At 37.5% G+C, this 57,091-nt stretch overlaps 3 protein-coding genes, 1 long non-coding RNA gene and 1 pseudogene across 15 annotated transcripts in view; 1 reads left to right on the top strand and 4 right to left on the bottom strand.

Annotated features, from left to right (window-relative positions):
• The window catches only part of LOC112066187 (uncharacterized), a 46,263-nt gene extending 36,409 nt beyond the window's left edge, over positions 1-9,854 (bottom strand). For both annotated transcript variants that reach the window (XR_002892472.3, XR_003681073.2), the window contains exon 1: positions 9,692-9,854. This is a non-coding gene — a long non-coding RNA (uncharacterized lncRNA). The remainder of the gene's footprint in view (positions 1-9,691) is intronic.
• A 6,673-nt stretch (positions 9,855-16,527) lies between these two features.
• LOC102981764 (zinc finger protein 300) lies at positions 16,528-29,488 on the bottom strand. 2 transcript variants are annotated; one of them, XM_055086855.1, is made up of 5 exons: positions 26,025-26,148; positions 25,292-25,335; positions 19,838-19,964; positions 19,467-19,593; positions 16,528-18,348 (listed from the first exon to the last, which is right to left on the bottom strand). In XM_055086855.1, exons 2-5 carry the CDS (start codon positions 25,304-25,306, stop codon positions 16,800-16,802), a joined length of 1,818 nt encoding a protein of 605 aa, XP_054942830.1. In that variant the 5' UTR covers positions 25,307-25,335; positions 26,025-26,148; the 3' UTR covers positions 16,528-16,799. The 2 variants fall into 2 exon arrangements, 1 of the variants encoding a protein (XP_054942830.1); XR_008618145.1 differs by lacking the exons at positions 16,528-18,348; positions 19,467-19,593; positions 19,838-19,964 and adding exons at positions 21,074-21,448; positions 26,864-29,488 and having other exon boundaries at positions 25,292-25,453; positions 26,025-26,151.
• An 8,188-nt stretch (positions 29,489-37,676) lies between these two features.
• On the top strand, positions 37,677-41,904 carry LOC102983257 (protein phosphatase 1 regulatory subunit 12A-like; annotated as a pseudogene).
• On the bottom strand, positions 39,262-40,714 carry LOC114486731 (testis-specific Y-encoded protein 1-like). Its single transcript, XM_028492996.2, is given in 3 exon segments — positions 39,262-40,226; positions 40,229-40,420; positions 40,423-40,714. Coding segments are annotated over 3 exon segments (1,023 nt in total). The 3' UTR covers positions 39,262-39,687.
• Positions 41,905-52,891: 10,987 nt separating the features above from the next.
• Positions 52,892-57,091, bottom strand: part of LOC112061835 (zinc finger protein 300) — a 44,645-nt gene continuing 40,445 nt past the window's right edge. For all 10 annotated transcript variants that reach the window (XM_055086846.1, XM_055086847.1, XM_055086845.1 and 7 more), the window contains one exon: positions 52,892-54,950. In XM_055086846.1, coding sequence (XP_054942821.1) covers positions 53,410-54,950 — 1,541 coding nt within the window. In that variant the 3' untranslated portion in view covers positions 52,892-53,409. The remainder of the gene's footprint in view (positions 54,951-57,091) is intronic.

The following is a 57,091-nucleotide window of genomic DNA, read 5'->3' as shown; positions in this document are numbered from 1 at the left end:
GCGGAGCACAGGCTCCGGACGCGCAGGCTCAGCGGCCATGGCTCACGGGCCCAGCCGCTCCGCGGCATGTGGGATCTTCCCGGACCGGGGCACGAACCCACGTCCCCTGCATCGGCAGGCGGACTCTCAACCACTGCACCACCAGGGAAGCCCCAAGCATCACTATTATCTCCAAACTCATCCAGTTGTATATATTACATATGTACAGCTTTTTTTCAGTCATGAAGTGGTCTTAGGAAAAAACCCACCATTTTTCATTTCATTTCTCTTTTGCAAAGAAGTAATATCTCACTGATACCCTAGATCAGTATCAAGGGAAGAGTTCAACAAAGACAGGATGTAGGGAAGAGAAATAAAATGTATTGACAGCAACTTTTATGCCACTTATAAGGTAAATAATAGACGACCTTACTTAATGAAACTGTCATTTTGGTGAGCCGTCATACTATCAACACTATTTTACACACAAAAAAAGCAGGACCCTGAGGGATGGAATGATCTATTCAGGGTGCACATTCAGTGACTTGCAGAGCTAGGATTTGAACCCAGTTGTGCTGATGGAAACCCTTAAGCCTATAGCACTAAGTGGATGCTGTTCACTCTTCCCCAAAAGTTACTGTGAGCTGTAAGGACAGGTAATGTGTCCACTAGTCACTCCTACCAGATCCCCTAATTCACAGAGAGCCTCTGTCCTGCTCACCCTCTGCCTCATTCATCTCCCTAATTCTCTTATCTTCCTATAGCATCTGCCTGGACTGTAAGAAAACCTCCTATCACCTGCATGAGTGCTGTCAAGAACCCAGACTCCCCGAAGGAGTCTGAAGAGTCAAGTTTCACCTAAATAGTCAATACAGAGACAAGGACTAACTAGGACTTTATACAAGTTTAGCAACAATCACATGTAGAGTGCCAAGCTGGACCAGCTGGAGACAGGACAGTGTTACTCATTTAACCTCTCCTGGCCTCAGTTTCCTCCTGTCTTCTGAGAAATGCAGAAGAAAATAATGTACCCTAATCTGTCATGGGCTCAAATCTGTCTCTGCTCTTTAACATTTGTGACCCTAGGCAATTCCCTCCTCTCAGAGTCTCACGCCTTCGAACAGTGTTCTGAGTCACAGGTGAAAGGATATCAATTAAGAGTATGTTTGAAATCCTGTGCAAAGTGCTAAATGGAGGTTAAGTCTGACTGCATTGATTTGGACTGTTGATCCAGACTGCCATGATATTTTACACAACACAGTTTGGTGGTAAAGAATGTGACTGGAGCTGGAGTTCCCAGCTTGGATGCTGGCTCTGCTATTTGCTATCAGTGTAACCTTAGCAAATAACATAAATTCTATGTTCCCTAGTTTCCTTATAGTTAACATGGGGACAGTAATAGTATTTAAACAATAGGAATATAATGAGGATTAAATGAGTAAATACACATGAAAGGCATAAAAGTTTGCCTGGCAAAAGTAATCAGTTCATATATATATATATATAATATGCTGAAAAGTTGTTGGTAGAAAATAGAAAAACCAGGAGAGATATAGAGGCCATGATGGGATCTGCTAGGTTAGATAGTACGGGATGGGGATTGGGTTCACCTTCCTCATTTTCCCCTCCCCCACATTCTAGAACCCTTTGTGACTGTTCCATAGCTCTGTGATGCAGGTCTGGAACTCCAGACTGGAGTGGGTAGTCTCTGTGCTCAGCTTCCTGAGGTAGTAGTGCATTTTAGATGATGGAGAACTTTGGCTGGTTGTTTCTGCATTTTAGTGAGTCCTGGGACCTTGGTTACATCTTTTACGTTTGTACAAAGTTGGGGTCACCTTTTTGTCTTGTTACTGCACCCAGTGGTGTGCATAATTACCAATGTTTGAAAAAAAACCAGAGACATTAGTCAGGTAAGGGAACTCTAGGCTCAGCCCACAAAAGAGACTGACTTGACTCTTATTTTTCCTTTTCCTACTCCCACTATTCTAAATCAATTATTGGAATGGAGAGATAACAGGAATGGGAATTCTCAAGAGAGATTAGCACATCATTTGACTAGGAAAACTGGTTGGGTGGACAAGGGGTATAGTGGAGACTAGGGTTTCTATCCAAAGTTCACAGACCATCTCCTAGATGTGGTAAAGAGTTCCAGGTTAAAATCCAAACACTGTGATTCACAGGTCATGGATTGGTTCCTAAAGAGAGTTCAGGGCACCTGAAGAGAAGAGGCCTTCAATGCTTTTGTTCAGCAGCTGCTTTCCCATTATAGTGTTACCTGGCCAAGCCTCTCTCTTGTGTTTGGGCTGACCCAGAGAGCAATGTTGAGCCTCTGAAAGCCTCTGATACAGATTCTACTCATGGAGCAGAATCCTATAGAATGGAGCAAACATGTTCCAGAAATGTGAGTTTCTGTGCCCCTCTACAGTAGAGGACTACTATCTGAAATACCAATTGAGGACCAAAGGCAGTAAGCCATTCTTTGAGAAAGATTCTTCTCAAACAATGCTTTGTCATTCTTTGACAAAGGAAAATCAGTAGAAAACATATCTACTTTATAAATAAATAACATGGAAACAATACAGGACTCAACTTTATCAATATAGAATGTCACTTTACTAGTTGATGAATGTCTGCTGCTTGCTTAGAATAAGGAGTATAAGAAATGGGTCCCATTTCTCATTTTTTTTTCTTGTCTTGTGTTTCAGCATCAACTCAGTGGCAGGAAGAGAAAGTGGGAACTTTAAGATCTAAGGTTTTGCTGTTCAACCCAGGCCTCTCCCATTGATACCCTTTTTGCTCCTTTCATTGTGGAACAAATGGTCTCAGGTCCACAATTGTTGGGATGTCACTTCCTAAAGCCAATCCTCAAAAAACATAGCCCTCTGAGGAGAGCTCACTGGAAGTAAATCAGAATTGGGGACACTTCTAATCCCTTCTCTCTCCTCCACAAGAATTTAAACTGGTGGAGCTGGGTAGTGGGTCGTGTCCATGGGGTGGGGTGGTGATGTGAGATAGTAGAAGCAATATAGGTTGTTTTGGAGGCAACATTTTGGGGCCTGACCTTGTACAAGTTGTTATCTTCCCTAATATTCAGACTCATCCTTTGAGAGAGCATCTGGCTTGCCAAGAGCACAGCAATGTTGTGATAATCAGTTGGGAACAATGTGCATGGAAGCACTTTGTAAATGACAGCATCAGACCTATATCATCCTTATGATTTTCACATTGACCTTTTGACCTTAAGTCTTAATTCCTGGGGCTCTTAGGGTAAATTTTGAAATAGTCTTTTCTCAATTGAACATTCTACAAAGCCTCCTGTAAGATCCTTTGCTCCTTCTTTCAACCAATAGGCTATTTTCCTAACTTGAGAGCTTCCCTTAAAGGCACCAGTTTTCTCTTTGGAAATGATTAATCTCTTATTTTTCCACATATCCCTCTTCCTGGCTTGCTTCTTGGAATTCCAGGACCCCATAGCAGTCTGGGGATGGCACAAAAAGGGGACATATAGAGAATGGAAAGTGAAAGGAAGCCTTGGGTTAAGAGATATAGAAATGAGAGAATAGGAATGTGGAGAAACGTGACCTTTGCCAGCCTGCTAGGCCAGCTTGTCCCCATTCTGCTCGTGGATGCTATTTTTACCTCTGGTCTCTTACAGGCACCTGCACAAGCTCTCTTTTGATGTGGCTTTCTAGAGCAGTCAGAGCAAGATCCTGCTCTGAGGAGTGTAACAGAGCAACCACAGAAGCAAATATTCTGTTATGGGAGAAGCTGGGGGAAATGTTGTTTTGACTCTATCACCTTTGGGATTCACTGAGTCGTCACACACTCTGGCCTCCAACTTCCCACTGGACTGAACCACCTTCTCAGTTTCCTTGTTTTCACCATCAACACTGGGTGGCCTACTTCCATCAGAGCTCCATTTAACGCCGAATCCAACAATATCCATGGACCTTCTTTCACACCACCTCTTCCCTTTTCCTTTCTACCCCTAGAGAACACTCAGATCCTGGACCCTATTTCACAACTAGGCCCCCTTTGCCTCTATACCATATCTCCTTACCTGACCCCACACTTCTGAAGATACCTTCCCTCTTCAGTCATCTATATTTAAAAGGCTGACTATAGCTGAAGCTGCAAAGCCCCTTGGAGGAAACATTCAAGCAGATCAAGGAGAAGAAAAAATCAGTTTTCTGCATGCTTACCTGTGGGTGAAGAGGGCCAGATGGCCATGAGGTCATCCCCCTAAAATTTTGCTCATAGGCTCAGGCTGGGGAGGGGAGCAAACAGGACAAGAATCTATTGCCAACTTAATAGAGAAAAGATCCTAAGTATCCTAGGAAACCCTTAGCTGGAGAAGAGCAAAAAGGGAATGCAGACTGGAGACCCCAAGGAGGAGAGTCTCTGCTCAGGACAGCCTATTTCAGAGACTCCTGGGAACAAGTCATCCTACTACCTATCATAGGGTCCACCAAACAGTACTTGGAAAACAGGAATAAGTATGTGCTCCAGTGGTTTCATCCATTGGATAAAACAGACATAGATTCATGGCACAAAACCAAGACACTGTCAACTTCTGTGTAGAGCTCAGATCCACTAGAAGTCAGAACTGCCTCTATGGGCAAAGGGGATATTGAAACTCAGAAGAACAAGTCAGTCACTGGCTAGATCCTAAAGAAAAAATGGGATTATGTACAGAATTAATCAAGGAAAGGAAGTCTGCCTGAGGAACTCAAGGCCCAGGCTGAGTTAAAAGATATATTTTCCTGTGATTACAAAGATCCCTACATCCCTGTGGAAATGAAAGGGCTGAGGAACACATCTTGATACCTACAAGTAGACTCTTAAGTTGCTAAATGCTCTAAACAATAGGCAGGTCACAGTCCGAATCATAAAACTCATGAAAATTGTGAGCTTCCAGAATGAGCTACTGTGTTTGAAGCTAATCAGGGAGCCTGGACCAAGGATGACAGGTCCAACAGACCATCCTCATACCTGCCCCAGGATCTGTCTCTGGGGGTGGGTGTTTCTTCCGGTCAATCATAAACTCCTCCTCTATTCCCTCCCTGTTGCCAGCAAAACTTCTCTCAAATGTTTCCATACAATTAGAGAAAGTTAACTGGTTTTCTCATTACTGAAGAGGATGTGCTCAGTTTCTCATGATCTCAAATATATTTGTTTCTTCTAAAAGGAGAATAATGTCCTTTGTCTCTGCTGCACTTGTGAGAAGTTTAGAGTATCTGAAGAACTAGAGCTTGGAGAAAAAAAGAGGCCAGTTTTATCTCTTATTGAGAGCTGGCTTTGACTTCTTGAAGCTGATGAGGGTTAGGAAGGGCCAGTCATGGTGGCATGGCACCTACTGCCATCTCAAGTTGCTCCATTTATCTCTCTGAAGATACCCTGCTTAATACTTATTATAATACGCCCTTATAAAATCAAAAAAATATATTCAGAAGCTTTGAAAAATGAGAAAACCCATAAATACCATGCCCAGGAGCTGGACTTAGCCCTCCCCCTGTTCCATCATTATTTTGAACCTGCCATGGTTGGAATGGTTGGGGTTACACAGGCATCAAAGGGCCAGAATTTCCCACTGAACCTCCAGGAATAGTAAGCAACAAACTTCTCATGCCCCGCAGATGGAAATGGAGTTTGAGAGTCCTAAGTTTAGAACGGTAAGGAAGAATTCTCCGTGACCCTGAATATTTTGGTGGAGAATAGCTTCCACCTGCCCTCCAGACCCCCTTACATTCCTGATGTAGGCTGGGAGAATAAGAATTGCTCTCCACTTCTTATATAGTCCTTAAAATGTACAGTGGACCACTAACTCTCCTTTCCTCTCTCCATGCAAAAGGCTCTGGAGCAGCAGGAAACACAGAATGCCTGGCTGTTTTATAGTAAGTGGGAGACAGGAGGAAAGTAGAGGAGGGTTAAGGTCTTAGCAAACCTGAGGATTGAAGGAGAACATAGTTTTATCAGGCTTGGGAAAGAAATCTCCTCACATCTCCAGGTAGCACTCAGTTCACTCTCCAGCTGGCAGAAGTGAGTTGAATTCAAACTGAGAGACATAAAAATTGATGCATGTCCTGAATCACGATCACCCATCCCGCAGAGATAGCCCCACTCTGAAAGTGTTTGGAAATGAGATTGTTTTCCAGAAAACAGTGTTTTTTGAATGCTAGAGAAACTAGGCCCATCTAGTGTACACAGAACTGGATGAGCCTGAAGGTGTCAGCTGTTTGAGAATTATGCTGAGATGGATCATCAGACGGATATGGCAAGACCAAAGGAACAAATTAAGGATTGCCTGAGTCTATGGGATTCACTGGTCTCAAAAAAACCTTTGAACTCAATAATTCTCCCTGCTGAGTGGATATCTTATGGAAGGAAGCCCCATTCTACAATGCTTGGCTTGATGACGTCATTGCAGGGCAAAGGGATCATACAGCCTTCAGTGAATGGAAGATTCATGGGGCAGTCATACAGCATCTACAGAAAAATAAGGACAAGAGTGGGGAAAGGTTGGGGAATGAGTGGGAAGGGAGGAAAAATAACCCAGCTAGTGGGAAAGAATGGGAACATTTTCATCATCACTAATCATGACACACCCTACCCCACCAAACAACACATGCGTGTGCACACAGACACACACACACAGACACACACACACACCCTGACCTGTTTATGAGTGTCTCAGACACCACAGAGTGTGTCTCAGAGCATGGAGTTAATGTACCACAGAAGGTTAGGATGGAATTTAGATTTTTCACAAGGAAATAAGCATTTTTCTCTCTCTAGGTTAAGTGTAGAACATCAAATTTCGAAATGCTTCATTTTATTAGGTTCTAAATTTACATTTTAATATAATCCTTAATGTGATCATCACATTAAAATTATAAATGTAAAAATTACACAACAGAGTTTCACTTGGAAAAGTAGTGTCTAGCAGCATGCACAAATACTACGTATTGCCACATCAACAGGCACACAAATAAGACTGGTAATAGTTGTGCATAATGCCCACTTCAAAATAGTGAAACAAAAAGGTGACAGTGGCTTCCGTGGTGGCGCAGTGGTTAAGAATCCTCCTGCCAATGCAGGGGACATGGGTTTGAGCCCTGGTCCGGGAAGATCCCACACGCTGCGGAGCAACTAAGCCCATGCGCCACAACTACTGAGCCTGCGCTCTAGAGTCCACAAGCCACAACTACTGAGCCCGCGTGCCACAACTACTGAAGCCCGCACTCCACAACAAAAGAAGCCACCACAATGAGAAGCCCCCCACACCGCAATGAAGAGTAGTCCCCGCTCCCTGCAACTAGAGAAAGCCCAAGGGCAGCAATGCAGACCCAGCGCAGAAAATACCTAGGGATAAAAGACATACCGAAGGAGGCAGAAGACCTGTACTCCAAAAACTATAAGACACTGATGAAATAAATTGAAGATGACACAAACAGATGGAAAGATATACCATGTTCTTGAACTGGAAGAATCAATATTGTTAAAATGACTATACTACCCAAGGCAATCTACAGATTCAATGCAATCCCTATCAAACTACCAATGGCATTTTTCACTGTAGAACAAAAAAATTTTTAATTTGTATGAAGACACAAAAGACCCCAAATAGCCAAAGCAATCTTGAGAAAGAAAAATGGAGCTGGAAGAATCAGGCTCCCTGACTTCAGACTCTACTACAAAGCCATAGTTAATAAAAAAGTATGGTACTGGCACAAAAATAGAAATATAGACCAATGGAACAGGATAGAAACCCCAGAAATAAACCCACACACCTACTGCCAATTAATCTATGACAAAGGAGGCAGAATAGACAATGGAGAAATGACAGTCTCTTCAATAAATGGTGCTGGGAAAACTGGACAGCTACTTGTAAAAGAATGAAATTAGAACATTCTCTAATACTGTACACAGAAATGAACTCAAAATGGATTACAGACCTAAATTTAAGATGGGATACTATAAAACTCTTAGAGGAAAACATAGGCAGAACACTCTCTGACATAAATCAGAGGAATATCTTTTTCAATCCATCTCCTAGAGTAATTGAAATAAAAACAAAAATAAACAAATGGGACCTAATTAAACTCAAAAGCTTTTGCACAGCAAAGGAAACCATAAACAAAACAAAGAGACAACCCACATAATGGGAGAAAATACTTGCAAATGATGGGACCAACAAGGGATTAATCTCCAAAATTTACAAAGTGCTCATTCAGCTCAATATCAAAAAAAACCAAACAACCCAATCAAAAAATGGGCAGAAGACCTAAATAGACATTTCTCCAAAGAAGAAATACAGATGGTCAAGAAGCACATGAAACAATGCTCAACGTTGCTAATTTTAGAGAAATGCAAATCAAAACTACGATGAGATACCACCTCACACTGTTCAGAATGGCCATCAACAAAAAGTCTACAAATAATAAATGCTGGAGAAGGTGTGGAGAAAAGGGAACCCTCTTGCACTGTTGGTGGGAATGTAAATTGATACAACCACTATGGAGAACAGTATGGAGCTTCCTTAAAAAACGAAAAATAGAGCTACCATATGATCCAGCAATCCCACTCCTGGGCATATATCCAGAGAAAACCATGGTTCGAAAGGATACATGCACCCCAATGTTCATTGCAGCACTGTTTACAATAGCCAAGACATGGAAGTAACCTAATGTCCATCGACAGACGAACGGATAAAGAAGATTTGGTACATATATACAATGGAATATTACTCAGTCATTAAAAAGAATGAAATAATGCCATTTGCAGCAACATGGAGATTATCTATGGATGGATGCACCTGGAGATTATCACACTAGGTGAAGTATGTCAGACAGAGAAAGGCAAATAACATAAGACATCACTTATATGTGGAATCTAAAAAAAGATACAAATGAACTTATTTACAAAACAAAAAGAGACTCACAGGCTTAGAAAAGAAACCTATGGTTACCAAAGGGGAAAGATGGGGGGGAGGAATAAATTGGGAGTTTGGGATTAACATATATACACTACTATATTTAAAATAGATAACCAACAAGAACCTACTGTATAGCACAGGGAACTCTGCTCAATATTCTGTAATAACCTAAAGGGGAAAAGAATTTGAAAAAGGATAGATATATGTATATGTATAAAAGAATCACTTTGCTGTACACCTGAAACTAACACAACATTGTAAATCAACTATAGTCCAATATAAAATAAAAATTTTAAAACAAACATTTGTACAGGAAAAAAAATAGCCTATTTGTGTCTTTATATTTAAAGCGTGCTTTTTGTAGGCAGTATATAGTTGGGCTGTGCTGTTTTAGCCAATACGACAACCTCTTCCTTTAATTGGTGTGTTTGGACTTATATGTAATGTGATAATTTACATTGTTAGATTAAGTCTATCATCTCCATTTTATTTTCTATTTGTCCTATCTGTTCTTTTCTTTTTCTTTTTTCTGCCTTCTGTTGGATCAACTGAATGTTTGTTTTGATTCCTTTTAAACCTGTTTTGGATTATTAGCTATAACTGTGTTGTTGTTTTAGTGGTTTATTTAGCACTTGTACTATATACCTTTAGCTTATCCCAATCTACCTGCAAGTAATATATAACTTCATATATAGTATAAGAGCCTTACAATATGTTCATGGTCATGTTTTGCCATTATATGACCACGTGGCTCCTCCAAAGATTGGCTTGACCTACCTCTGGCAGGTATAATTGTGGATGATGTGACACTCTTCAGACAGCTATACCTGGGAGCTCTCCAAGGATCTCCTTAGATAAGGAATCCCAAAGCAATATGAGGCATTAGATTAGATTTCCTCTTGATCATCTCAACAAAATCTGGAGCCAGTGTCTGTGGTACCACCTGCAACAAATAGAGAGTATCATCAATCAGGACACACCTCCTAAGGGACTATATTTCTAGATGCTTCAATCTTAGAGGGCCAGAGCTTAGGGAGTTCACTAAATGTGTAGTATCAATGGCTTCCCCAATGTTCTTCAGCTACTGATTCTCTGAGCTCTTTTAAAAATCCAACTTGATTTCTATGTTTATCAATAAGCTATCTCATTTCCAGGACCTAGGAGAGGTCCTCTCTGAACACCAAAACTTAAGAATTAAGATTAAATCTTTAAATTAATTAAAATAGTGATTTTGAAAGGAGTTTTTTTTTTCAATAATAAATCTTGGCTAAATAGAAGGAGCATTTTAAGAAGAATTTTTCTGTTGATGCAACTGTTACTGGAGCTATTAATAGTATTTTATGGACTGACAACATTGGAATAAATCATCTAGAGCTGATGATTCTTAATAGAACAATTTTTTAGAAAAGATTTAACTTTTTGTACACATCATGTAAGTTTGAATTTAATTTTCAATGTAAATATACACAATGGCATTTTATTGTTTTCTCAAACATTTCCTGTAACTTGCAGAGGTCATATTAAAAAACCAAAAATGGCTTCAAGATTTATATACAATTCAGAACACTTGTTTATATAATATATTCAATTACAAGGGAAAAATGATTTTAAAATTGTCTGCCTTGTTAGTAGCTAGTTATCAAAGCTTCATGTGAGAATAATGTTCTTTTTTGTTGACTGTAACAATCTTTAATTCCTGTATCTAAGTTTGTGGAGATTTGCTTTGCAATGCTGTAGAAGTTTTCAAAACCAGAGATTCTAAATCCTTTAAAGAATTTTAATAATAAATGAGTATGGTTTATTGCAAAAAAAAAAAAAAGATTAAACACGTAAACAAGAACCACTTAAAAATAAATAAATAAATAGAAGGAGCACCTTTGCGCAGGCATCACAAATCATGAACTAGTTCAAAAAACAGTCTACAATGGAGAATGAGGCAAGAGGGGCAGCATAACACAGTGGTCAAGAGTGTAGACTCTGGCATCAGAATATCTGGGTTTGAATTATGATTTCTGATGAATGGAAACTAAGTTACTCTTTGTTTTTGTTTTGCTTTATTTTTGGTATCTTGATTTTCTTTTAGGTATGAAGGAAAGGAATTAAAGACAGCTTTTTTTTGTTTGTTTTCTTTTGACGATGGAAAGTGTGTGCTGACTTTCAAAGCAGCTTTCTGGCTTTAAAATATTGATATCAGCCTTTCTATAAAGATGCTCTCTTATTCCGTCTGGTGAAAAGATTCTGAGAGGAGGGTGTGATGACAATAGCATGCATTGGTAAAGAGATAGGCCATGATGGGTGTGCTGCCTATTACCAACAAGATGATGAAGCTCCTGGTGGTGAGAAAGAAGTTCAGTCCATTAGGAGGCTGGAGATGACCCCAGATAACCATCTCAAGGATTACCTGAGATCCCCCACAGCTCCAGATTTGCAAAACTAGCTCGTGGACAGTAACAATGATTTCCTAGAGAATTTTGTAAATTTTCAGTCTCCTCACCAAGTCAGAAATACAGTATTTCCCTATTGCAGAAATGTATCAAAACCTCTGTAGTCCAGTTAGACCACAAGCCATTAAAATGTAGACTCCTTAACTTCCCCTTCTTTCTACCCATAAAATTCTCTTTCTAAGTCACCTTTGCAGATGAATCCTTGACATACTTCCTCAGGTTGATCATTTTTTTTAAGATTTTTTTTTTGATGTGGGCCAATTTTAAAGTCTTTTATTGAATTTGTTACAATATTGCTTCTGTTTTGTTTTTTGGTTTTTTGGCCTTGAGGCATGTGGGATCTTAAGCTTTTGCACAGCAAAGGAAACCATAAACAAGACAAAAAGACAACCCTCAGAATGGGAGAAAATATTTGCAAATGAAGCAACTGACAAGGGATTAATCTCCAAAATATACAAATAGCTCATGCAGCTCAATATCAAAAAAACAAACAACCCAATCCAAAAATGGGTGGAAGACCTAAACAGACACTTCTCCAAAGTAGACATACAGATTGCCAACAAACACATGAAAAGATGCTCAACATCACTAATCATTAGAGAAATGAAAATCAAAACCACAATGAGGTATCAGCTCACACCGGTCAGAATGGCCAACATCAAGAAATCTAGAAACAATAAATGTTGGAGAGGATGTGGAGAAAAGGGAACCCTCCTGCACTGTTGGTGGGAATGTAAATTGATACAGCCACTATGGAGAACAGTATGGAGGTTCCTTAAAAAACTAAAAATAGAACTACCATATGATCCCACTACTGGGCACATACCCAGAGAAAACCATAATTCAAAAAGAGACATGTACCACAATGTTCATTGCAGCACTATTTACAATAGCCAGGACATGGAAGCAACTTAAATGTACATCAAAAAATGAATGGATGAAGAAGATGTGGTACATATATACAATGGAATATTACTCAGCCATAAAACAGAACGAAACTGAGTTATTTGTAATGAGGTGGATGGACTTACAGTCTGTCATACTGAGTGAAGTAAGTCAGAAAGAGAAAAACAAATACCGTATGCTAACACACATATATGGAATCTAAAAAAAACCAAAAAACCGGTACCGATTAACCTAGTGGCAGGGCAGGAAAAAAAACGCAGATGTAGAGAATGGACTTGAGGACACAGGGGAGGAAGGGGAAGCTGGGACGAAGTGAGAGAGTAGCACTGACATATATACACTACCAAATGTAAAATGGATGACTAGTGGGAAGCTGCTGCATAGCACAGGGAGATCAGCTTGATGCTTTGTGACAACCTAGAGGGGTGGGATAGGGAGGGTGGGAGGGAAGCTCAAGAGGGAGGGGATATGGGGATACATGTATACATACAGCTGATTCACTTTGTTGTACAGCAGAAACTAACACAACACTGTAAAACAATTATACTCCAATAAAGATATATATATAAAAGAAGGGGAAGTTGAGCTTTCACAGATCTTCTGACTGTATCTCCTTGAATACTTATCCTGTTGGCATTTTTAGCTTATTAATGTAACTATTTTTAACTTGGTTGAATTTTTATAGCCATTGAAATGCAAAAATATTAAAGCTGAGTAATCAACATAAGAATAGACTTTGTTCATCTGTTGTTTTTACTGTTTTAGTAATATTGGTGTTGAAAATTTGAAGTTTGTTTAAGCATACTATAAGCAAAATAATTTAGTAATTCTGCTAATGTGGTTGGGAAACATTATTTTCAGTGTAAGATGAAATACTAGTAAAATATTAAGGATTTTATGAAAAGTATGAATGGAACAGTACAGACTCGCAATTTAAAACAGTATGTTCTGATCCCTTTCCAAGTCCACTGAAGGTGGTCTAAACTTAATGACTGGGGTATTATAACTCGGCATTTTCTTAACACTGTATTTAGAAGAATAGATGTTATTATAATGAACTCTATCAGCTTTTAATGTCATGTTTTGTGGGGGTTTTGTCTTTGAAAAATCTTTGCATAATGAAAGTCACAATTACTGTTTTCTTCTAGAACTTTATAGTTTCCACGTTTACATTTATGCTCATGACCTTTTTCACGTTGATTTTTATATATAGTATGAGTATGAGCTAGGAATCAAGAGTTTTTTGTATTGTTTTGTTTTTGCATATGGATTTCCAAATGTTCCAGCATTGTCTGTTGAAGACTACCTTCTGTCCATTGAGTTACCTTGACAACTGTTAAAAGTCTGTCATTCATGTGTGGTTTGACTTCTAGACTATACTGTTCCATTGACCTGTCTATTCTTATGCCAATACTATATACTCGATTACTCTAGCTTTATAATAAGCCTTGAAATCAGGTAATATGAGTCTTCTTCTTTCTTTCCAAAGATGTCTTGTTTATTCTAGGTCTTTTGCATTTCCACGTACATTTTTGAATCAAATTGTCGAATTCTACACAAATGTCTGCTGAGATTTTTTTGTGGGTGATTGAAATAAATATATAGATCAATTTGAGGAAAACTGATATCTTAACAGTCAATATTGAATCTTTCCATCTGTAAATACAGTATACCTCCTCACTTTTTTAGATATTTTGTGAAACCCATTTATCAGGTCTAGCAGATTTTTTTGTAGTCTTTGAAATCTTCTGTGTAGAAGACCATGTTATCTGCAAATAAAGACAATTTTATTTTCCTTTCCTGACTGTATGCTCCAACCCCACCCCCACTCCACCCCACCCTCCACCTTATTTTGTTTTCCCTACTGCACTGGCTAAGATCACCAGTACAATATTCACTAGGAAGAGCAGAACAGACATCTTTAACATTTCCCAATCTTGGGGCACACATTCAGTCTTTCACCATTAAATATGCTAACTTTAGATGTTCTATAGATGTCCTTCAACAATTTGAGAAAGCTGCGCTTTCTTCCTAGTTGTTGAGTTTTTATTGTAAATCGATGTGGAATTTTTGTCAAATAATTTTCCCCCATCTATAGAAATGACCATATAGTTATTCTTTTTAGGCTATTGGCATGTTGAATTATACCAATTTTTTTTTTGTACATTGGACCAAACTTGCATTCTTGAATTAAACTCTATTTAGCCATGATGTACTTTTTTTTTCAAAATATTTCTAGACTTGATTTGCAAATAGTCTGTTAAGGATGGTTGTGGCTATGTTCAGGAGAAATACTGGGCACTAATTTTATTTTTCTTGTAATGTCTGTCTGGCTTTAGCATCAGGAATAATGGTAGCCTCATAAAATATGTCAGGGATCCTTCCTCTTCTCTTTTCTGGAATAGATATTGCAGAATTGGCTTTTTCCTTTTTAACTTAGTTGTATTCAAATCTTTTCAATAACTTTTAAGTATCTTTAGAATCTGAATATGCCTATTGCTTCTTTTTCTTGCCTCATTGCACTGGCTAGCTCCTCTAGTAAAAAGCTGGAAAAAAAAAGCTGGTGAAATGTTAAACCAGGAGGTGCTAAATCTGAAATGAGATTTTAATAGAAACTCATTATCAGATCAATGAGGCTGCGCAGGAGCTGTAACAGTGGAAGGATCAAATGGGAAGTCTATGAGGTGGGAACTGTAAATCTTTGTGAAACCTATATAAGGTCCATACCTGTCACTATATAAAACCCCCTCTTCACTAAATTTTTCTATATTCCCAATATGATCCCTTGTCCTTCTCATGTCTCCATAAGAGCCAGTTAGGACATCTTCCATGAGGAACCCTCAGAGTAGCTCAACCCATGAGGTGTACTCTTAAGCCTTCTATCCCAGATCTGAATGGCCAGTTATATCTGATGACAGTGCTCTCAACTCAGTGTTAATAATGAGACCAGAAATTTGCCCACACAGGTTCCCACATCCCTCTCCATCAGGTATGCCCTCTCCCCTGCAGAGATTCTCACCCAGTTTCATAATAGATAGTTCAGCCATGAAGGAAGGGGATAAGGTGGGCATGAAATGTGAAGGAATCAAGTAGGAACTAAGGGAAGAACAATGTGAACATGGGTAAACCATGTTTGACCATATAGACACCCTCATCCTTGCCAGGTATGCTCTCCTGCAGAGCAGCTCCAGCAGGAGTCCTCATTTTAAGTTGCTCACGCAGGAATATGTGGGACCACAGGAGGAGGGCAGGAGATATTTTAGAGGTATTAAGTTCTCAAATCTATGGCAGACATGAATTCTTACCCCAAGAGTTTTCCTTTGTAAGTGTCCTCAGTTCCAGGGAGAACAGTTGCAGCGGCAGGACAGGGGTCATAAAGGAACTAAAGTGACATTAGACAGGGTCTTTATGTGCAAACACAATGGCTTATATAAATGTATGTAAAAAATAATAAAATCTCACTTTAACATGCCAAGAATCAAGACTACCATGGTCAAAGACAGTTAAATCAATCAGTCATAGAAATGGGGTACAAAAGCAGAGTATCCGGACTGCAAAGCAAGTTCAGATGTGTCATATTAGTCTTAGCATCCTGTTATAGGACAATAGAAAGATGAAAAGAACTAATATTAACTGAAAATGTGCTCTACACTGTACATTTATTTACCAATAAGAAAAAATATTCAGATGGGTAAAGTAGGCTTGCCTAAAGTCACACAATCTTTTGAGTAGTTGAGCCAGGATTAAAACCCAAACCATCTGGTTCAGTACCAAAGTCTTTCCACTATACCAAATTCCCAGTAAGGGACAGTAAAGAGGAGACTTGGTCAAGAAGCATCAATTTCAAGGTCCAGGGTCCTTCCAGAGATACAGATCAACTTATATGCTTGAGATGCGAAAATGTATAATTATCACCTTTACTGAATCTGATCAACCTATCTTTCCATCTTTGTATAAGAATTTTACATGTATATTTAGGGATCATGTTGAGCCCCCCCCCCCTTTTTCTTTTTTTGGCTGCTCTGCACAGCTTGCAGGATCTTAGTTCCCCGACCAGGGATTGAACCTGGGCCACAGCAGTGAAAGCGCCAAGTCCTACCACCAGGGAACTCCCAAGCCCCTCCTTATTAATAAAGTTTCTAGGAATTGATTTTTTTAACTCAAGTTTTCTTCATGTCCTTTATAGGGAATTACTGTACATGGCCAAAATAATGGCAAGCTAATATTAGCAATTTCACAATGTGTTTATTGTTATGGTATAATAAGGAATATGTAATTTGACAATATTCTATATACATAATTTGTTCTACTGACCATTCAGTTCATGACTTTAAAAGCTTTACATGCCATGGTGAAATGTCCTTCATTTATGTAATTATTTCCCATCATCTTTGCTGAGCTAGGTATCACCACACTACAGACACGAATTCTCGTTAACTTTTCTCTATAAAGATGTTGTCCACAAATTTATCAAATTAATCAGGTTTCTGTTGTTTATTAAGGCTTGAGCTAATACTGAAAGCTTGTCGGTGTTTTTAGTTCATTATGATTTTACCACTGCTGTGAATTCTCTGATGTACAGTGAGTTGTGATTTCTGGATGAAGGCTTTCCCACATACAGCACACCGATAAGGTCTTTCGCCAGTATGAATTCTCTGATGTAAAACAAGGTCTGACTTCTGAGAAAATGCCTTTCCACATTCAGCACATATATAAGGTTTCTCTCCTGTATGAATCCGCTGATGTCCTGGGAGGTGAGACTTTTGAGAGAAGGCTTTCCCACATTCAGTACAAACGTAAGGTTTTTCTCCTGTGTGAATCCTCTGATGTCCAATGAGATGTGATTTCTGACAGAAGGCTTTTCCACATTCACTGCATTTATAGGGCTTTTCTCCAGTATGCGTTCTCTGATGTATAATGAGCTGTGACTTCCGGGAGAAGGTCTTCCCACATGCAGTACATTCATAAGGTTTCTCCCCAGTATGAATTAACTGGTGTGTAATGAGTTCTGTCTTCCTGCTGAAGGCTTCCTCACATTGAGCACATTTGTACGGTTTCTCCCCAGTGTGAATCCTTTTATGTATGATGAGGTGGGACTTCTCACAGAAGGCTTTCCCACATTCAGTACACTCATAGGGCTTCTCTCCAGTATGAGCTCTATGATGTATAATCAGCTGTGACTTCTGGGAGAAGGCCTTACCACACTCTCTACATTCATAAGGTTTCTCTCCAGTGTGAATTCTCTGATGTATAATAAGGGGTGATTTCTGGGAGAAGGCTTTCCCACAGTCACTACATTCATATGGTTTTTCCCCAGTATGAACTCTTTGATGGATAATGAGGGATGATTTTTGAGAGAAGGCTTTTCCACATTCAGAACATTCATAAGGTTTCTCCCCAGTATGAATTCTTTGATGTACAATGAGGTGAAACTTCTCACTGAAGGCTTTCCCACATGCACCACAATTGTATGGTTTCTTCCCAGTATGAATTCGTTGATGTACAATGAGCTGCGACTTCTTAGCAAAGGCTTTTCCACATGTAATACATACACAGGTTTTCTCCTTAGTTTCAACATTCTGATACTGAATAAGGGATTGTTTCTTGCTGAAAATGTTTCCACACTCATTGTCATCACAGGGAATTGCTCGATTGTGAATTTTCTCAAGATCAGGATTGGACACACCATGGATGGATGATTTTTCACATCCAAAACTCTCATCAGGGTTTTTTCCTGAATTGCTCTTATTACAACTAGGTAGGTCAACACTAGATTTCAAGTTATTTTTAAATGCATCACAGTTATGGGACCTTTGTCTTGAAGTATCTGACACTATGCATTCTTGAAATATTTTCCCCAATGCATTATATTTGTGGTCTGACTCCACAGTCATTGTTTGGTTGTTGATGACTGTTACTTGCCTGAAAAGTCTGTTTTTCTGACATCTCTGCAGGTGGCCATCACCTTGACAGACTTTTAAAATGGAGTAAAATGAACCATCCTTTGTGACTCCTTTCAGTATCTTATTATGGAAGGAAACAGACCCCAAAATACATGATTGGGTGTTGTCAAGGTTACTTTTCCTGTCTAAAGGAAAGAAAGATAAAATAAAACAGTCATAAAGAATAATTAACAGAATGCAGAGAAGTATAAAAAATGACTGATCCAATGAAGGTGATGAACTCAAAACAGGGATGGAGACAGGCCATTTCATAAGACAGACAGCAAATAGTATGATGAGGGAAATGGTTAGACAAGGATGTTAAAGTGAAATATTTATGGAAAAACTATACCTGAAAGAGATAGAAAACTATCTGAGTTATTATCACTCTAATCTTGGATTACTCTTCTAGAGTCTTCCCATTTCTCCTGCTTTCTGAAGGGAAATGCTTTTCACCTTTCAAATGCATTTATTTTATAATTTGATATATATACTTGACTAGTATTATCCTGCCACCACTAGTCAAAGAAACAAGGTCTCTTCTGTACTCAAAATACTTTAACTCTCCTCAGTCTACTTTCCTAATTAACGACTAATACAAACAACAGAAAAACCCCAAATCTTGCTGTGGGTTCAGTATCAGATTCACACCAAGAATCCAAGCTTGAATTCCACAGTTCCCCATAAATTCCTTCTAAACATTATCAAATAAAACTAGCAAAGTTCTCCCAGAAAAGCCATATTTCCCTAACTTCAAGGTTTCGTTCATATACTCTTCATGCCCACCACCCATCAACAGTTTGTCTTCACCTCCCTCTCTCAGCATCATCAATACTCAATATATCTTTCAAAGCAGCTACAGCTGCATGCTATGAAAAATGCCTTTTCAAATTCTGTTTCATTTCTTTAGAGTCTAATTTTCTCTGAACTTTTAAAAACAGTAGCAGTATCTGACATTTAATTCTGTAATGCAACCTGTGTTCTTAGAAGGAATTTGCCTTCTATTGCCTATTAAGCCTTTTCATAAAATGCATTAAATATATATTAAATATATTAAACAAATATATATTTAATACATAATATATACATATACAATCAATAAGAAATAGCTATCCCCTATAAAGGTTCACAGTTATTTAATTGATTATTTGTTGAATGCCTACTAAATTCTCAGCACAGGAACAAAGAATAAGAGAATTCACTAAGGAGAGAAACATAAGCCTCAGGCATCAATCAACTAAAAAAAACCTGATATTTCACTTCCCTTGTCGCCCATCTGCCTGATCTTCATATGGATAGATCCAATTTGGTATGTCTCTCTTTATGATCCATGGATCTTCTCCTTGTTCCAACTTGGAGATGACATCTGGTTTGGAAACTGGATGCCCTATTAAATGGAAATCACAGAGGAACTGGGATAGACTGCACAGAAGGCAAAAGAGAAGGTGCAGTTTAAGGAGGTCTAAAATGAAGTAGTACATTTGGCCCTCAGCAAAGTAATGACCTCCATCAGGGAAGGTACGAAGATCATAAAAGTCATTATATATGTCAGGAACCACCTAACCACAGAGACTGATAAGGAAAGGCACTTGATTGGACAAGTCTGAGTTATACAGGGAAGTCATCCTTACCCACTGAGACCAGGTGGCTGTAGTTCTCCAGCATCACATCCCTGTACAGGGTCTTCTGAGCAGGGTCCAGTTGCTGCCACTCCTCCTGGGTGAAATCCACAGCCACATCCTTGAATGATACTAACCCCTGTAACAGTATATTCCTGTTCAATCTAAAGTGATCATTCTTATCATCTCTAATATAGTATGCAAAACTATACCTACATCTAGTTTTGTATCAGAGTATTTGGGAGAACCAATGTAAAATCCTGCCTTTAGCAAGAAGACCCAGACAGTACAGGAAAACAGAAGAGGTAAATCATAAAATACCTACCTAATACAAATGGTAATTTAGTAAGTGATAAGGGCAGCATTAAAGCAGCTCAGAGGAATTTTGGAAAACAATTCAAGTAACAATAAGGAAACAATTACTTAAATTTGATGGAATAATATACAGCTCTTTCAACATGTGGAAATACATGAAAGAATAAATGAAAAAAACAGCATAAGTTAATATGTACACACTGAATATAACTATGAAAATGTATCTCTGTGCACTAATAAATTAGAAAAGAACTAGCATTACATAAAGATTTTAGTTTAGTATTAAAAAAACACACAGCTGAGAGGAAGATGTATTATTCAATGAATAGTACTGAAACAACTGGACAGTTAACAGGAAAAGAATAATGTTGAAGCCATATGTTAGAGGCTGAATTGTATACCCTGAAAATTCATAAGTTGAAGTCCTAACCCCTAGTACCTCAGAATGTGACCTTATTTGGAAATAGGGTTACTGCAGATGTAATTAGTTATATGAGGTTATTAGGGTGGACCCTAATCCAATATGACCGAGGTCCACATCAAAAGGAGAAATCTGAACAGAGAGACACACACACACAGAGGGAAGACAGTATGAAGAGACATGAGGAGAAGATAGTTATCTACAAGCCAAAGAGAGAGACTTGGAACAGATCCTTCCCTCACAGCCCTCAGAAGGAACCAACCTTGATGATACCTTAAGTTTTGACTTCTAGTCTCCAGAACTGTGACACAAAAAATTTCTGTTGTTTAACCCACACAGTGTGTGGTATTCTGTTAGGGCAGCCCTAGATGCCATAATAAAATACATCAATTATAACTAATACAATGATATCTTATGTCTTGGAAAAGAGAAAAAAATATATTCTGGATGGAGTAAAAATTTAAACTCTAAAAATACCCAAAATTATATAACAACAAAACAAAACCTGGCTGGGAAGATTTTTATTAATAATATTTTTAAATTAATTTATTAATTTATTTATTTTTGTCTGCGTTGTGTCTTTGTTGCTGCACGTAGGCTTTCTCTAGTTACTGGGAGCGGGGGCTACTCTTCCTTGCGGTGCGTGGGCTCCTCATCGCGGTGGCTTCTCTTGTTGTGGAGCATGGGCTCTAGGGGTCACAGACTTCAGTAGTTATGGCACGTGGGCTCAGCAGTTGTGGCTCGCAGGCTCTAGGGTGCAGGCTCAGTAGTTGTGGCACATGGGCTTTGGTGCTCCGCGGCATGTGGGATCTTCCCGGACCAGGGCTCAAACCCGTGTCCCCTGCATTGGCAGACAGGTTCTTAACCATTGCGCCACCAGGGAAGCCCTTTATTAATAATTATAGAGAAGGATTTTTAAAGTTTAACATATAAAAAGAAAAAAGCCACATTTAGATAATGAGAGAATGTCAGAGTTCTTGGATTCTAATCCAATCCCCTCATTTCACAGGAAAGGAATCTTAGCTTCTTCTAAATCTAACAGTTCTCCTATATATATGCAATAGCTAGGAATATAATGAAATACATCAATTATAACAGAAATATTGAAAAACACACTTAAGAAATATGCAGGAAACATTCACGAGAAAATTATAACAACTATTGACATGACACTGAAATAAAGGACTTGGGTAACTGCAGAGCCAGAGGTGTTTCTGGAGGGTAAATTGATTATTTTAATTATGCCACCATTATGTATGTTCATAATAGTTGTCACCTAATAGTGGAATATGAATGATTTGTATTATTTTAAACTACTCTTGAGGGTTTTTCCCTAATTATTCCATTGTTATCAAATATTGCTTTCAGAATGAAAAAAAAATTAAATATCAACATTCCTCTGCTTAAAAGACTCTTTTGGGTCCATCCTTGCATATATAATTAGTCTCATCTCAATCATCTCAATGTTAAGGTTTCCCTCACCCAACATCAAGTCTCATATTCACACCAGCAAGCTGCCAAGCATTCAGTTTGTTCCCATAGCAATCCCTTTAGTTTTCCCACTTTACATATGAGAGAATTGAGGATTACAGTGGTTAATTCACTTCTTGCCAGAGGTTACACTGAATATATGACTGATTAACTGTCAGATTTAAAAGCGGGTGTCCTGACTCAGTAGCTGGGTTCTTGACCACTGTACTCCACAATGCCTGCCTTGATACTGTAAACAAGACCTTTTATATTTTATTACCTTAATGCCACCTTCAGACAAACTTGCCATGAGACACCCTCTGCTTTAGTTTTCCTCAAATTCTCAGCCTTTTCTACTTTTTCAAATGCTGTTTCCTATCCTCATCCTACTTCCTTCACGATCCACAGTTTAATAATCTTTTAAGACTCTTATCCTTTACTTATTTGTAAAGCTGGCTGCTCCCCCTTATCGACTATAAAAGTTCCTTGCTCCCATGTCTATTATAGAGCTTTTATGTGTTAACGTTAGTTTCCACATCTGTTCACCCCATTTTTCTCTGCATTCATCCCAAGAAAGAACCATGTGTAACTCTTGATATATTCCACAGCCAGCCAGCACCTGTGACAAATATTGAATACTCAAGAAATGTTTGCTAAAAAGGAATGAATGAAAATTATAGAGAATAAAATAAATTTCATGCTTAGTTAAGAACAGTTTTGTGTGCTGTCAATAATATTCTTGTGACCTAAAGAACAGTAACATGAGGAAGATAATAAATGTAGAATGTAGAGGGAAACCATTCTGATAAGAAAATTAATAAATGTAATGCTGACATTCTAATTTTGCTTTATCAATGATACTAGAATGCTTTAATATACTAATATGTATAAATTTTAATTTTGAGTAAAATTTTGAGTAAAATAGTGCATAATCAGTGGAAAATTGTACTTTCCAATCTGCTACAAGCAATTTTTACAGCTTGAGTGACTGGAAGAATGGAAGAGATGGAGGAAATGGAAGGGAGTAGGTGTTAAGAGGGAGAAAAAAAGGATAGATATGTGTGAAAATGATGACTTCACTTCTGGACTGTATGGAAAAAATATAAATCTTTCTTCCTGAGCTAACAAGCAAGTTAATTAGCCATGATAGTTGGATTTATTGGGCCAATAAAAAATCCATTTTCGGGCTTCCCTGGTGGCGCAGTGGTTGAGAGTCCGCCTGCCGATGCAGGGGACACGGGTTCGTGCCCCGCTCCGGGAAGATCCCACATGCCGCTGAGCGGCTGGGCCCGTGAGCCATGGCCGCTGAGCTTGCGCGTCCGGAGCCTGTGCTCCACAACGGGAGAGGCCCGCATACCGCAAAAAAAAAAAAAAAAAAATGAATCCATTTTCATCTTTAAAGCAGCTCTAACAGAAATATAAAGCCAACCAGATAAGTAATTTTAAATTTTCTAGTAGCAACATTCAAAAAATTATTTTCAATATATATTTATCCCAGTATATTCAAAATATCATTTCAACATGTAATCAATCTTTAAAAATTATTAATGAATTTCTGCAATTATATCTTCAAAACCCACTATGTACTTTACACTCAAAGCACACTTCAATTCAGACTAGCCAATTTCAAGCGCTCAATAACCACATGAGGCTGGTGGCTCTGTATTGGACAGCACAGCTCCAAAGCTACTGAGACCCCAAAAGGAAAAAAACCTGTCTTTTCACAATAGAATTCATTTGTTAAGCTCCACTGTAAAATATACATAAGAACTCCTAATGCAAAAACCGATTCCAAGATTTGACAATAATAATGATGATATAATAATAATAGCTAATACTTAAATATAAAACAAACCATCCCCAGTTACAGTTCTAAGCATGGTTTTTACTCAATTTTCACAACAACCCTATGAGGATTACAATCTCCATTTTACAGATGAAGAAACAATTCCAGTCCACAAGGATATATTATGGATCTGCTAAAATAATAAAGGAGAATTCTATATACCGGCATAGGAAGATATTCAAAATGTATACAAAAATTTTTATACGGGACATTAAAGTTAAAAATCAAGTTGCAAAACAGAATGTTTACTATAACATTATTTTTCCCCAAAAAAGGAACAAGCAAAGTAAGAGACACCCCTGGCACTGGTACTATTACACATGTATGCTCCATCACAAGGTTAGAAACAAATGGTTAACACTGATAATCTCAAGAGGAGGGGAGTTTAAGTTAAAAGGTCCCTCAGTGTTTAAATTTTTATCTTTTTATATACTTAAAGATTTTCATACCGTATATATAGTGAATATTGGCAGGAAGAAAAAATAACAGACTGTTAAAAACAGAAACATAGAGAAGGAACTAGCCCCAAGTTAGACAGTAATCCTACAAACTCTGAAACCATAGTAAAGGGTACAGCGCATCAGTGACCCTTGCTCTCCAAAGCTCTGCCAGACAATTATATTTTAAGAACTGCTTTTTAAAAGAAATATATATTTTGGAAGACCATTCAAAATGTATCCATCCTATATTATCTAGACTTTATCGGTAGAGAAAGCTGGCCAATAGGACGCCTCTATAATCAATCTGGTCCTCTAAAGAAGAGGTCAACAAACTTTTTCAGTGAAGTGTATATTTTCAGCATTGCAGGCCATATAGTGCCATTGTAGTACAAAAAAAGCCATAGACAATATGTAAACAAATGGCATGGCTGTGCTGCCAATAAAACTTTATTTACAAAAACAGTTGGAGAACTGAATTTAGGCAATAGTTTGATGACTCCAGCTCTAAAGGATAAAGTTAAGGAGTTTGACTATGACATTATGATAACTTCCCTCTAAAAGAAATCACTCTGTGATACAGCTACAAGAAATTTATTACTGCATTTACCACAGGAGTGTTGGTGAGAACACTGCACACTCCACCACCTAGAGAAAGACCCAAAAATGAAATCTTAGTCTTATATGGCAAGAAATAATTTCTTCTCATGGGAAATGTATCTGCTTTCTCTTCTGAGGTCTGCAAATCATGTAACTGATGATGTCAGCAAGAAAGATTAAAAAAATTGGTACATCAGTTTTTTAAAATGGTTTCAGGCCAGGTTATCTATATATTACCTAGCAACTCTTTCTAGGTCTGGATCTTTATTTTGGCTGTCTTTCCCCGATCCAAATTTTAGTTATCTTCATTTTTCCATTTGATTGTATGAAAAAGCAAAAAAAAGAAATTTAAGAAATTAAAAATTAAAGCAACTCACCTGGGACTTCATCATTTTCTGCTCTCTTCTAAAAAGATAGATGCCTGAAAAGGCAAAATTGGTATCAGAAGGACGTTTTCATAGATCAGACGCAGACTGCAGCTTCCACATTCACCAGTCTAGAAACAGCTACCACAGAAGTCAGGTAGATGTTAGGCCAACCTGTGGGAGAAGACTGTTCAGTCTTTATAGAAAGATCAGCACGTATCATGTGAAGGAAGTCCTCTTGTGACTACATACTATGATCATACAGAACTTGGACAAGGTTTTTTAATTGTATAGATGTGAACATATGTTTCCTGTTGATTTATTAACAACTTATTTTCCCCACTATGAACCAGCAATTCCACTCTAATGTTTTCGTAAGGCAATACATACACACACACACACACACACACACACACACACACACACACACACACACAAAGATGAAGTTCCCCGGCAATAAGAATGGCTAATGACTAAATGAAAAACAGAGGAATGTATTCCCTTATTCCTCAGAAAGGAATCAGCAGCTGAATTCTAATAATCTCCCAAGAGCTCTCATATTTTCCTTCAACTCAGCAGACTTTCCTGCCAATCAATATTCATGGACCAAAATGTCAATTTTAAGATGTTTTCCGTTTAAATTTTTATTGCTGATTTCAACAGTATGGTTGTCTGCATATAAAAATGGTGGTATGTTGGAACCACTGATACAACGGAACATACCCTAACGTAAGAAGGTACATACCTGGGAAATCCTTCTCAGTCCCAGAAGGAGTCAGGTAGGTAAGACTTAACTCGTTCAGAGGAAGTGGGTGCTCCCATGATAGACAGACTGTTTTATATGGGGTATTCCAGGCTTTGTCAAAATAGATCTGGAAGGAAACAACCAGGGGAAATAGTCATACTTATCTCTGGGCACCCAACAGGTGTTCAATAAACGTTTCTTGAATAAAATATAAAATGATTTAAATAAACTTAAAAAGAGATAGGACAAAAATCACACTTTTCATAATAATCCTATCTTTTTTGATTTGTTTGGTCTTGTTTCAAAATGATCATTTTTATGCAGGGCACCAGACTAAGGGCATAATGGTTGAGAAGAGATTTGACCTTTAAGGTTGCCTATGACCTGTGGAAATTTTAATGTATGTAAAAAAAAGGAGGGCTGATCGTCAAGACGCCCTGATCCCGTTACTGCTCCCTCCAAATCTCTGAATCCTCGGACCTAGCAATCACATACCCCCACAGATCTGCCCCATGCCCACCACATCACTGACTGCCACATGGATGCCCTCATCATTTAGTCCACAGCCTCCGTCACCAATCACTGATTCCTCAGAATCCGCTAAATCCCTGACCCAATCATCACCAATCAGTCCGCCTACACACCATTTCTGATCCCACAGACAACCCCGTCACTGACACACCGTTATCCAATTACTAACCTCAGAGCTCACCCCATCCCTGACTCCCAAATAAGCCCAACCCTAATCCTACACACCTTCCCCACCAGTGACTTAATCATTCTCCAATCACTGACACTCACGGACCCCTCCTGTCCCATTACCAATCCAAAAGACTCACTCATCACCACACATGTCCGCCTTCTGACCTGCAGTTCCGTTATCAGATCTAGAAACGCCCGTCACGGCTTAACCCGGGACAGCTGTCACATCCATAGCGGCGAACTCTCCCGCTTCCTGTCTGGGTGAGCAAAGCACTGGTCTCCCGGGCCTGCGCTGTTCGGTACCGGGCAGCTTTGCCCACTCCGCACTCTGGGCGGCTTTGTTCAGGAGGCAATATGGCCGCTCCCATGCGTTGTGTCTCAGTAGGAGCCGCCATCTTGAGAGGCCGGCCAGTTCCGTACAAGCAGAGGAATTCGGTTTATTCGGAGGCTGGGCTGTACCACCGCGGCAGCGAGGGGAGGGGGAAAAGATGACATAAAGGAGAATTATACAAACCAGTAACATGCAAAATTTTGCAGAGAGATTTTATAGGAGGGCTGGGTAAGAAGTTTGAGTGAATGTCCTCTATTAGAAAGCTTCATTTGGTGGAAGAGGAAGAATTTGGAACAGTAAAATATCCTCATTGGCGACTTTACCTAAAAGTGTTTGTAAATGGCACAGCCCTCTACCGGGAGATTCTACTTGCTGAGAGGGGTGAAAACGGGGAATGGAGATTCCACTGTGGGAAAAAGGGGCCAGAGTGATGGAAGAGTTCACTGAGGAGCAGAGAAAGAGGACACACAGAAATAATGAACTTTACGCTAAAAACGATTTTATGGAATTCTCTAGGAGAAACTACTACTACTGCAGTAACAAGTTGCAGAGGCCGACTGAAGAAAATAAAGTGAGAGGGAAGAGGAGATGAGAATCAGAGACTAGGAGGAAACAAGAATAATGGGGGCAAAGGAGAATCTTGTGGAGACAGAGAGATGGGAAACTTAAGCGTTAAAAATGGAAGCACAGGAACAGAAGTGGGAAAGCGGACACAACACGGGAGACTCAGAGGGAGACTGAGACCGAGTAGGAGGAGGCTAAAACAACAGAAGGAAAGAAAAGAGAGGAAGAGAGTGAGGAGGTTAGACTTCAGGGGAAAAAAATCACTTGATTAAAAAAAAAAACAAAACAAAACCCAACGAAACACTTATCATAGCCTTTACCTTACATCAAGCTTTTTTACTTAAAAAAAGGCATACTAACAAACTGATGTTTCCTGTACATAAATAGATACAATTTTGAATCATCATAGATTTCACAAGAGCCATGATTTCTGGCTTGTGTGTAATTAAATGAGCCGCAATTTTACATTAGCAGTTTTGTTTCCCATGTCAAATAAAAACATGTCTGGATTTAGATATGAAGAGATTTTATTCAGAAAGATTATTGCAATAGGGAAAATGTACCAATCTCAGAAATCTGCAAGCACCTCACAAAATCAAACAGGAAAAGGCTTTTCTTTAATAGGGAGGTGTAAGAAGGGTTAGCAGGAACTTTGAAGAGGTGGAGGTGTGCAAGTGGCAAAACCAGGGTACTTTAACAGGAAATGTTTCTAGGGTCTTCGGATTCTGAGAATAAGCTGCTGAAGAAGGATGTTCCACATATCCTTACCCTTTAGTGTATGTTTAAACTTGGGGTCAAGCCAAAATTTAGGAGTATGAGGGGAGGAAAAAGGCCTAACATTTGGTCAAGACAAAGAAGAGGGTAAGAAATGGGCAACCAGCAGCACTCCAATTTAAACTTCCACAGTTACATCAATCTTTATTGCATGTCTTGTGCGTAAGACACTGTAGTCACTCACTGTGTTATGCACTAAGGGTATAGTAATGATTAATTCAGAATCCTAAAGCAGTGATACCAGTGGAAATTGATATGGGAAGGGATCAGATTGTGCAGAGCCATGTAGAAATTGTGAAAATGTTAGCTGTTTATCCTAAGCATGATGGGAAGCTGTCCTTATTTTAATATTTAATTAAAAAAGAAGGTGGAAAGGAGTCCTCTCCTATAATGAAAGAAAAATTACAGCCACAGTAAGATACTATTTCTCATCTATTACCTTGTTAAAAAAAAAGTATCCTTAGTTTGGAAATACACAGTGTTATTAGTAAAGTCATGGGAACCTGGAATTCTCATATATTACTCATGGGACAGAAAAATGGTATAGCCCCTATATAGAAGATTTAGCAATAGTTAACAAAACTATATGTATTCATTATCTATTGCTGTGTAACAAATTACCTGAAATTTAGCAGTCTGAAACTATATACATTGTTGTAATTAACTGTTTCATAGTTTCTGTGATTGGAGAATGTGGGAATAGCTTAACTGGGTGGTTCAGGTCTAGTCTGTCATGAGGTTGCAGTCAAGCTGTCAGCCAGGGCTGCAATTATTTCAAGGCTGAACTGGAGGAGGTTATGCTTCTAAACTCGATCAAGTAGCTGATGACAAGCCTCAGAATTTCAATTTCCAAGCTCAGTTGCTCACCATGGGAGGATTTCCTTCGGCTACTCTATTATCCTCATGACATGGTAGGGGTCATCCCTCTCAAGCCTCCCTCTTAGTATGGAAGCTGGCTTCTACCCAGACCAGTGAGTCAAGGGAAAGAGAGTGAGAGAGCACACACAAGATAGAAGCCATAGTCTTCTTATAACCTAAATTAAAAATGACATCTCATTACTTCTTTTGTATTCTATTTCCTGAAAGTGAATCACTAAGGGTGCCCACAATCAAATGAATGGGAATTGAGCTCTACCTCTTAAGGGGAGGATTATTCTAAAACCACAACACTACATGTAAGCTTTTGCCTTTTAACTCAGAAACTCCATTCCAGGAATATGTCCCAAATGCACATTGGCAAAAAAAAAAAAAAAAAAAAAAAGTTACTCATTGTGGTACTATTTTTAATACCAAAAGACATCAGTCAACCCAAACATCTACTAACAGGTCTAGCTGTATAAATTACAGTATACACACAAAACAGTACTATTCAGCTGTAAGAGAGAGACAGAGAGAAGTATCTCTATGTACTAATATGGAGGTAACTTCAGGATATAATGTTATATGAGGGAAAAAAAGTAGAAAAAAAATGAAAATAGTTTGTTATTACCATTTATTTTCTAAAAATATGAATATGTATACAGTTAATTCTACTTATTCATGGTAGCTATATTCAATTAAGTTGCTGCAAACGCAGAATTAGTGAATACTGAACCATTTCTCCAAAGGGGAATAAATCAACATAAAATAGATTATAATCTTAAATTACAACTTAATATAATTAAGATTATAACCTTAAAAACAACTTATGTTGGTGGATTCTGAATATGTCCCAAATACACATTGGCAAAAAAAAAAAAAAAAAAAAAGTTACTCATTGTGGTACTATTTTTAATACCAAAAGACATCAGTCAACCCAAACATCTACTAACAGGTCTAGCTGTATAAATTACAGTATACACACAAAACAGTACTATTCAGCTGTAAGAGAGAGACAGAGAGAAGTATCTCTATGTACTAATATGGAGGTAACTTCAGGATATAATGTTATATGAGGGAAAAAAAGTAGAAAAAAAATGAAAATAGTTTGTTATTACCATTTATTTTCTAAAAATATGAATATGTATACAGTTAATTCTACTTATTCATGGTAGCTATATTCAATTAAGTTGCTGCAAACACAGAATTAGTGAATACTGAACCATTTCTCCAAAGGGGAATAAATCAACATAAAATAGATTATAATCTTAAATTACAACTTAATATAATTAAGATTATAACCTTAAAAACAACTTATGTTGGTGGATTCTATTTTCTTTATTTTACCAAAAAAAAAAAACCAAGGTTCAGAACAGTTAAGTAATTTGCCTGAGGTCCAGTAACAAAGGCCAGAGTTAGATTCAAACCCTATGCAACTGACTCCAGAGCTGGAGTTTCTTGCACTACACTGAATTTCCCCTACCATCCCTGTCATCGGTTCATCTCTGTATGAGAGCTGAAACAGGAAGGCAGAGCATCCCCTTGTTTAAACTCAGCCAGGAATGTGTGCATGGGGCAACTCAGATTTTTCGCTACTCTGTGCATGTCTGCCAATGACTGAAAAAGCACTGTGAGTATCGATTTTGAGATTATAAATACATTTTAGCAAGTAGGTGAATTTGCAGATACTGAATTTGTGAATAATGAAAATCAACTGTATATGTTTACCTTAAAAATAAAAAGCAAATGATGGAAGAATAAGCCATCAAATAAAATATCATCTACAAAAGGTATTATTAGTTATCTATTGAAATGTAGCAACCTACCCCAAAACTTAGTGGCTTAAAACAACACACATCTATTGTTTCACAGTTTATGTTGGCCAGGAATCTGGACATGGATTATCTGAGTCCTCTGCTTCGGGGTCTTCTACAAATCTATAATCAAGGTATTGGCCCAGGCTGGGGTCTCTCTCATCTGAAGACTCAAATGGGGAGAGATTCATTTCCAAGCTCAATTACATGATTGTTGGCACAATTTAATGCCTCAAGGATTGTTGGACTAAGGGCATTCATGTCCTTGCTGGTTGTTGAGAGGAAGCCACCCACAGTACTTTGCCATCCAACTTACAACTTGCTTATCTAGGAAGTCAAGAGAAGAGTCTGTAAGCAAGATGGAAGTCACAAACTTTTATAACCTCATTATCAATATTTAAGTGACATCCCCTCTATGTTGCCATATGCCATTGGTTAGAAGCTGCTTACTTATGCAGAGGGTATTACAAAAGGCCATGAATATCAGGAGGTGGGAATCACTGGCAGCTACCTTAGACACTTCCTACTCCAGGGAGGAAGGAAATAAGATAGAAGGGACAGAAGTCATACCTAATTTTCTTTGAATATACCATGTTCTGTTGATTTGACTTTGTAACCACAAAAAATTTTACATAATTATAAAACAAAATTAAATTTTACAAACCAATTCCAAACTTCTGCTTCTGACCAAAGTGAAGTCATAGGGAACGGATGGGAACTTTCACCTGAACCAATGGAAAAACCAGAGAAGTGTATGAAACAATGGCTTTAAAGGTATTAGACATCAGGTTGTGAAGGACAGTGATCCTTGAGAGATGGGAAACAAATTGAGGTGACCCCTCTGATTGCCCAGTTTACTGCCTTGAGAACACTTCTAGGTATGACACAGGACAAGAGAGTCCAGGCAGGGGCCAACAGACTTCCAGAGTGGAGGAGAAAGAACTAATAGTACAGAAAGACCAAGGCAGCTATATTCACAGAGCAGAGGCCAAAGAGGAGAAAGATGCACAGAAAGAGAGCTCCAGAGACTTGCAGAGGGTCCACTTCAAGTATTTAGGAGAGTATTGGTCAGTGCATATATGTAAGGAATATCAGAGTCTGGGAAAAGAGACACCAGAAAGGAAGGACGGAACAGTAACTGGAGCTCACAAAAAGCCAAGATTAATGCCTGTCCCCACCAGCCAGACTGGAGAACTTTGCAATTCACTGGGAAGAATACACAGAAGGGTCTTGCCTCAATAGTGGGAAATTATTAGCTCTATATTTAAATCTTGCTCTGGTGCCACCTAACAACTGTTTCCAAGTAACTTAACTGAACTACAGAAAAACGCTTCAAAAATATGTATTGGAACACAGAAGTATCTATCATCCAACAAGGTAAAATTCACAATGTCTACCACTAAATCAACAATTATCAGGCATGTATAGAAACTGGAAAACGATACTCATAATGAAGAGAAAAATCAGTCAAAGAAGAAAAAACAGACCAGAATTGAAAAAGATGTTGGAAATTGTAGAGATAGATATTAACAAGTCACTATAGATCTTGCAGTCATTAAAAGGATAATGTGAGAATATTATGAACAACTTTAACCTCATAAATTTGGCAAGGTAGAAGAAATGGGCTATTTCTTCAAACACCAAAGCTCAACTAAGATGAAATAGATCATCTGCATGGTCCTATAACTATGTAAAAAGTTGATTCTTAAAGACCTCACAAAAAAGGAAAAATGGTTTCACTGGAGAATTCTACCAAAATTTAAAGAATTAACACTGATTTTACACAATCTCTTCCAGAAAATAGAAGAGGAGGGAATACTCCCCAAATCATTTTATCAGGAAATTATTACCAAAACCATACCAAGACTGTACAGTGAAAGAAAACTACAGATCAATGTCTCCCATGAACATAGACATAAAAATCCTCAAAAAAAATTAACAAACCAAATTCAACAATCTATAAAAAAAATTATACGCTATGACTAAGTGAAATGTATTCCAAGTATTCAAAGCTGGCTCAAAATAGAAAATTAACCAACAAGATACAAAGAAAAAGTAAATGATTATATCAATTGACACAGAACAGGTACTTGACAAAAATCCAATACTCATGAATGATGAAAAAAAATTCTCAGCAAAATAGTAACAGAGAGGAATTTCCCTAACTTAATGAAGAGCATATACCAAACAAACAAAAAACAAAAAAATACAACCCACAGAAAATATAATACTTAATGATGAAAGACTGAATGATTCCCCTCTTAGATCAGGAACAAGACAATGATGTTTGCTCTCACCATTCTACTTCAACATAGTACTGGAAATTCTACCCACTAAAATAACACAAGAAAGAAAAATTAGAAGCATACAGATCAGAAAGGAAAGAAATAAAACTGTCCCTATATGCAAATGACATGAATGATTGTCTATGTAGGCAATCCAAAGGAATTTACCAATATTATGCCTAAGACTGAGTTCAGCAAAGTAAGAGGATACAAGACCAACATAAAAATCAATCACATTTCTCTATACTAATAATAAAAACATGCAAGCACAAATAAAAACTACCATTTTTAATCACTCCAAAGAAATGGAAACACTTAGGCTTACACTTATCAAAACATGTAGGATTTTAGGAAGAAAATTACAAAATGTCATTAAAAGAAATCAAACAAATAGAGATATACCATGGTCACTGATATGAAGACTATACACAGTAAAGACGTTAATTATGCCCAAATCGATCTATAGGCTTAAAGCAATTTCTCTTAAAAATGACAGCAAGTTTTGTTTTGTTTTTTGTAGACTTAGACAAAATTATTTTAAAATGTATATGGTGTTCCTTAAAAAAACTAAAAATAGAGTTCCCATATGATCCAGCAATCCCACTCCTGGGCATATATCGAGAAAAGATGAAAACTCTAATTTGAAAAGATACATGCACCCCAATGTTCACAGCAGCACTATTTACAATAGCCAACACATGGAAGCAACCTAACTGTCCATCAACAGATGAGTGGATAAAGAAGATGTGGCACATATATACAATGGAATACTACTCAGCCATAAAAAAGAATGAAATAATGCTTATGGTCATCAAGGGGAAAGGTGGGGAGGAATATATTAGGAGTTTGGGATTAACAGATAGACACTACTATATAGATAAACAACAAAGACCTATTGTATGGCACAGGGAACTAGATTCCATATCTTGTAATACCCTATAATGGAAAAGAATCTGAAAAAGAATACATATATATATATATATATAAATGAATCATTCTGCTAAACAACTGAAGCCAACACAACACTGTATATCAACTATACTTCAATAAAAAGTTGCTTGTTTTGAAAAAAAAAAAAACTTACATGGAAAGGAACAGGCCCTAGAATAGCTAAAACAATCTTGACAATGAAGAAAAAAGTGGAAGGAATTACTCCCACAACTTCTATTAAACATTGTACTGGAGTTTCTAGTCAGTGCAATAAGGCAAAAAAGAAATTAAAACCACCTGGTTTGGAAAGGAAAGGGTAAAACCACATTCACTTGTAGATAACATAATCTTCTTTGCAGAAAATCCAATGTATTCTACCAAAAAAATGGTACTAGAACTAATTAGTAAGCTCAGGAGGGTTGAAGTATACCAGATCAATATACAATAATTAGTTGTACTTCCATATACAATCAATAAATAACCAGAAATTAAAATTTAAAACATCTACAGTAGAATTTTTAAGTATGAAAGGTTTGGGGGAAAATCTGACAAAAGACGTAAAACACCTGTACACTGAAAACTATAAAACAATGCTAACAGAAATGAAAGAAGACTTAAAGGAGCTACATCACATTCATGTGTCAGCTCATTATTTTTATAATGACAAATTCTGCAAATTGATTTATAAGTTCAGTGCAATCTATTCAAAACAGCAGCAAGCTTTAGAGGAGAAACTGACAAGGAAAGAAATAAAACTGTCACTGTATGAGAAGGACAGTTTTATATTTATATGGAAAGGAAAAGGACCAAGAATCGCCAAAACAACTTTGAAAAAAAAAATTAACTTTGAGGCTTAACACTACCTGATCTCAAGGCTTATTATACACACACTGCAATAATCAAGAGAGTTTGGTATTGGTGTAAAGATAGAAAAATGTATAAATGAAACAGAATAGATAGTTCAGAAGTAGATCCAACTGATATAATAACAAAGGAAATTCTGTGGGGGCAAGAATCACCTTTTCAACAAATAGTGCTGGAATAATTGGATATCCATAATTTAATTTGAACCTTAATTCATTCTTCATACTACATACAAAAAAATTAACTCAAAATGGCTTATAGCCCTAAATATAAAATCTAAAACTATAAAACTCCTAGAATAAAATGTAGAAGAAATCCTTTGTGACCTAGGATGAGGCAAAGATTTCTTAGTTGACACCAAAAGCATGAATCATAAAATAATAAATGATAAATTGGACCTCTGGTATTCAAAAGACACAATTTAAGAGAATAAAAAGAGAAGCCACAGACTAGGAAAAATTGTTTCCAAGTCATATATCTAGTAAAGAACCATCAGCCAGAATATATGAAGACCTCTAACAATGAAATTATTTAAAACTGACCAAAAGATTTAAACAGACACTTCACTAAAGATATACTGATGGCAAATAAGAACAGGAAAAGATGCCCAACATCATTAGTCATCAGGGAAATGCTATGGTATCATAATGAGATACCATTAATCACTTACTAAAATGACTATAATTTTAAAAACTAATATTACCAAATACTGGCAAGGATGTAGAGAAATGAACTTTTACACACAGCTAGTGGGAATGTAAAATGGTGCAATCCCTTTGGAAAACAGGCAATTCCTCAGGTTAAGTATTCACTGACTATATGACCCAGCCATTCCACTCCAAATGTTTATCCAAGAGAATAAGTATTAGGCATGTGCACAGTACAACATACAATATCCAATACATGTGCATGCAAACATTTGTACAGGAATGCTCATAGCAGCTTTATTTGTAAAAGCCAGAAACTAAAATTAACTCGAATGTCCATCATAGGCATCCATACGATGGAATACTAATCAGCAACAGAAAGGAATGAACTCTTGGTACACACAGAAAATCGGATTAAATTCAAAATAAGTATGCTGAGTGAAAGAAATCAGTAAAAACAAGAGTGCATACGTTATGATTCCACTTATATCAAATTCTAGAAAATGCAAATGAATATATAGTGGCAGAAAACAGGTCAGTCGTTGCCTGGGGATGAGGCAGAGAGCCAGTCGGGGAAGAGGAATTAATTTCCAAGCGATAAGAAGAAACTTTGGGGGATGACGAACATTTTCATTATCTTGACTGTGGTGACAGTTTCACTGGTGTATACATAAGCCAATGTTATCAAATATGTGCGATTTATTGTTTGTCTATTAAACCTCAATAAACCTGCTTTTAAAAAACCCTACAGCATGCCTTAAAATGCCCTACATTATCTTCCTCAATTTTTTTGACATCATCATCAACCACTTCCCCTCATTCATTCCACTTCAGACATTCTTGTTCTTCCTCAACTCACTTTCACTTTAGGGCTTTTGAGAATGCTCCTCTTACTAGTATACAGATTTATCACTACTCTCACCAATTACCATAGCAAATAAATATTTAGATTATCTCCCCAAAATGAAAATACCTTTTTCTTCTGGTCTTCCCTTCTCTTTTCATCTTTCTTACTCCCAACTTACCCACACCTTAAAAGCTTTCTGATGTATAAAATTTGGGGTAATTCCACTCAGGTTATTAAATGAGTAAAACTGTTCATTCACTCTATCATTTAGTTGTTCAGCAAATATTCAGTGAACATCTCCTATGTGTCACGCACTCTTCTATAGCTTCAGCTATATCATTTTAACATAGCTAAATATTCCTGCTCCATTCACGCTTAAATGCTACCAAAATGGATAGACAATAAACAATAAACAAGATAAGTTACAATATGACAAAAGTACCATTTAAAAAGTGAAATAAAACAAGGAAAATTAGGAATGCTTAGGGGAGTGTTGTTGTATCACACATGGAAGTCTGCTAGTCTTAGAGAATTCTGATCTAACCAGTCATCTAAGAACTCAGACTCATAATACAGTGTAATTCTACAGTGATAAAACACTGTATAATGATAATTAAGAGTGCATGCTCCCTAGGTCTACCAGAAGAAAGAGAATAATAAAGATTAGAGCAGAGATAAACAAAATAGACAATAAAAACCAACAGAGAAAATTAATGAAACCAAGACTTGGTTCTTCAAAAAGTTCAACAAAATTCGCAAACCTTTAACTAGATTGACTACGAAAAAAGAGAAAAGATTCAAATAACTAAAATCAGAAATGAAAGAGGGGACATTAACAACTGATTTTACAGAGCTGAAAAAGATTGTAAGAGAGTACTATGAACAACTGTACACCAACAAATTGAATAATCTAGATGAAGCAGACAAATTCCTAGAAACTCAAAACTTACCAGTACTAAATCATGAAGAAACAGAAAAATCAATAGATTTAAAACCAGTAAGGAGATTGAATAAGTAATCAAAAACCTCGCAATAAATAACCCTGACTACAACTGTTGGGGGCACTTTCCTCCACAGTAGAGGTCAAGGAGACATGAAGGTCATATTTTACCCCGTTAGAGATGAAGAGTCTGAAACGCAAAGAAAAGCAAGATCTAGACAAGCAGGACAGTCTAGAAGATCAACACAGCATAGACTGATCTTTAGGAAGCTGAAAAAACAATATGAAGAAGTCATTGTACCCAAATCAGAGAACAAGAAAAAGAAAAAGGGGGAAAAGGAAAGCAGGATAAAGGGAAGGAAGAAGAAAAGAAGCAGAAACATCTAGAGAAAATAAATATGAACAAAAGTACTTCAGAACATATGATAAGATTTATCAGCCTTGTCACCCAAGGCAATAGAAATAAAAGAATAAACAAATGTGACCTAATCAAACTTATAAGCTTTTGCATAGCAAAGGAAACCATAAACAAAATGGAAAGAGACAACCTACAGACGGGGAGAAAATACTTGCAAATGATGTGACCGGCAAGGACTTAATTCCAAAATATACAAACAGCTCCTACAACTCAATAACAAAAAACCCAGTCAAAAAATGGGCAGAAAACCTAAATAGACATTTCTCCAAAGAAGACATACAGATGGCCAACAGACACATGAAAAGATGCTCAACATTCTAATTATTAGAGAAATGCAAATCAAAGTTACAATGAGGTACCACCTCACACCAATCAGAATGGCCATAATTAAAAAGTCTACAAGTAATAAATGCTGGAGAGGGTGTGGAGAAAAGGGAACCCTCTTACACCATTGCTGGGAATGTAAATTGGTGCAGCCACTATGGAAAACAGCATGGAGGTTCCTCAAAAAACTAAAAATAGAGTTGCCATTTGATCCAGCAATCCCATTCCTGGGCATATACCTAGACAAAACTATAATTCGAAAAGATACATGCACCCCTATGTTCATAGTAGCATTCTTTACAATAGCCAAGATAGTGAAACAAGCTAAATGTCCACTGATAGATGAATGGACAAAGAAGATGTGGTATATATATATACAATGGAATACTACTCAGTCATAAAAAAGAACGAAATAATGCCATTTGCAGCAACATGGATGCAACTAGAGTTATCATACTAGGTAAAGTAAGTCAGAAAGAGAAAGACAGATACCATATGACATCACTTATATGTGGAATCTAAAATATGACACAAATGAACTTATCTATGAAACAGAAACAGACTTACAGACATAGAGAACAGACTTGTGGTTGCCAAGGGGGGGTGAAGGTGTGGGGAGGGATGGAGTGGGAGTTTGGGATTAGCAGATGCAAACTACTATATATAGAATGGATAAAAGCTAAATGTCCACTGATAGATGAATGGACAAAGAAGATGTGGTATATATATATACAATGGAATACTACTCAGTCATAAAAAAGAACGAAATAATGCCATTTGCAGCAACATGGATGCAACTAGAGTTATCATACTAGGTAAAGTAAGTCAGAAAGAGAAAGACAGATACCATATGACATCACTTATATGTGGAATCTAAAATATGACACAAATGAACTTATCTATGAAACAGAAACAGACTTACAGACATAGAGAACAGACTTGTGGTTGCCAAGGGGGGGTGAAGGTGTGGGGAGGGATGGAGTGGGAGTTTGGGATTAGCAGATGCAAACTACTATATATAGAATGGATAAACAACAAGGTTCGACTGTATTGCACAGGGAACTATATTCAATATCCTGTAATAAACCATAATGGAAAAGAAAAAAAAAATTTATCAGCCTTACAGACCAGAACTGACTTCAAGTTCAACCACTCCATCCTGTTCACTTTCTTTTTTTTTTTTTTTTTTTTTGTAACTTGTTAGCTTGTTTATGTCTCTCTGGGCATCATTCCCCACATGTGAGGCCGAGCTCTCTGGAACCTTCATTGGCCATCCTTTCCTCATTTCTCCCCTGGGCACCAGAACCGTATAGGTAGATACATCCACGAGTCTCCCGCATCTGTAGACGCCTCCTGCCTCTCGTGCTATTTGGCCAAACTCTGAGGCTCCCCCAGCACCTTCATCTCCAGGTCTGTCCTGGTGGGGCCTTCCTCCCTGGGGTAGTAGTGCAGGGGATTGGGCCACAGTTCCTCACCGATGATCTCAGCAATCCTGTTAGACCCTGGGCAGTTGTGGTCAGACAACCAGTTGAGGAAGTTAAGGCTGGTGGTGTCCTCCCTGCAGTTGGGGGCTCCTCATTCATAATCCCAGAACCACTGGACGGGAGTGGAACGAGACGCCCTATATCCAGCAATGCTAAGGTGATACTCTTTAATGATCATGTCATTCCAGAAGCAGGGGTTGTTCCGAAAGAAAAACATCAACCTGCAGTGGTGCCTGGGATGGCCCAGTTCCTGCACCTCCAAATTGATCATGTAGCTAAGCGTGTCTTCATCTTGGTCACTGATCATGGCCAACATCTGGGACTGGTTCATAATGGCTCTGGCCCATAAGCCAGGAATGCCCTGGATGATGGCCCTTCTGCGATCCAACTGAGGATTCCGCCTCTGACTGAACTTGTGCTTGCCCTGCTGGCTTGGGCATTCAGAGTGCTCAGCTCTAACTGCAGGGCCCCCAGTGCCTCCAGCAGGGGCCAGGCAGTCGTGGGTCCCGGCTCTGGCTCTTCCTGCCCCTGCTCCTGGGGCTTCTCCTCCTGCTCCTCCTCCACCACCACCTCCACCACTTGCAAGATGTGCTCCACCAGCAGCCCCAACTCCTCCCGATCCCCGCCACCTCTCCCTCCTCCAGGGCCACGCTTTGCTGCACAACCTCTACCCTGAAGATGGTGGCCTCCTTGCCTGACCCACCAGCTAGTGTCCGCGCTGTACCCACCTCCCCCACTGCACCTGGGGACCCGCAGGCCCCTGCGTCCTGAGCACCCCCTCCCACAACTAGGATGACCCAGGGTCCCTGGACAGCGCCGCCTTCCCTAGACCCCACCTCACTCACCATGTGGCCCTGGCCCTGAGCTGGGGCAGCTGCAAAGGAGCGGGAGGTGGAAGCACAGCACATGGCCTGCAGAGCAAGCAGGCCCAGCGACCAGAGTCACCCTCTGCGCCACGGATCTCGGTGTAGGGGGCAAGGGCATCCTGTTCACTTTCTACCATGAACAGTTCACTCTATGATTCAAGTCATCTAAACAGGCCAAACAATCTTGTAGGTATAACTTCTGCGTATTCCAGAAGATTAACAAAAGAAAATGAAAAAGAGGAAGAAAAGAGAGAAGAAAAAGGAGAAAATAAAGCACACCCTAAATCAATCAGAGAACAACAGTGACCAAGAGAGAAAAGAAGATCCACAGGAGTTTCATTTTGGACACAAGATAGAGATGAAAATGAAAAACAACAACAATCAGATACAGATGGGAGATCCAATAAGAAAGAAACTGAGATGGATTCCATTTCTAGATGTGAAACAAGTTCCATGTCATCTAGTGATTGGTATTAATTCCTTGCTGGGTTGCTCTGGATCATACAGTTAATTTAAAAATAGAGACTTACAGTAGCAGGCTAGAAAAGGATGACTCACCTGACTTTAAAAAGCTTTATGAAAAAATTCGAACTGAAAATGAAAAGCTGAAAGCATAGCTACATGATACATATATGGAACTGACAGATCTTAAACTGCAATTGGAAAAGGCCACCCAGAGACAAGAAAGATTTGCAGATAGGTCACTATTGGAAGTTGGGAAAAAAGGGGACAGAGAGCTCTAAAAAGAATATCTCAAGTGAAAGAAGAGCTCAAAATGTTACCAGATCTAAAAGCAGACAACCAGAGGCTAAAGGATGAAAATGGGGACTTGATCAGAGTCATAAGCAAACTTTCCAAATTAAATAAAAAGCAGCAAGTAATGGAATTGCACATATTTGTAATCCCATGGACCATAACTGAAAGTCACTGGAAACTGGGAAGGATCCTTGGAGGCTATCATTTCTGGATATGCTGCCAATTGCCAACTTATCTAGGATTTGTTTCATTTTGGTTTTTTTTTTTTTTCCTTGTATCGAGGTCATTGTTTCATGATAATGCTGAGAAGTGGGGTTTTTCATTTATTTATTTTAAATAACTGAGAAAACTTGTGTACAACTCCAGCATATAAAGAAAGTGTTCAAGGCCAGATATGCCTCAGATATTTAACCAGCAAGCCTTTGTTGTATGTAAATACTTTTGTGTCAACAAAAACTTTCAGCTCTCACAGAAGACAGTTATTCAGCATTTTTTGATCTGCCAGTTTTCAGTTTTTCAATATTTAGGTTTTTTTTGCTTTACATCTAAGTTTGGGTTTGTATTTTTTCTTTATAACTCTTCATGTGGCAGACATTTCTATGTTTTCACACCTTTATCATTTACAGAAAAGAACATGTGCTCTTCTGAGATTGTTGTTAGATGCAGGCTAATGCTGTGTTGTCCCCCAGCTGGGACTGAGTTGCTTGGAGGAACATTTTTTCTCATTGTTTGTGCAATATGCATTTATTTCTTATATGAATGCTTTAAAGTCAATTGAGATTAGATTCTTCTAAGTCCTACTTTCTGCCTTCATTGGTAGGGTGTTGTTTCTGTTGTTTATGATTGTAGGATAAGAGATTAGACCCTGTAATCTTCACATTCATTTTGCAGGTACTGAGTGATACTGTATATATAAGTGTGTGTTGATTGATTTTTAGAAAACCCCATGGCACACTTGACTATTTTCTTATTTCAAAAATCTGTTAACACAAGTAGGCTAGTCCATAATAGTGTTAAAAACAAAATTTGCTAATAATGTGATATAAGATTTTAAAAGGTACCCTATCTTTACAAAACTTTTCTACTGTAAAGTGCTTTTATTTTCAGTTTGCATTTGATAGTTGTCAACCACAATTTAAGTTGCATAAGATAAATGCTTCACATTTCATATACCTATATTTATCTGAGTGTTGTCTAAAATTGTTGTGATAGCCAAAGTAATGCTATGAAGTCATTTCCAGATTTAACCCATGAGTTAATGTTAAATGCATTGTTATTGCCATGGGAAGAGGCACTGACTTTGATACTACCAGCATGTCCAGACTATACATGTACCAGTGACCTTTAAAAAAAAAACCAAGTACCTAATGAATATGGCTTTTATTTGGGCAAATAGCTTTATATTTTAATTAAACCATGCAAAAATATTACATCTTTCTAGCATATAACTGTCTCCTTATCCACTGAACATTTCAGACTTTTGAATAAATTGTACATTGGAAAGCTTATGTTCAGTAATTGCATTACTGATTGTAGTGTATATTATACAAAATGTGAATTTGTCCCCCCTCATTTTAGAAGGTCACTGTGTTGTGTTCTACTGCCTATTTTGGATTATTTTGGGGTTGGGAAAGAGTGTTTTCCCAGAAGGATTTTAAGTCTTCTCTCTCGATGGGTTTTATGAAGACATGAGGTTATGTTCCTACCACCAAGCTCAGGATTCTAGATTTTTAAAGGTACAAGGATAGTTATGGGAATTTTATTTTGATTTGAACTGTATGACTAGAACATCTGAATATAGAGAATTTTCATCTTATGTGGGCATAAAATACACAGATAACTGAACAGTTTGAGTGACTGCACAACATTTAGGCATGAAAACAGGAATAAAATTAAGAAAACAATTTCATTTATAATAGCAAGAAAAAGAACAAAATACACGGGACTAAAGTTAATCAAGGAGACAAAAGACTTGTACACTGAAAACTACAAAACATTGCTGAAAGAAATTAAAGAAACACACAAACGGAAAGAAATCTCATATTCATGGACTGGAAGATTTAATACTGTTAAGATGTAAATATCATCCAAAGTGGTCTACAGATTCAATGTAATTTCCATCAAAACTCCAATAACGCTTTTTGCAGAAATAGAAAAATCCATCCTAAAATTTATATGTAACCTCGGGAAACCCTGTATAACCAAAACAATCTTCAAAAGAAAAACAATGTTGTAAGTCTAACACATCCTGATTTCAAAACTTATTACAAAGCTACTGTAATCAAAAGAGTGTGGTATTGGCATAATAATAGACATATAAACCAACGTAATAGAATAGAGAGGACAGAAATAAACCCTTGCATATATGGTCAAATGATCTCAACAAAGATGCCAAGACCATTAAAAGGGGGAAAGAACAGTCTTTTTCAATAAATAGCGCTGGGAAAACTGGATAGCCACATGCAAAAGGATGAATTCGTACCCTTATCTAACACCATATACAAAATTACCTCAAAATGGATCAAGGTCCTAAACAAGAGCCACCTGTCAGAGCTGCCTTTCAGAAATTAAGGGGAGATAAAAACTTTCCCAGACAGTAAAAACTGAGGAGGTTCATCACCACTATACCAGCTTTACAAGAAATGCCAAAAGGAATTATTTAAGCTGAAATGAAAGGATACTAGCTAGTAACATGAAAATATAAAACACAGTTGTAAAGGTAAGTACATAGTCAAATTCAGAATATTCTAATACTATCATACAATGGTGTATTAACCACTTAACTCCAGTAGAAAGGTTAAAAACGATAAAAGTATTAAAAATAACTATAGCCAAAATAATTTGTAAATGAATATACAAATAAAAAGACATAAATTGTTACATTAAAAACATAAAATGAGGGGAAGTAAAGGGTAGTTTTGTATGCAATCAAGTTATCATCAGCTTACAACAGAATAAGATACTTTATGTGAGCCTCATGATAATCAGAGCAAAAACCTATAGGAGATACACAAAAGATAAAGAGAGGGGAATCAAAGAACACCTCTAAGGAAAATCATCAATTAACAAAGGAAGACAGCAAGAGAGGAAGAAAAGAAAAATAGAAATACAAGACAGTCAAGAAACAATTAATAAGATGGCATCAATAAATCTTTGCTGATCAATAATTACTTTAAATTGATTAAATTATCCAGTCAAAAGGCATAGAGTGGCTGAATAGATTAAAAAAACAACAACAAAACAAGACCCAACAATATGCTGCCTACAAGAGACTCACTTCAGCTTTAGGAACATGTATAGGTTCAAAGTTACAGAATGGGAAAAGATATTCCAAGCAAATAGAAACCAAAAGAGATCAAGCATAGCTATACTTATATTAGACTAAATATACTATAAGTTAAAAACTGAAACAGAGACAAAAAAGTTCATTATATAATGATAAAAGGGTCAATTAATCAAGATAATACAATATTATAAATATATATACACCCAACATCAGACTACCTAAATATCAGTTAAATACTAACAGGTCTGAAGGGAGAAATAAAACTACAGTAATAGTAGAGGACTTCAATACCCCACTTTCAACAATGGATAGATCATCCAGACAGAAAATCAACAAAGGAATTTGAACTATATTTTAAATCAAATGGACACATACACAACATTTCATTCAACAACAAAGGAATATACATTCTTCCCAATGGCACACAGGACATCCTCCAGGATAAATCATAAGATAGATCACAAAACAAGTCATAGCATATTTATGAAGAGTGAAACCATATCAAGTATCTTTTCTGACCACTGTGGTATAAAACAAGAAATCAATAATAGAAGCAAAACTGAAAAGCTCACAAATATGTGCCCACTCTTGACACTTCTACTGAACATAGTACTAGAAGTACTAACCAGAGCAATTAGTCAAAAAAAAAAAAGCCATCCAAATTGAAAAGTAAAAAGTAAAAGTGTCTCTGTTGGCAGATGACATGACCTTATATACAGGCATACCTCAGAGATATTGAGGGTAAAGTTCCAGGCCACTGCAATAAAGTGAAGAGCGCAATAAAGTGAGTCACACAAATGTTTTGGTTTCCTAGTATATATAAAAGCTATGTTTAAAATATACTGTAGTCTATTAAGTATGTAATAGCATTATACCTAAAAGCATGTAATACTTTAATTTAAAAATAACTTATTGCTAAATAATGCTAACCACCATTTGAGTTTTCAGCAAGTCTTACTTTTTGTTGATGGAGAGTCTTGCCTCAATGTTGATGGCTGCTGACTGATCATTGGTGGCTGCTGGAGGTCGGGATGACTGTGGCAATTTCTTAAAATAAGACAAAAGTGAAGTTTGCCACATTAATTGACTCTTCCTTCATGTATGATTTCTCTGTAGCATGCAATGTTTGATAGCATTTTACCCACAGAACTTCTTTCAAAATTGCAGTTAATCCTCTCAAACCCTGCCACTGCTTTATCAACTAAGTTTAAGTAATATTCTAAATCCTTTGTTGTCATTTCAACAATCTTCACAACATCTTCACCAGGAGTAGATTCCATCTCAAGAAACCACTTTTTTTGCTCATTCATAAGAAGAAACTCCTCATCCGTTACAGTTTTATCATGAGATTGTAGCACCTCAGTCACATCTTCAGGCTCCACTTCTAATTCTGCAAGAATTACCAAAATGTGACAGAGACAAAAAGTGAGCAAATGCTGTTGAAAAATGGCACCTATAGATTTGCTCAACACAGGCTTGCCACAAACCTTCGGTTTGTAAAAAACACAACATCTGCAAAACATAATAAAGTGAAGCATGATAAAGCAAAGTATGCTTGCACAGAAAACTAGAGACTTTACCAAAAAACTTGTTAAAATAATAAACAAATTCAGGAAAGCTGAAGGATACAAAATCAATATGCAAAAATCAGTTATTCATCTATATACAAACAATGAACTATTGGAAAGAGAAAGTAAGAAAACAATCCCAGGGAATTCCCTGGCAGTCCAGTGGTTAGAACTTAGTGCTTTCACTGCCGAGGGCCTGGGTTCGATCCCTGGTCAGGGAACTAAGATCCTGCAAACCACACAGCACGGCCAAAAAAAGAAATCCCATTTACAACAGCATCAAAAACAATAAAACACTTAGGTATAAACTCAAACTGTAAACTGAAAACTATACAATACCAATTTAAAAAACTGAAGAGGACACAAACAAATGAAAAGATAATCTGTGTTCATAGTTTGGAAGATTTAATATTGTTAAAATGTCTATAGTAGCAAAACAATATGTAGTTTCAATGCACCCGCTATTAAAATTCCATTGGCATTTTTCACAGACATAGAAAAAACAATCCTAGAATTCATCGGGAACCACAAAGACCCTGCATAGCCAAAGCAATACTGAAAAAGAAGAACGAAGCTGGAGGCAACATATTTCCTGATGTCAAATTATATTACAAATCTATAGTAATCAACAGAATGGTACTGCCATAAAAACAGACACATAAACCAGTGGAACAGAACAGAGAGCCCAGACATAAACCCATACATATACAGTCAGCTAATCTTCATCAAGAACACACAATGGAGAAAGGATAATCTCTTCATTAAATGGTGCTGGGAAAACTGGGTATCCACATTCAAAAGAATGAAACTAGACCCCTACCTTACACCACTCACAAAAGTTATCTCAAAATGGATTAAAGACTAAATTTACCTGAAACCATATAACTCCTAGAAGAACACAGGGGAAAAGCTCCTTGACATTGGTCTTGGCAATGATTTTTTTTGGATATGACACCAAAAGCAGAGGAAATAAAAACAAAATAAACAAGTGGAACTACATCAAACTAAAAAGCTTCTGACTACAAGTAACTCAATTTCATTTCTTTTTATGGCTGAGTAATATTCCATTGTATATGTCATACAGAGTGAAGTAAGTCAGAAAGAGAAAAACTAATACAGTATGCTAACGCATATATATGGAATCTAAAAAAAAAGGTACTAATGAACCTAATGGCAGGGCAGGAATAAAGACGCAGACATAGAGAATGGACTTGAGGACATGGGTGGAAGGGGAGGGGAAGGTGGGGTTAAGTGAGAGTAGCACCGACATATATACACTACCAAATGTAAAATAGCTAGCTAGTGGGAAGCAGCCGCATAGCACAGGGAGATCAGCTCCGTGCTCTGTGACGACCTAGAGGGGTAGGATAGGGAGGGTGGGAGGGAGGCTCAAGAGGGAGGGGATATATGTATGCATATGGTTGATTCACTTTGTTGTACAACAGAAACTAACACAGCATTGTGAAGCAGTTATACTCCAATAAAGATGTATAAAAGATTTTAAAAATAAAAATAATTAGAAATCTAAATTAATTAATTAATTAAAAGTCTTCTGAAAAGAAAAGGAAATAATCAAAAAAATGAAAAGACAACCTATGGAAGAGGGGGAAACACCTGCAAATCATTGATCTGGTAAGAGGTTAATATCCAAAATATATAAGGAACTCATACAACTCAATAGCAAAGAAACAATCTGATTATAAAATGGGCAGAGAAATTGAATAGGCATTTTTCCAAAGAAGACATCCAAATGGTCAACAGGTATATGAAAAGGTGCTCAACATCACTAATCATCAGAAAAGAGCAAATCAAAACCATTCTAACCTCATACCTGTTAGAATGGCTATCATCAAAAAGACAGATAACATGTTGGCAACGATGCAGAGAAAGGGAACCCTATACACTACTGGTATGAATGTAAATCAGCACAGCTATTATGGAAAACATATGGAGGTTTCTAAAAAAGTCCCGCTTGTGGGCATATATATCAAAAGGAAGTGAAATCACTACTTGAAGAGATATCTACACCCCCATGTTCACTGCAGCATTAACCACAATAGTCATTTTTATAACTACATGACAGGACTTCCCTGGTGGCACAGTGGTGAATCTGCCTGCCAATGCAGGGGACACGGGTTCAAGCCCTGGTCCAGGAAGATCCCACATGCCACCGAGCAACTAAGCCCATGCACCACAACTATTGAGCCTGCGCTCTAGAGCCCACAAGCCACAAGTACTGAGCCCGTGCGCCTAGAGCCTGTGCTCCACAAGAGAAGTCACCGCAACAAGAAAAGCCACCGCAACGAGAAGCCCCTGCACTGCAACAAAGAGTAGCCCCTGCTCACCACAACTAGAGAAAGCCCGTGCACAACCACCAAGACCCAATGCAGCCAAAAATAAATAAATTTATTTTAAAAAACTACATATGACTATATATATATATACAATTCAGCTATAAAAAATGAAGGAATTCTTGTACAGCACGGTGGCTATAGTTAACAAAATTGCATATGTTTGCAAGTTGCTAACAGAGTAAATCTTGAAAGTTCTTAGCACAGGAAAACAACCTGTAGCTATATGAAGTGATGGATGTTAGCTAAATTTACAGTGGCAATCATTTCACAACATAGGCATATCATTATGCTGTATACCTTAAACTTATACAATGTTTGTTATATGTCAGCTATATCTCAATAAAACTGGGGGAAAAAAAGGAAATCCTGCCGTTTGTGATAACATGGATGGACCCTGAGGGTATTATGGTAAGTAAAGTCAGATAGAGAAATATAAATACTCAATGACCCCACATATATAAAATATGGAAATGCTAAACTCATAGAAATTGAGAATAGTTTGGTGGCTGCCAGGGGCTGAGGGCCAGGGAAAATGAGATGTTGGTCAAATGGTACACACTTCCAGTTATATAATAAATAAGTTCTGGGGATATATAGTATGGTGACTTCAGCTAACAATACTGTATCATATACTTGAAAGTTGCTGAGAGTAAATCTTAAATAATTTCACCACAAAAATAAAATAACTGTGAGGTGATGAAGGTGTTGACTAACCATATTGTGGTAAATGTTGCATTATAAATTATATTGCATGTATCAAATTATCACTTTGTACACCTTAAACTTACACAATGCTATGTCAACTATGTCTCAATAACTCCACAGAGAAAAATAAATTTAGGATTATAAGATTTTTACTTAACATCTTTGATATGGTAATTTTTTATCATACACCTGAAATCTTTGGTTCCTAAAGACATTCATAACTACAGTAGTTCTCCCTTGACCACAGGGGATATGTTTCAAGACCTGCAGTGGATGCCTGAAATTGAGCTGTTTCTTCGTATACATACATACTATGATAAAGTTTAATTTACAAATTAGGCACAATAAGAGGCAATAACTAAAAATTAAACAATCATAACAATATACTGTAATAAAAGTTATCTGAATGTGGCCTCTCTCTCAAAATATCTTCTTGTACAAATTTAATGTCTTTTCCATCTTAAGCACTTATCATGCACTGTGGCCATAACTTTTGAAGTCTGAGGTGTGACAGCAAAACCAGCATGAATTATTTTTCCATCTTCACAATTTCACAGATTTGTTCTTACCATAGGTCTTAGCAATCTCAGCATACAATTTTTTTCTTTCCTTACTAAGTCAAAAACTTTTACCTTTTCACTTTAAGAAAATATTTCTGGGGCTTCCCTGGTGGCACAGTGGTTGACAGTCCGCCTGACGATGCAGGGGACACGGGTTCGTGCCCCGGTCCGGGAGGATCCCACATGCCGCGGAGCGGCTGGGCCCGTGAGCCATGGCCGCTGAGCCTGCGCGTCCGGAGCCTGTGCTCCGCAACGGGAGAGGCCACAACAGTGAGAGGCCCGCGTACCGCGAAAAAAAAAAAAAAAGAAAACATTTCACAGGCTCTCTTTGGCATATCTTAATTGCCAGCATCACTACTATTGTGCTTCAGGGCCATTACTAAGTAAAATAAGCATTACTCGAACACAAGCACTGTGATACCATGACAGTTGATCTGATAAACGAAATTACTACTAAGTGACTTCACAGGCAGGATACACTGGACAAAGGGATGATTTATGTCCCAGGGAGTGGGACAGTAAAAGACTTCTTCACACTACTCAGTATGATGTGCAATTTAAAACTTACAGAGTATTTACAGAATTTTCCATTTAATATTTTTAGATGGAGGTTGACAGCAGGTACCTGAAAACACAGAAAGCGAAACCACAGATAATGGGGGACTACTGTATTTGATCCATTCATTTCTTTTTCTTCTCTCTGTATGTGTATGTATCCAATATTATTATCAATACCAGTATTATGAGTAACAGAACAGTTACTGAAAAAAACCTTCTTTGCCGTTCCTTTATCCTTATGATATATCCCACTAGGGAAAAACAGACAAACAGTTTAAGGTTACTTGAAATTATTTCTCGGTATGGTTAACCACCAATGCTATACATGTTTAGTTTCATTTTGCTAAATTTTTTGGTATCACTTCATTTTGACTTTGTTTTGTTACTATTTATACTATTTACATGGTTCCAAAGTCAATTATACAAAACAAAGTTACATTCATGAGCGGTCTAGGGATATCACTATCCTTTCCACCATGTTCCATCACCTTAGAGCAAAACATTTTAATTAATATTTGGGTCTTTCCTTTCAGCATTTGTACTTATATATAAGAAAATATGTCCACTCGTTCCCACCACTACCTGTCTTTCTTAGAAGACAGTGTACTGTAACTCTTCTGTGCCTTGTTTTATTTAAGAACATGACTGGAGAGTATAAAAAGACGTATCTCATTCCTCTTTAGAGTTGCACGGTCCCCAGTGTGCAGATATACTATATTTAAACATTTTCTATCAATAATCATTTAGGCTGTTTACTGTCTTTTTTCTGTTGTGAATAGTGCTATGATGAATAAACGTAAGTATGCACCTCTTTTTTTTTTTTAAGATTGTTTTTTGATGTGGACCATTTTTAAAGTCTTTATTAATTTGTTACAATATTGCTTCTGTTTTATGTTTTGGGTTTTTTGGCCCTGAGACATGTGAGATCTTAGCTCCCCAACCACGGATTGAAGCTGCACCCCTGCATTGGAAGGCGAAGTCTTAACCACTGGGCTGCCAGGGAAGTCCCAAGCATGCATCTCTTAATATTTTCCCAACATATCTTTAGAAGATTCCTAAAAATGTTTAGAAATTGCATATGTAATTTTGCTAGATACATCCAAGCTTATTCCAAACTAATCACTTCTTTTAACACAGAAGAAATTTTAATATTAATATAAGCCATTTTATCAATCTTTTCTTCATGCACAGTGTCAAACATTTTTCCCTATCCTAAGGTTATGAAGAGTTTCCTATATAATTACCTGGAAACTTTGTCATTTTGCATTTCATATTTATATTTAGATTAATTGACCCAGAACAATTTAGTAAAAGATAATTTTTCCCCTTCTGATTACAATACCACTTTTGTCATAAAGTTACTCATATAATTTTTTCATTCTCAGGCTCTCATTTCATTCATCTATTTTTGTCACTCTTGTGTCAATACTATGTTGCCTACATTACTACAGCTTTGTGGGAAACCTTAGTCTGATCAATTCTCTAACATGTTTTTAACGAGTGACTTGCCTATTCTTGTCCCTTAGTATTTCCATATATATATTAGAATCAACTAGATATAGATATATCACAATTTGTATGCGTTTGCAAAATAAAATAAATGAAAAGTAATTGAGGTCTCTTTAACATAGCATGAGTTAGATCACCAGACACAAAGGCAGTGAAATGGACAAAGGAGAGGACAGGAAAACTGAGATCAGAAGCAGTGTGTCTTAAATGCAAATCAAATTTAAATGTGTGCACATTGGAATTAGTAGCCTATTTCAAGAGAAGACAGAGGGACAAACAGGACAAATATTAGCTAAGAATGTGCTGTCTGCAGATGTAGAGAACAAACGTATGGACACCAAGGGGGGAAAACCGTGGTGGGGTGGGGATGGTGGTGTGCTGAATTGGGCGATTGGGACTGACATGTATACACTGACGTGTATAAAATTGATGTCTAATAAGAACCTGCAGTATAAAAAAACAAACAAACAAAAAACAACTAATACTAAACTTTCTTTGGGTTATTTGTATGGAAATATGTTAATATAAATGTTTCAGACATTACATGAAATTTCTAAAAATCTTATATGTTCTGATGTAATGTTATAAGTCATAATTCTAGTTATTACTTTAAACTGTATATATCAGAAATAACTAAAAAAAAAAAAAAGAATGTGTTGTCTGCCAGGATTTCACATACAGATGGGCAAACAGACACTGAGGGTTAAAAAGGTATTCATAGATGTCACACAATCAATTCATAAGGGAACAAGCGTTAAAACTCATGGCCATCTGACTTTAGAACCAATGTCTTTCCACCACACCAAGCTCTTAGAAGGGCGGGGTAAAAGGGAGAAATGAGCAAGCAGTGTCAATTCCAAGGTCCTGGGTCCATCCACAGACACAAATCAACTTATATTATCAAAATTAAAAAGTCCCAAAAGACCACATTTATTGAACCTTTTCAATCCATCTTTCCATCATTCTATAAGAAGAATTTTACATATACTTTTAGGGTCTGACGGTCAAGTCCCTTTCCCTTAGTGCAGTTTCTAGGTCTTGGCACTTTTTGACTCACGCTTTCTTCATGTCCTCTTTGGGGAATTACTGCATGGCCGTAATTACGAGAGGCTAACATTAACAATATTACCACATGCCTAACTTATTATGTAGTATAATCAGGAAGATGTAACTTCAAAATAGACTATATATAATTTGTTCTGTTATGCTAATCATTCAGTTCCAAATCTTAAAAGTTTAACATGCCAAAGTGAAAATTTATATAAACAAAACTTTTTGTCTTGTATTATCTTTGATAAAAAAATTAAACACATTACAAATATGACTTCACTTGTAAAACAGTACCAACAAAGATGCCTAGAAACACATTAAACCTGTGAGTTTTGTGGTACTTATTAAGGCTTGAACAGATACTAAAGGCTTTTCTATGCTTAGTCCATTCTTATGATTTCACCACTATATGAATTCTCTGATGTACAGTGAGTTGGGATTTCTGGATGAAGGCTTTTCCACATACAGCACATTGATAAGGTTTCTCCCCAGTATGAATTCTCTGATGTACAACAAGGTCTGACTTCTGGGAAAAGGCTTTTCCACATTCAACACATATATAAGGTTTCTCTCCTGTATGAATTCGCTGATGTCCTGGGAGGTGAGACTTTTGAGAGAAGGCTTTCCCACATTCAGTACAAACGTAAGGTTTTTCTCCTGTGTGAATCCTCTGATGTCCAATGAGATGTGACTGCTGACAGAAGGCTTTTCCACATTCACTGCATTTATAGGGCTTTTCTCCAGTATGCGTTCTCTGATGTATAATGAGCTGTGACTTCCGGGAGAAGGTCTTCCCACATGCAGTACATTCATAAGGTTTCTCCCCAGTATGAATTATCTGATGTATAATGAGTTCTGACTTTCTGCTGAAGGCTTCCTCACATTGAGTACATTTGTAGGGTTTCTCCCCAGTGTGAATCCTTTTATGTATGATGAGGTGGGACTTCTCACAGAAGGCTTTCCCACATTCAGTACACTCATAAGGCTTCTCTCCAGTATGAGCTCTATGATGTATAATCAGCTGTGACTTCTGGGAGAAGGCCTTCCTACACTGATTACATTCATATGGCTTTTCACCAGTATGTATTCTCTGATGTATAATGAGGGGTGATTTCTGGGAGAAGGCTTTCCCACAGTCACTACATTCATATGGTTTTTCACCAGAATGAACTCTCTGATGGATAATGAGGGATGATTTTTGAGAGAAGGCTTTTCCACATTCAGAACATTCGTAAGGTTTCTCCCCGGTATGTGTCCTCTGATGTACTATGAGATGTGATTTCTCACTGAAGGCTTTCCCACAAGCACTACAACCATAAGGTTTCTCTCCAGTATGAATTCTTTGATGTATAATGAGCTGTGACTTCTTGAGAAAAGATTTTCCACATTCAATACATACACAGATCTTCTCCCCAGTTTCAACATTCACATATTGAATAAGAGATTGTTTATCGCTGATGATTTTTCCACATTGACTATCTGCACAGCGTTTCACTCTATTATGAATTTTTTCATGCTTAGAATAGGAAGAACTAGGTGTTCTCCCACATTCAAAATTCTCATCTGTGTTTTTTCTTGCATAACCCCTATTACAACTGAATAGGTCTACAGTAGGTTCCAAGCTCTTTTCAAATGAACCACATTTATACAGTCTTTGTCTTGAAGTATCTAGGTCTGTGCAGTTATGAAATATTTTTCCAAATGCATTATATGTATAGTTTGACTCTTCAATAACTGTTTTGTTGTTGATGATTGTGACTTGCCTGAGAAGTCTGTCTTGATTTTCCTGATCTCTCTCCAGCTGGTCGCCTTGCCAGACCTTTAAAACGGAGTACAATGAATGATCCCTTGTGACACTTTCCAGTATGTCCTTATGAAAGTAAACATCTCCAAGTGCATCCAACTGATGTGTGTCAAGTCTAGTCTCCCTGTCTGAAAGAATAAAATTGTAGAGATAAAATCAAACAGATATAAAGATTGAGTAGAGGACAGAAGAGGTGAAACAAATGGATGATCCAGGATGGTCCATGAAGACAGAACTGGGAGGGCAACAGGCCATTTAAAACACAACAAAACATGTAAATTTATTGGGTGAGTAACTAAAGATGGACTTTACTTCTGATAATGGTGGCATGAGGTAGTCACGGACTTCCCCTCCTCAGAAAACAAGTATAAAACTGAATAAAATAATTTTAAAAACAACCAATTCAGGGCACTGGAAAACTACCAAAGGCAGGCCACAAGGTGAAAAGTATTTACTTGTCAAAAACTTCTACTTCATTAGGTAAGAATGGGGAGTTTGTGGCATTCTTTCCTAAGGTTTTCCTGTCTTGCACCCCTAGTTTATGGGGCATTGAGAGATAACACAAATCCACAGGATATAGTTTTATGCTGAAAGTAGAGCAGCTAGGAATTTAACAAGGAGAATTTGTAAGAAAAGGAATCATAGAAAGGTTGAGATAATGAACTTGCCATACATTCCCACCTGACTGCTAAAATATTTGTGAAAAGAGACCCTAGTGAGCCCAGCAGTGATTGAAAGGCTGGGGAAACTTGCAAATTTCCTATGCTTTTAAAGTGTTCCGAGACATGCAAAACCCAGGTGGCAAAAAGTAGAAGTCATACTGGCTTTAGGTGTCTAATAAACCTCTGTCCAAATCATTAGTTCATATCTATAGCCAGGCTTAATAAAACAAACAAAACTAAGCAGAGATATTACTGATGACACTCCACAAGACAGAAAGATGTCACAGTTTAAGCCCAAGCTAGTGCCTCTAAAACAAAAACTCTCAGAAGGAACAAAAGGATCCAAAGACGCTATAACGTATTGTCTACAATGTAGAGCTTTCAACCAAAAATTATGAGACATATAAGGAAAACAATGTGACCTATACTAAGGAACAAAATCAGTCAATAGAAACTGACTCCAAATGGGTGCAAATGTTGGATTTAGCAAAGACTTTAAAGAAGCTATTATAAACATATTCAAAAAACTAAGGGAAAATATTCTAAGGAACAAGTGAATAAACTGACAATTTCAAAAGAGGAAAGAAGAATATAAAACAACCAGTTTGACTATAAAGAGGCAGGAAGAAGAATTTCGGAGAGTAATGGAACTTTTCTGTATCATGATTGTGGTGGCAGTTAACTTCCTCTAAGTCCTTTTCAAAATTTAAAGAAAGAGTAACATTTATTTTATGTAAATTAAAAAATAAAAGAACCAAATGAAAATTCTAAAGTTGAAATGAAGATTTCACCAGATGGGCTCATTAATGGATTTGAGACAGCAGAAGGCAAAATCAGAATCAGTAAACTTGAAGATATATCACTAGAAATTATTCAGCCCAAAGAACAAAAAGAAAAATTATTAAAAAAATAGAATCTCAAGATCTGTGGAGCAGTTAGGCATTCCAGTACATGTGTAATTGGAGTTTAGAAAGGGGGGGAAAAAGAGCCAAAAGAAATCTGGAGAAATGTCTTTAAAATTACCAAATTTGGTGGAAAACATTAGTTTACACATACAAGAAGCTCAAGACCACAGGAAGGATACCAAGACAACCAGCCAAATCAGAATTAAACTGCTGAAAAATGAAGGCAAAAAGAAAAATCTTCAAAGCAGCAAGGAAAAAAATGACACATCATGTATCAAAGAATAACAGTACTGTTGGCTGAATTTTCAACACACACACACACACACACACACACAAAACTGAGGTCAGGAAAAACTGGAATGACACACAGTCAAAATACTAAAAGAAAGCAACCTGTCAACCAAGAATTCTACATTCAGTGAAACTTTAACAATGGCAAAATGAAAACATTTCCAGATAAACAAAAAAAGTTACCAACAGGGACTCCCTGGTGGCGCAGTGGTTGCGCGTCCGCCTGCCGATGCAGGGGAGCCGGGTTCGCGCCCCGGTCTGGGAGGATCCCGCGTGCCGCGGAGCGGCTGGGCCCGTGAGCCATGGCCGCTGGGCCTGCGCGTCCGGAGCCTGTGCTCCGCAACGGGAGAGGCCACAGCAGAGGGAGGCCCGCATACCACCAAAAAAAAAAAAAAAAAAAAGAAAGCAGGT

The sequence above is a fragment of the Physeter macrocephalus genome, chromosome 8 (assembly GCF_002837175.3).
Source record: "Physeter macrocephalus isolate SW-GA chromosome 8, ASM283717v5, whole genome shotgun sequence".
Lineage (NCBI taxonomy): Eukaryota > Metazoa > Chordata > Mammalia > Artiodactyla > Physeteridae > Physeter > Physeter macrocephalus.
This window is presented reverse-complemented; position numbering and strand designations above follow the sequence as displayed.

Coding starts and splice junctions, on each gene's coding strand:
- LOC102981764 (XM_055086855.1), bottom strand. Junction 19,594..19,837: donor CAGCCACCTGGTCTCAGTGG/GTAAGGATGACT, acceptor TCCATTTAATAG/GGCATCCAGTTTCCAAACCA. Junction 18,349..19,466: donor GCAGATGGGCGACAAGGGAA/GTGAAATATCAG, acceptor TCCTTTAGACAG/GAAAAGTAACCTTGACAACA.